Genomic DNA, 72,089 nt, shown 5'->3' on the forward strand with positions numbered 1-72,089 from the left:
CTGTTTCTGTTCCCCTCTATACCTTGTATTTCACTGCTTTCCCCCTGTTTATACCTCTCTCTGAATCTCTCTCCCTGTGTAGATATAGATAGATAGACCTTTTTCTCTCTCTCCTTTTTTCTAACTTTTATTTCTATTTCTAATTCCCCATTCCTTTGCTTGAGTATCATCTCATTCTGCCTTGCCCTCACCCTGTTTCTCTGTTTAGTCTCCACTTTTCTCCCCCTGCACCTTCTCTCTCTGGGATGCCATTCTCTCCTTTTGCTCTCAGCTGCCTACTTTCCCAGTTTGCAATCCCACACTAACACTTTCTCCCTGAGCCTTGGAGGAGTGACCTGTTCCTCACCCATGTGAGCCCATCCAATCATTGCCTGGTCGCCAGAGCCCCCATCATCAGGGGAGGATCACAAGCCAGATGAGGGAAGGTGCTCTGTTGGAGGGTCCAAGGACTGGGGCCAAGAGCTCATATTCCCAGAGGACCAAATTCTTTTGTCCTGTTAAATCCCCTCCTGGGAGCAGGCAGGGGAAGGAAGAGAAAATGCATTCCTCCTGAGACTCCTCCTCAGAACCTCATCATGAGGGAAGAGGGAGAGGGAGAGTTTGTGAAAATGGAGATGAGGAGTACGGCCTGCCTTGTGTCTCAGTACGTGGGTGATTCCCAAAGACTTCTTTCCAGGAAAGTAAAAAACTAAAAACACAAGTACATTCTGGCCCCTCCTAAATATCCTGATTCTCAGAATACACTGGACACCCCGTCAGGACAACCTGAACCATAGGATGAGTCTCCCGGACACCATAGTTCTCAAGTACTTTCTGTTTTCCTCTCCCAAATGTCACCTCCTCATTCACTCAGAACCCCCCAGGACTCCCTGATGCTCCAAGGTCACCCAGACCATCAGAGAACACTTACCCTCAAGAGCATCTGTATTTTAGGTGCATCCTGATCTCCCTGGACCTCAGGACTCTGCAGAAGACTGAGATTCCCATGACATCCCAACATTCTGATTCTTCAAGGAAACCCTGACATACCCAGCATTGCAGAGCAGTCAGGACACCCTGATACCCGCAGTACTCTGCTTATTGAGATTACTTAGAACTAGGAAGTACATTCTGACATCCATAGGACATCCTGACCCTTTAAAGACAACCCAATATCCTAGGACTCTAGGGTTCTCTAGGACACACTGAAACCTAGAGTATTCAACCTCAACTAGGAGATTATCCCTGTCCCCTGCCATGAAGTTCTGAAATGTCAGAATAGACTGAATCAATGAGGGCACCCTAATCCCCTTGGAACAGAGTGTACTCATAGGACCGTCTGATCCCCAAGGTTATGCTAATCCTTCACACACATTCTTTAAAAGAACAACTCAAGACAGAAAAACATGATAATCTTCCAGGATCCTGAGGCTTACAATATGATCCATGGATCAGAAGTATAAGCAGCACATGAGAGCTTGTTAGAAATGTAAAATTTGAGGCCCCACTTCAGTCCTACTGAATCAGAATTTTCACTGTAACAAGATCCCCAAGAGAACTGACTGTACACTTGTCTTCATCAGCTCTGGCTGCCATAATAAAATGTCAAAGGCAAGGTGGCTAAAACAACAGATATCCATTTCTCACAGTTCTGGAGGCCGAGAAGTCCATGATTAAGGTGCCAGCTCATTCAGTTCCTAAGAGACTTTTCCGGGGTTACAGACAGCCACCTTCTGTGTCTTCACAAGACAGAAAGAGAACTCAGTCCTGGTCTCTTTTCTCTTCTTATAAAGACACTACTCTTATCTTGTGGCCTCAACCTCATGATCTCACTTAACCCTAATCACCTCCCAAAGGCCCCACCTCCAAATATCATTGCATCACATTGGGGTTAGGACTCAACATATGAAGTGGTGAGGAGACACAAACATTCAGGTCATAACAACATAAAAGTCAAGAAACACTGATCCAAGATGCCAAACCCTCTCCCCCTACCCCAGGGTATACTGTGACCTCCTAGAGAAACTCGAGCTGCATGACAGCTCTGCCTCCCAAGATTCATGTAGTCAACTTGGATCCACAAGCACACACTGAATTCCAATACTCTTGCTGCCTCAATATAGCCTAACACTATAAGGGAACTCTGACCAGCCATCCAAAGCAGCCTGATGATCCCAGGACACTCTGATATTACAAAGAAACTCTGACCTACTACCCTGCTCCCCAAGACATTGAGACACTACAGGTTTGACTTGACATCCCAGGATACCATTATTTCCTAGGAGGCTGGGGAGGAGTTTTTTTTCCAGGGCATCCAAATTCCCACTCAACCATGACCTTCAAGGAAGTCTGATACCCAGGGTTCTCTCAACCTACCAGAGGCAGGATGGTGTGGTGGGGAAGAATACAGGTTCTGGAGCCAGGCTGCCCTGGGTTCAAATATCAGCTATACCACTTACTAGCTATGTGTTCCCGGGCTCATTACTTTGTATCTCTGCACCTCAGCTTTATCATCTAAGGATAATAATACAGTCAATTCTCTTTATATGGGTAGTTTTGTTCCATAAAGTCATGATAAACATTGATTTGGTGAATACTGAACCACTGTTACTAAGGGAAATAGGTTCCTGTGAGCCTCTGGCCACAATATTTTTGGTCAACCAATCAATACATAACATTGTTGTATGTGTGTCTCAGTTTAAATACACCTTACTTAATATATATTGTAAACTCATTAACATTGAACTCATGGCCAACAGCACTATAACTCATGCCTGAACAAAGATTATTTTCTCCGTTAAACACCTCATGGCCCTCCTGCACTTAGGAACACTAGACAACATTGCAGCACTATGCTTGGGGGCCATTTGGAACAGTACTATTACCTTCAAAAGACAAAAATGTATAAAATGTTGGCTTAGACAAGATAGAAGTTTATTTCTATCACACACAAAATAAGTTCAGATGTAGGTATTCAAAGGCTGGTACAGTGGATCTAAGATGTCATCAGACTCCCAAGCTCAGAAATTTCTACCCCATTATCTTAGTGTAAGTTTTCCATCCTCATCTTATGGTCCAGGGTGGCAGCTGGAGGTACTGTCATCATTTCGACACCACAGGCCAGAGAAAGAAGGAAAAGTAGAAGAGCGAGCATCCATGAGCCACAAGGGTGGTGCACCCCAAACTCTGTGGGACAGAAGTTCCTGCACTCAGGACCCTTCCTGACCTTGCCCTGTCCCTATGTGCCTCTTCCTCTGGCTGGTCATTTGTGTCATTTATAGTATCCTTTAAAATGAACCAGTAATAGTAAATAAACTGTTTCCTTGAGTTCTGTGAGACATTATAGCAAATTATCCAATTTGAGGATGGGGTCATGGAAAACCCCGATGTGTAACCAAGTTTAACAGAGTATGAGTAACCTGGGGGCCCAGTACTTCTGATTGGCATCTGAATTGGGGTAGCTTTGTGGGACTGAGCCCTTAAACTCTGGGGTCTGTCTTAGGTCAGGATAGTTAGTATCTGAATGAAATTAAATTATAGGGCACCCAAGTAGATTGGGAAGGAAAAAGTAAAATTGTCTTTGTATGTGGACACAATAATCTGCCATGCAGAATTTTTGATGGAATTATAAGGAATCTATTATAGCTAATTAGTGAGTTTAGCAAAGTTTCAGGATTCAAAACCAATATTAAAAAATAATCATATAACAACAAATAATAAATAATTTGAATTAAAAACTTAGTACCATTTACAGTAGCATAAAATATGAAACATTTAGTGTTAAAGTTGTCAAAAATATGAGCAATCCGTACACTGAAAACTAAAAATAATATTCATGAGAGGAATAAAAGAAAACCTTTTAAAATGAAGAAATATGCTATGCTTTTGGGTCAGGAGACTAATTATTGTTAATTCTGAAATTGATAACATTTCATGTGGTCTCAAAATTTCATCAGACTTTTTCATAGAAATTGGCAAACTGATTCTAAAATTTATATAACAATGCAAAAAACCTAGCATTGCAAAAACAGCTTTGAAAAAGACCTAAGTTGGAAGACTTACACTGTCCAAATTCAAGAATTATTAACAAAGATTGTACTCAAGACAAATGAGTCTTGGCCATCAGTCTTGGTTATGAGTCCTGCCATCAGTATAGACAAATATATGAATGGAAAGGAAAGAATTCAGAAATAAACCCAAATACAAAGGCAATTTAGCAGAGAACGTCTAGCTTTTTTAAACAAGTGGTGCTGGACCAGTTGGCTATCTAAATCATATGGAGTGAGGGGGGATGGAACTTGGATCCATACCTCATACCATATTTTAAAATTAACCCAAAATGGACCACAGATCTGAATGTAAAATCTAAAATTATAAAACTTCCAAAACAGGTAAAAAATCTTTGGAGGGCTTCTCTGGTAGCGTAGTCATTGAGAGTCCACCAGCCAATGCAGGGGACACAGGTTCATGCCCCAGTCCGGGAAGATCCCACATGCTTCGGAGTGGCTGGGCCCTTGAGCCATGGCCGCTGAGCCTGCGTGTCTGGAGCCTGTGCTCCACAACGGGAGAAGCCACAGCATTGAGAGGCCCGCGTACCGCAAACAAAACAAAACAAAACAAAACAAAACAAAAACTTAGATATGACACCAAAAGACCATATATAAATGAACAAACTGGTTAATTGAACATCAAAGTAAGAACTTCTGCTCCTCAAAATACACTGATAAATGAATTAAAAGACAAGTTACATACTGGAAGAAAACATTTGCAAATCATATATCTGATAAGAACATTTATCTGTTAATTCATATATCTGATAAAGGTTAACTATGCCCAATATACAAATTCAGGAATATAAAGACAAACATTGTAATTTTTAAAAATGCAAAAAATTTGAACAGGCAATTCACCAAGAAATATATGCAATACAACAACCTTGGAAAAGAGTTTGGCATTTTCTTAAAAATGTTAATTTCTTAAAATGATCCAGCCTTTCCTCTTCTAGTTAATTAATCCAAGAGAAGAAAAAGCATAGATCCATACCAAGTCTTGTAGTTGAATGTTGCCTGTGACTTTATTTCTGAGACAACACAAGCCTTCATAGATAGGCGCCTGTATGAACCGTTGTAGTATAGCCATGAAATGGAATATTACCTGCAATAAAAAGGAATAAACTACAGCTACAGCATGGATGAATCTCAAAACAATTATGCTGTTAAAGAAGCCAGACAAAAGTGTACATGTTATATGATTTCATTTCTGCAAAACCCAAGAACAAGAGTTGGCAAAGCACAGCCTATAAGCAAAATTCAGCCCTCTGCCTTTTGTTTTCTTTTTTTAACAAGTTCTTTGGAACATAGCCATCATCATTTTTTTCATACTTTCTATGACTGCTCTCCTTCTACAATGGGAGAGGTGACATTGCAACATCTAGAGTACTCAGTAACTGGCCTTTTACAGTAAAAATTTGCTGACTCTTGCCTTAGTGTACATGTTGAAGTACATAGAAAACACAATGGAATCTATAGAAACATTCCTAGAATTGAAAAGCTAATTTCAGAGTACAAGGTGAATACGCAAAATCAACTGTGTGTCTACATGTTAGCAATAAAAGATTAGAATTTAATCCTCCCCAAATTAATCAACAGATTCAATACAACCCAATCAAAACCCTAACAGACAATTTTCAAGAAATTGACAAGCTGATTTAAAGGTTTATATTGAAAAGCAAAGGACCTAAAATAGCCAAAAACCTTGAAAATTAAGAACAAGTTCAGATCACTTATACTATTGATTTCAATATTTAACATAAAGATTCAATAATCATGACAGTGTGGTATTGGCGTTAGATAAACATAGAAATGAATGCAACACACAAAAACTCCAGAAATAGAATTGAATTTCAACAAAGGTGCAAGTATAATTCAATATGGAAACAGAAATCTTTTTAGCAGGTGATGTTGGAACAACTGGTTATCAGTATAGATAAAAACTAACTCTAATTTTTACCTCACATCATATTCACTCACGGAAATGAATCATAAAGTTAAAGACAAAATTCTATTAAACTACTGGAAGAAAACATGGTACAAAATATTTGTTACACTGACTTAGGCAAAGATTTCATGAATAGGACATAAAAAGCATAACTTTAAGGGGAAAGAGTGATAAGATGAACATTAAAATTAATTTTTTTCTCTTCATAAGGCATAAGAAAATTAAAAGCAAACCACAAACTGGGAGAAAATATTTGCGAAATTTACAATTGAGTCCAGAAAAAAAAACTAAAAAATGAGAAGAAAAACAGCTCAATAAACATAGGCAAACAACCCAATAAAAATGGGGAAAATATTTGAACAGAACTTGACAAAAGGAGATATATGAATAGGCGATAAGTATAAGATGCTCAACATCACTAGTTATCAGGAAAATGCAAATTAAAACCACAATGAGATATTATTATACATCCAGTAGAATAGTTAATGTTAAAAAGACTGACAAGGGCTTCCCTGGTGGCGCAGTGGTTGAGACTCCGCCTGCCGATGCAGGGGACATGGGTTCGTGCCCCGGTCCAGGAAGATCCCACATGCCACGTGAGCCGTGGCCGCTGAGCCTGTGTGTCTGGAGCCTGTGCTCTGCAACGGGAGAGGCCACAGCAGTGAGAGGCCTGCATACCGAGAAAAAAAAAAAATGACTGACAATACCCAGTGTTGATAAGGATGTGTAACAATTAGAACTCTCAAATATTGCTGATAGGAATGCAAGCTGTCCAGCTATTTTTTGCAAAAGCAGTATTGCAGTATCTTATAAAGTTAAAACATTTACCATAAAAACCAGTAATCACATTCCAAGAAAAATGAAAGCATATGGCCACACACAAACTTCTACAGAAATATACATGGTAGTATGATATGCACATTGTATACATATATAGTGATATGCATACATATTTTACATAATAGTTCTAAACTGGAAACAAACCAATTTCCTCAACTGTTGAATGGTTATAAAAATTGTGGATCTCCTTACTATGGAATACTACACAGGAATGAAAAGGAACACAATGTTAATAAATGCAACAAATTTGTGATACATTGACAACATGGATTAATCTCAAAAGCATTATGCTAAGTGAAAGAATTCAAACACAAAAGACCACAGACTATATGATTCCATTTATATTAAATTCTAGGAAACACAAAATTGTAGTGAAAGAAAGCAGATCAGTGATTACCTGACCATGGTAGGGTGCTAACTTCAAAGGGAAACAAGAAAATTTTTAGGGTGATATAACTGTTGTGTTTCTTGATTGTGGTGGTGGTTACATGACAACATGATTTTAAAATTCATTGAAGTGTAACTTAAATGGGTAATGTTTATTATCTATCAATTATAACTCACCCCCCCAAAATTAATTTCAAAATATGGAAAGAAAAGAGGCATAAAAATTAAGCAAATGATGGCCTCCCTGGTGGCGCAGTGGTTGAGAGTCCGCCTGCCGATGCAGGGGATACGGGTTCATGCCCCAGTCCGGGAGGATCCCACATGCTGCGGAGCAGCTGGGCCCGTGAGCCATGGCCGCTGAGCCTGTGCGTCCGGAGCCTGTGCTCCGCAACGGGAGAGGACACAACAGTGAGAGGCCCGCATGTCGCAAAAAAAAAAAAAAAAAAAAAAAAATTAAGCAAATGAAAAAAATAGGCAATTATTTTTTTAAAAAATAGGCAATTATTAACTTCAGGAACACTCAAAACTTGTGCCAGGAAAAACAAAAGGATTAGTACACAAACAGTGTATAACAGAGTCAGAAAGTCAATAATAGATATTGACATACCTCCAAATTGTGATGTGCCCATAATAGGAGCATTTGAGGAAGAGGAAAAGGGATGGTGAAGTGGTATTTACTCATCACCTGTCAAAATGGGAAGACAATATATTGTAAATCAATGATCAAAAATAGCATTATAAACATATTATTTAGAAATATATAAAAGTATTTATATTGGGAAGTTGGATCATGGAGTGGAAAGATAGGTAGTGAACTACTTTTCTCATTTAAAGAATTGTTTAACTTTTAAAGCTATGCTAATATATTTATTTGACTAAAATAATTTTAAAATAACAATTCTTGATTAAATACTTGATTTATTCAGTTTTTATATTCCTTTATTATTAATAAGAGCATTTAAGGCTATTTTCCCATAGCTTTTTATATTTTTTCTCTAATTTATGAATCATTTGGTTTAAACTTTCTTTTTGATATGGGGATTATGAAGAACACTGTTTTAAATTTTATCAACTGAACATTTCTTTTTAGATTTTGATTTCTGGTTTCTAATTTTTGGCTTTGTGGTGAAGGCCATAAGAGAATATATCCTATGAAATCAATGTTTGATTTCATTGATTCAGTTTTCATTTCAAAAACTCTATTATAAAGTTTTTGTTGTAGTCAAGAAAATGGCCAACATTTGTAATTATTCCCTGGGCTTAAAATAAGAATATATATTCTCTATTTTCAAGGTGGAAATATGTGTATTTTATATGTGTATATATATATATATATATATATATATATATATTTTTTTTTTTTTTTTTTTTTTTTTTTTGCGGTACACTGCCGTGGCCTCTCCCGTTGCGGAGCACAGGCTCTGGACGCGCAGGCTCAGTGGCCATGGCTCATGGGCCCAGCCGCTCTGCAGGATGTGGGATCTTCCCGGACCAGGGCACGGACCCGTGTCCCCTGCATCGGCAGGTGGACTCCCAACCACTGTGCCACCAGGAAAGCCCTCCCTTGATTTTTTAAGACTCTAATAATTGTGCATTCCCCTTAACTCCTTTACTAATTACATCTCACAGACATGTACTGAGCACACAACATAGTTCTTCTTGGATGTAGTAAATGAACTCCCAAATGTATGTTGGTGCCAGTGGGAACCTGACTACATGTGATAAAATCAATGTAGTCTTCTGAACTGTTAAGTTTTATTTTAGAAGTAGTTTAGTGCAAATGTTTGAGATATAATAACATGGACTAATGTTGGTGTTTAAGGTTACATGACTCATTTTGGTCTCATCATATTCTTCCTTGCATTACCCATATCTGCATACATATCTCCTCTGGTTATTACATTACATATTCACTTTGATAAAATACCATAGATTATGCATGGGCACATCCCATACAATGCTCAGTAGAGTTTTTGTTCATCCCAAATAATCATGTATTGAAAAATCATTGATGATGTGGTAGGCAAGCCTAATGGTAACCTGGGAAGTGAACATTCCTACACACAAAAAAATCAGAAGGGTAAAAATTTAAATCTAGGGAACTAAAGTACTTAGAAGGCTGCTCCAGAACACAGAAGGATTTCACTGCATTCTGGGACCCAAGGAAGCTGCAGGGTTGAATGAAAAGGACCATGTTTGGGATATAGTTTTATTGCTCATCCCTCTCCCTCAACTGTCAGTCAAAAGTTGGCTGTAGAAGAAGCATAAGGATAGAGAGAAATCAGTGAACTTACAATAGGGTACAAAGTCAAAGGGAAAATCACTCTCTATCTACATGGTCCCCACTCGTTCATCACAAGGGAGAGATCATCATTCACCAGACAGAAGATCCTGTCTGAAGGGGAAAAGAAATCTCAGCAGTGTGGTGTTAGCAGAAAGAGGAAGGGCCTCTGTCTTGCTCAGACTGTCTGTGGTGTGAGGTTATATGCTGTTTAATTCTACCAGAGCCTCAAGTCTTTAATCCTCCTACTTCTGGGGACCACCTTCAACTCCATCTTCACTGGCTCCCTGCATTACTTCAACCACTTAAGGGGAATGAAGGGGAAATAAGAAAAGGGGTTTACTCTAGGGTCCAGGTAGAATCAGCCTCTCTTGTGGTTTCCTGCATGTGAGAGTCACACATGACATGAAGTGGTCATAAATTAAAGCTCAGCCTCATGCAGGGCTTCGAGTGCCCTCTCCCCATACAAGCGAAGCAGTGCCAGGCTGGCAGAGTCCCCCCTGGGAGCAGCCAGGAAATCAGGATTGTGTCTGGGAATTCACCCTCCATGGCCTGATTTAGCAGAGGCCAGGCCTGTGCCAGGAGCCTCTTCTCTGCAGCTGGGACTCCCTAAAGACACCACCCCCACTTCACCACAGGCATCTTCCATCTAGCACTAGTTAGCCAACAGGAACAGCTCTTTGTGAGCGAATTAAAGCCATCTGGACACAAACCACCTAGAAGGGTGGGATAGGGAGGGTGGAGGGAGGGAGATGCAAGAGGGAAGAGATATGGGAACATATGAATATGTATAACTGGTTCACTTTGTTATAATGCAGAAACTAACACACTATTGTAAAGGAATTATACTCCAATAAAGATGTTTTAAAAAACCAACAAAAACAAACAAACAAACAAAAAACCATATGGAGAGAAAAGTTTGGCTTCACCTCACTGATGTTGGAATAAAGGCTCATCCTTCTTCCTGGCACATTTCCCCAGATACTGTTCTCCCTGGAGGGAACAAGGTTTGCTCCATGTCACAGCCATTGCAGGTATTTTCAAGTTTCATGGAATCATTTTCCTCTAACTTGTCCTTCAAGTCTCTGTTCCAAGGCCACGGTTTCCATTAGAGTCCCGCACCATCTCTCATGAGCTGAAGAAGCCCTTCCTTCTATTCCCTGGATATTGTAGCCTAGTAGATATTCTTAGTGTTCTGCCTGTAATATCTTGTCTCCTTGTGCTTGAGGGCAGAAAGCTAGGCTCTATATGAACTTTATCTATCACATTGTCAATTGGCCTTCAAGTAGATGACTTTGTTCTCGGCATTGACCTTTTGTCACTTAAATATTGAAAGCTGGCTATGTCTAACTTATGAACTCTGATTCCAAATGAATCTGGTTTTCTAGATTAACTTTTTATTTGTGAGCCACACAGAGGTACACACTGTATTGCCAAGCCCACCATCAAAACAGGCCACCTTTTATTCATTCTAAACTTCAGGCATATCCTGTTGCTCATCAAAAACTACTGGTTCCGGTTCATCATGATTTCTAAATGTGAGATACAACTGACATAAAGGCACAAACTTGCCCCTGTATTGTGGATGGATATATTTGCCAAGAAGGACGTGAGGTTATCTTTGTTGCATGAAAGTAGCTGCAGATGTCCCTTAAGAATTCAGACTTGATGATGCAGATCAAATCCCACAATACAAAGCCATGACTACAACACAAACTCCCTATAGAACCTAAAAAGACCAAAGAACTGCCTAGTGATCCAGTTATTTCAAGAAATTTCTATCGTAAACAAATTCAGCTTATATCCTTAAAATTTGTCATAATGAAGCCAAAAGTAGTCTCAAGAAATCATATCTAATATAATATTTTGGTAAAGAAATCATTCAAAGACAAATAGGTAAAAAAATTACTCCGACTTTACTACATGAAGTGGGGAGGAGAGGATCAGGAAGGAGGGAACAGGGACATGGTATAATACTGATGACATTTATATGGTCAGGCCACTCAAGATAGGGGTTCTCTTCCACTCTGAACATCCCCTGCTCAACCACTGCCTGCTTCACCTGTACCCTACTCACACGACTGAACTTCCTACATGCTTGCTCCAGGCCCAGGCTACTGATTGTCCTTATCAAAGGGGTAGTATGGGTCCTGGTAACTAATGCGCCAAACTGATGTAATTCCCTCTATAACTGGCAATCTACACGCCCTACCATCCATTAAGCCACTGGTGTCTCTGTTGCTGACTCCAGGCTTCTTCTTTGGTCTTAAACTGGGCAAATGTAGGCCTTAGAGGCCTGCTGGGTGCAGCCCAACAGTTGGCAGAGCCAGCCAGGAGAACAAGGAAACTCTTGTGAGCACTGAGATGTTGGGAAACACAGGATGGGGAATGGAATGTTGCAGGGCTTGTCCACTAGCTTGTGGGGCCTGAAAGTTTTGGGTTTTATCCCAGAGTGGCTGGCCATTCACACGTGGGGTCCAAAAGTTGAGGGGGTAATCCTGAAAGTTGCAGGGGTAGTACTGCAGTGGATGTCTACTAGTATGTGAGACCTTCTAGTGGCTGTGCATGATGAATGGGGGCTGCCAAGAGATCTGGAGAACAATGGCCCCTCATGGCTCTGCTACTGTATCAAAGTGAGCCTTCTGTAATTGGTTAAGCTAGCTCTCTGGAAGGAATTGGTATTTCTCTTCCTGTACCTTTGAGATGTATATGATCTACCTGGGTTCTCAGGAACTTTAATCTAATCATATGTGATCTCTAAGAGTAAATGAACAAAAAGGAGCAAGGATTTTAAAAATCTTTATGGGAATAATTATGTTTTGGGAATGTCTATCTAAAATAGACTCTCAAAATTTTTGTAACTTGAAACTAAACTAAGTTACATGAAGAGAATTCATTGACTAAGTCACTTCAAAAAAGGTAAAATATTGGAACATTAATTGCTGGGCAGGTCTAAGTTTATCTACTTTTGCCTGCTTAGGAGAATAAGACTAAAGCATTAAGCTTTCCAATCAGGAAATGCACAATTGTTTTATGGTTTTGGTGAGAGATTAAGGTTTTTAAGGGTTAAGATTATAATCAGTCATAATTCTAGTTACTATAACCAAGTTTCTTTATCACTTACATTGTGATAATATGTTTAACTGTGACTTTTTAAGTCTTTTGTCTTTTGTAGACAGTTCTTGTTGTACTCTGATGCTTTTGCAAAAGTGCTTCATCTTCCAGATTCATAGGAACGACCTTTTGACAATAACAGGTCTCTGATAAATTTCAGATTACAGTTCAGAACTGGGTAAAAACTTAAATAATCCTAAAGGAAAACCTGATGGCTTCGTAAAAAGTTAATGGAAGGATTGGTTACTGAGTGAACTGGTGAATATGGTTATAATATTTATGGGTTTTGTCTGGAAAGTTTTGATCTGTGTTTTCCAGATAGAGGGATGCCCTTCCCCTCAAGTTAGTTGTGACTTACAGCAATTGGGTAAACTACTCCTCAGGGTAGAATTGAAACATTTTTCTTTTCTCTCTACCCAGTCCCTCCAAAACTGGGACTCTTGGTTTCTGAGCAGCCTTATCAGGTGAATGGGAAAGACTGTCTCCTGGCATGTGCACGAATCTTGATATTTGGGATACCTCTAGAAGACAGAAATCCACTGAGGTGGAGGCTTATGGCAGGCTTTTGTCATGGCATTCCTGGCCTTGAGAGGCCTTTGGGGAATTCAGTCTGTGACTCCTGAGGACTTCTACCTCAGCCAGCTTGAAGGAGCTGATATGGTCATTTGCAAACAAACTAGTTTTGATTTGCTGTGTTTGGTGGAGATGAGGGTTATTTCAGAGAGAAAAAAAGACTATGTTTTAGTGGATGTTAAATTCTAGTTCTTTTAGTTAAGGTCTGTATTTATGACAGGTATTGTGTTAACCACGCTTTTGCCCTGGTGTTCTGAATGGCAAGAAAATTATCTAGCGAAATTTTCACAGATTATAACTACTCATGAAATGTGACACTGCTTGCTTTAAGTCTGCTGCTAATAGCACATGTGCAATGCTTCTGTGACAATTGAGTGTAAGTGATAAAATGTATAGCCTATAAAGTGTTTCCCCATTAACATATATCTGAGCCTGTTCATGAGATCAGCTTAGTTTTCCTCCAACGTGAGTGACTAGGTGAATATAAAGGAGACCTTACAGCGAGGGATATGATCTGAACCTGAGGTAAGAGCCAGCACACCAGCATTGAGGGATGGATATTTTGAGCATCATTGCTTTCTAACAAGATTTGCAAACAAAAGTGGAAATGATGGAAAATATGCACATATTCAGGTATGGGGGAAGTCAGAGGGATTATGCATGTATTAACTTAAATTTTACCACCCATTTATGATAAAAACCCTGCAGAAAGTAGGCATAGAGGGAATTTTCCTCAACATAATAAAGGCCATATATGACAAACCCACAGCCAACATCGTCCTCAATGGTGAAAAACTGAAAGCATTTCCACTAAGATCAGGAAAAAGACAAGGTTGCCCACTCTCACCACTATTATTCAACATAGTTTTGGAAGTTTTAGCCACAGCAATCAGATATGAAAAAGAAATAAAAGGAATCCAAATCGGAAAAGAAGAAGTAAAGCTGTCACTGTTTGCAGATGATATGATACTATACATAGAGAATCCTAAAGATGCTACCAGAAAGCTACTGGAGCTAAACAATGAATTTGGTAAAGTAGCAGGAAACAAAATTAATGCACAGAAATCTCTGGCATTCCTATACAATAATGATAAAAAATCTGAAAGTGAAATTAAGAAAACACTCCCATTTACCATTGCAACAAAAAGAAAAAAAAATATCTAGGAATAAACCTACCTAAGGAGACAAAAGACCTGTATGCAGAAAATTATAAGACACTGATGAAAGAAATTAAAGATGATACAAATAGATGGAGAGATATACCATGTTGTTGGATTGGAAGAATCAACATTGTGAAAATGACTATACTACCCAAAGCAATCTACAGATTCAATGCAATCCCTATCAGACTACCTGGCATTTTTCACAGAACTAGAACAAAAAATTTCACATTTTTTATGGAAACACAAAAGACCCCGAATAGCCAAATCAATCTGGAGAACGAAAAACGGAGTTGGAGGAATCAGGCTCCCTGACTTCAGACTATACTACAAAGCTACAGTAATCAAGACAGTATGGTACTGGCCCAAAAACAGAAATATAGATCAATGGAACAGGGTAGAAAGCCCAGAGATAAACCCACGCACATATGGTCACCTTATCTTTGATAAAGGAGGCAGGAATGTACAGTGGAGAAAGGACAGCCTCTTCAATAATTGGTGCTGGGAAAATTGGACAGGTACATGTAAAAGTATGAGATTAGAACACTCCCTACCACCATACACAAAAATAAGCTCAAAATGGATTAAAGATCTAAATGTAAGGCCAGAAACTATCAAACTCTTAGAGGAAAATATAGGCAGAACACTCTATGACATAAACCACAGCAAGATCCTTTTTGACCCACCTCCTAGAGAAATGGAAATAAAAACAAAAATAAACAAATGGGACCTAATGAAACTTCAAAGCTTTGCACAGCAAAGGAAACCATAAAGAAGACCAAAAGACAACCCTCAGAATGGGAGAAAATATTTCCAAATGAAGCAACTTTGTCAGTTGGATTAATCTCCAACATTTGCAAACAACTCATGCAGCTCAATAACAAAAAAGCCAACAACCCAATCCAAAAATGGGCAGAAGACCTGAATAGACATTTCTCCAGAGAAGACATACAGAATGCCAACAAACACATGAAAGAATGCTTAACATCAGTAATCATTAGAGAAATGCAAATCAAAACTACAAAGAGGTATCATCTCACACCGGTCAGAATGGCAATCAGCAAAAAGCCTAGAAACAATAAATGATGGTGAGGGTGTGGAGAAAAGGGAACACTCTTGCACTACTGGTGGGAATGTAAATTGATACAGCCACTATGGAGAACAGTATGTAGGTTCCTTAAAAAACTAAAAATAAACTACCATATGACCCAGCAATCCCACTCCTGGACATATACCCTGAGAAACCCATAATTCAAAAAGAGTCATATACCAAAATGTTCATTGTAGCTCTATTTACAATAGCCAGGAGATGGAAACAACCTAAGTGTCCATCATCGGATGAATGGATAACGAAGATGTGGCACATATATACAATGGAATATTACTCAGCCATAAAAGGAAACGAAATTGAGTTATTTGTAGTGAGGTGCATGGATCTAGAGTCTGTCATACAGAGTGAAGTAAGTCAGAAGGAGAAAGACAAATACCATATGCTAACACATATATATGGAATATAAGAAAAAAATGTCATGAAGAACGTAGGGGTAAGATGGGAATAAAGACACTGACCTAGTAGAGAATGGACTTGAGGATATGGGGACGGGGAAGGGTAAGCTGTGACAAAGTGAGAGAGTGGCATGGACATATATACACTATCAAATGTAAAATAGATAGTGGGAAGCAGCCGCATAGCACAAGGAGATCAGCTCGGTGCTTTGTGACCACCTGGAGGGGCGGGATAGGGAGGGTGGGAGGGAGGGAGATGCAAGAGGGAAGAGATATGGGAGCATATGTATATGTATAATTGATTCACTTTGTTATAAAGCAGAAACTAACACACCATTGTAAAGCAATTATACTCCAATAAAGATGTAAAAAAAAACAACAACATAGAATTACCATATGACCCCGGAATCCCACTACTGGGCACATACCCTGAGAAAACCGTAGTGAAAAAGACACATGTACCGCACCCCAATGTTCAATGCAGCACTATTTACAATAGCCAGGTCATGGAAGCAACTTAAATGCCCATCAACAGATGAATGGATAAAGAAGCTGTGGTACATATATACAATGGAATATTACTCAGCCATAAAAAGGAACGTAATTGGTTCATTTGTTGAGACGTGGATGAATCTAGAGACTGTCATACAGAGTGAAGTAAGTCAGAAAGAGAAAAACAAATATCACATATTAACGCATGTATGTGGAACCTAGAAAAATGGTACAGATGGACTGGTTTGCAGGGCAGAAATTGAGACACAGATGTAGAGAACAGATGTATGGACACCAGGGGAGGAAAGTGGTGGTGGGCAGGGGTGATGTGATGAATTGGGAGATTGGGATTGACATGTATACACTGATGTGTATGAAATGGATGACTAATAAGAACCTGCAGTATATAAAAAAAAAATAGTGAGGGAAGCTGTGTATGTGGGTAAGGTAGGAGGTCTATGGGAGCTCTCTGTACCTTCCGCTCAGTTTTGCTGTGAAGCTAACACTGATCTAAAAAAGTAAAGTCTACTAAAAATGTTGGTAAAACTGGTTTGGGAGAGAAGATAAAACATCCAATTTAAAACATACTAAGTTTGAGATACCTAAAAGAGACACTTGCTGTGAGGGTGAAAGAGATACTGTTAACTCTGTCAAATAACACTGTTTGGTGTGTTAAATACTGTCATACTATTATTTGGTAGAAAATTTCCTATAAAAATACTATGGATACTAAAAAGTTATTTTGATCAAAAAAATCACCTAATTATTTAATAAATAAATTGGTTGTTAATGGCCCATTTTACAATATAAGTCCTGGTGACCAGGTATATACTAACCTGTCTTCTTTTCTGTATTAAAAAAGCTAACAAGCACATTATTGTACTATAGTTTTGCAAGATGTTGCCACTGGGGAAACGGTAAAGTATACACAGGAGCCCTGTGTGTTATTTCTGACAACTGCATGTCAATCAGTAATGATCTCAAAATACAGTTTAATGAAAAAAAACAATTAACTAAAGAACAAGGGGATGGGTGATAGGTAATAAGATAAGGAAATCCTTTCTCATTCTCTGTGAAAGAATTTGACCTTGGAATAGCATTTTAGCTCTGTTCCCCTGGTAACCACCCAAGAAAGTATGTCAACTGTGTTTCTGAACAATCTTATTTATGTTTCTGACTGCCTTGGTAACATGCTCAAAAGATTCATCAGCTGCATAATGAGGCAACATTGCTTAAGATAAAAATGACTCCTGATTGGTAAAGTGTATTTACACTGGGCAAGTCCCTTGCAGGAACCTTGGAAACTAAGCTATTCTCATAGGCTGTTACAAGATACATTAGATCTGATAGGGCCTAGGGCTTCAAAGCCATCATGAGTCTTGCTTCCTTGTACCTGAGCTATCATCTGAAACATCTGAGGAGACAGCTGCTGAATAGTTGTATGCACCTCTGAAAAGACCACTCCCACTGAAGGGAAATATCTGACAAAGACCAGCTGGCACACTGCACTCCTTGTATCTATTCAAAACATAAATGAAACAATAAAATGGTGTGAAGCCAGCTGAAATTATGGCTGCTGGGCCAGAAGATACTTCTGGACACTTGGAGGATGTGGAGGATAATGGCCCAAAAGTTACACCTATCTAATCTTAGCTATATATTCTTGGATAGAAGGTATAAGATCTAAATTTTTCTGTATGTTAAGATGCATGGGTACGTTTATTAATCATAATTTTTTACCTTTACCTCTTGGGACAGAAAATTCTCACTTCGACTTAAAGACTATTCTCAGATTTGTCCTTCTGTGTGGGCCATTGTTACCTGGTGTCTGGAGGCCTTGAGAACACACAGAATCACATGCCTTATGAGCATAGTGCTTTAGACACAGGAGGAACTCTGTAAGGGGTATCTTGAAATCTTTACAAAATATATTCTATGCTAGCAAGAGATTAATATGCCACAATTTGCTAAGTCACATTTCTAGGGCTGATGTATTGCTGAGCCAAGAAATGAAAGAAAGTATTAATGTAATGTCATAAATGATGTGAATGAGAATAGAATAAGTGTGGATTACTTGTTAGAACTGGATCAATTTTAAATGTTTCAAAATATGTGCTCCTTAAACCTAGCCAATGATTTTAGTCCTATAGGACAAGATTAGATTTGGGTTTCAATGTTATTAATTGGTATAGGTATAATGATATGCAGTACTGATTACACATACATGTTGTTATGTATTAGACAATTCATCAATTAAACCTCTTATAGGAAAAATTTTAAAGATGATGTAAGGATTGGAACCATGGGGATGACGTGCATTGTGACCCCTGAAGTCTACTGGTGGTAGAGCAAGCAGTGTGCTTCCAACTGGGGTCATCTGAAGACACAAAACTGTGCCACAGCTCTGGTACACAGCTGAGCAATGATGAACATAGCATATAGCGAGAATGTAGAGTCTGTGCTCAGGATAAATTTCTTTTTTTTAATTAATTTATTTTATTTTATTTATTTTTGGCTGTGCTGGGTCTTCGTTGCTGTGTGCGGGCTTTCTCTAGTTGGAGCGACTGGGAGCTACTCTTCGTGACAGTGCTCTGGCTTCTCATTGCAGTGGTTTCTCTCATCACGGAGCACGGGCTCTAGTCATGCGCGCTTCAGTAGTTGTGGCTTCTGGGATCTAGAGTGCAGGCTCAGTAGTTGTGGCGCACAGATTTAGTTGCTCCGTGGCTTGTGGGATCTTCCCGGTCCAGGGCTGGAACCCGTGTCCCTTGCATTGGCAGGTGGATTCTTAACCACTGTGCTACCAGGGAAGCCCAGGATAAAAGTTCTTAACAGCATGAAATAACTGAACTGAGTTTTATATCAGTTTTGATATGAATTTTATCAATCTGAGTTTGACAAAATTCAGCCAGTCCTTTCAGAGGCATTCCCTACCCACAGAACCATTGTTTCACACACCTAAATTCACCAAGGAATGTTTAGGAGCAACTAAATTAAGTTACTGTGACCAAAAGGCTAAGGGATAGTTTAAAGCATCTAGAGGTTTAGTGAAGTTTAATCTATGGTTGGGAGAATAAGAAAAATAGCTCTGATGGAGGACATCCCACATCACTGCAATTCCTGACTCCCTTCAGATCTGCTTGTATCCTTTGGTACCAAGTAAATCATATTTCACAGAGACCTTGAAAACTGTGATAGTGACTTGAAAGAGACTTGAGCTGATACTTCACAAAAGAACATATACAAATGGCCCATGAGCACCTGAAAAGGGTCTCAAAATCATTAGTCTTCAGGGAAATACAAATTAAAAGTACAATGAGATGCCATTATACACTCAATAAAAGGCTAAAATGAAAGAGATGACAGTACCAAGTGTTAGTGAACATGCGGGAACACTCCTACATTGCTCCTGGGAGTGTAAAAGGATAAAACCACTTTGGAAAGCTATTTAATAGTTTGTTATAAAGTTAAACGTCACCTACTGTTATGGACTGAATGTTTGTGTTCCTCCCAAAATGCGTATTTTGAAGTCCTAACCCCCAGTGGATGGTATTTGAAAATGAGGCATTTGGGAAGTAATCAGGGCTAGTTGAGGTCATGAGGGTGGGGCCCTCATGATGGTATTAGGACCCTTATAAGAAGAGACACTAGGGAGCTTGCTCTCTCTCTCTTTCCTGCACTCACAAAGAGATCATGTGAGCACACAGCAAGATGGCAGCTGCCTACAAGCCAAGAGAAGAGGCCTCAGAATAAACCCTACCTTGCTGGTGCCTTAATCTTACACTTCTCAGATCAGACTTCCCAGGACTTTTTAGCCTCAAGAACAGTGAGAAATAAATTTCTGTTGTTTAAACCACCCAGTCTGTGTATTTTGTTATGGCAGCCCAAGCAGAGTAATACACCTACCCCACAACCAGTTGTTCTAGTCTTAGGTATTTACTCAAGAGAAATAAATCGATGCCCACCAAAAGACTTGTGCACCAATGTTCATGGCAGCTTTATTCATAATAACTTAGAAACAATCCAAACGTCCATCAACAGGTGAGTGCATAAATACTGTTGTACATTTGTGCAATGAAATACTACACAGTGGGACTTCCCTGGTGGTCTAGTGGTTAAGAATCCACCTTCCAATGCAGGAGATGTGGGTTTGATCCCCGGATGGAGAACTAAGATTCCACATTCAGCAGGGCAACTAAGCCCGTGCAGTGCAACTACTGAGCCTGCACGCCACAACTAAGACCCGATGAAGCAAAAAATAAAATTAATGAAATAAATATTTTTAAAAGAATGTAAGTTCTATTGATATTGGGTATTTATTAAAAAAGAAAAAATACTACACAGTAATGAAAAGAAGTATCGATACACAGACCATAATAAATTAATCTCATAAATAATATGTTGAGGGAGAGAAGTGAGACACAAAAAAGTACATACTATAAGGTTCCATTTATATGAAGTTTTAGAACTGGCAAAACTAATATACAGCAAAAGATATCAGAAGAGTGGTTGCTTCTGTGTGGGTGGTTTTGAGTGGGAAGTAGTTTGAGGGAACTTTCTGGGATAATGAGAATGTTCCATGTTTTATTTGGGGTCAAACAAATTTATCAAATTTGACGAAAATGTACACTTACAAATCTGCATTTAAAAAAGAGAATAAATGAAAAGACAAGAAGCTTCATTAACATGACTGTTTCAAGTTGTTGTTTTCACCAGTTTGTGATATTGTGATTTATAATAAGAAATATATATATGATCTTCAACCAGTTTCTGGCACAGAGCTCCCAAAACCCTTGGGATTTCCTAAGTGGTAAGAGAGATAAATGTGTCTTTTGATATTCATAACAAGCTCTTTTCAACCACACCAGACCTTATGTTAATGAACTAATTTTTGGAAAACACCTAAAGATGGGGGCAGGTTGCCAGGGCACAACCCATGTTATTAGAGTGTTGAAGTAGCCCCATCCCCGCTCCCCAATATCAAGGGAGGGAAGAGGGGCTGGAGAGCTGGAGATTGAGTTCAATCATCAATGACCAATGATTTAATCAATCATGCCTATGTAATGAAGCCTCTATAAAATCTCAAAATGACTGGGGTTCAGAGCGTCCAGGTTGGTGAACTTGTGGAGCTGCTGGGAGAGAGGTGCTCAGAGAGAGCAAGAAAACTCTGCATCCTTTCCCCATACCTTGTCCTATGCCTCTCTTCCATTGGGCTGTTTCTGTATTACATCCTTTTATAGTAAACTGGTGATTTGGTAAGCAAAATGTTTTCCTGAATTCTGTGAGCAGCTCTAGAAAATTAATCAAACTTGAGGAGGGGGGTGCATAAACCCCTGATTTATAGCCAGTAGGTCAGAGTCACAGGTAACAACCTGAACTTGAGATTGGTGTCTGAAGTGGGGGTGGAATTTGGGGTGGTGGGCAATCTTGTAGGACTTCTGAAGCCTTAACTTGTGGCATCTGATATCATCTCCAGGTAGCCTGTGTCACAATTGAGTTAACAGCTTGGTGGTGTTAGAAAAAATACAGGTTGGACATTTAATGCGCCCTCCTGTGGATGAATATGGAGCAGAGCTGAAGACGAAGTTGACATCAGTGAGTAAGCCCATTAAGTTTCTCTGGTTGGCATCCATTTTGAAATACTTTTCACATCATCTCTTGCAGAACGGTGCTTGCTTTAAAAAAAAGTGTGTGTGTGTGTGTGTGTGTGGTGTGTGTGTGTGGCATTTTAATCATTCAATGCTTTCTTTACCAGTGCCTTAATTGCATTGTTCTCACCATACACTCTTTCTTGAAAGCAGTACATTATTTGACAGTTTGTTGACTAGATGAGAAGGGACAGTGAAACTACCATGACTCTCAAATTGTTGAAGTATCTGGTCTCAGAGACTGCTAAGGGCCTATATACCCATTTCTAACAGAAATGTGACTAAAGACAGGGAAGCCCCATGTGTGGGGTCTTTCATTAATCAGAAAAGAAGTCTTCCTAGAAAAGACTCATTTCAGTAGTCCTAGACTGTGGTACTCCAGAGAGTTTGACACCATTGGGCACTGCACCATTTTAAGAGTCCTCTGGTGAGTGGGAAGAGGGTTATTTGAAGGGAATGAAAAGAGGAGAGAACCTTCCTTGCTCAGGAGAACACAAATGGAAATTGTGGCCTAGACATTCATTCCCTTACAACTATCAGTAACTATGCACTCTTGGGAAAGTCTTAATTATCCACAGGTACCTGCAAACTCTAGAAAAACTCATGAAGAGGTACATCAGCATGTACAGAATATTTACAGCAGCATTTTTTTCCAAGACATTTTATTGTGGTAAAATACACATAAAATTTACCATCTTAACCATTTTCAAGTGTACAGTTCAGTAGTATTAAATATATCCACAGTGTTGTGCAACCATCACCACCACCCATCTCCAGAACCCTTCATCTTGTAAATCTAAAACTCTGTACCAATTAAACAATAACTCCCACTGCACCTTCCCCCAGCCCCAGGCAACCACCATTCTGCTTTCTGTTTCCATGATTCTGACTATTCAAATAACCTCATATAAGTAGAATAATAGAGTATTTGTCTTTCTGTGACTGGTTTATTATGGCAGCATGTTTTTTAAAGCTACTATTACTCTTACTTGAAAATGAAAAACAAACAAATAAAGCTTGAGATAGTCTATCGTGAGCCATTTGGTTGACGAGAGAGAAAGGATTTTGTTTAACCTTGTTTTCTGTTTCATGTTTCTTGTTCTGCTTCTCTTCTCTAGCCTTCTCGTAGGTTACTTAAACATTTTTTAGACTTCCACCTTGATTTATATAGTCTTCTTCAGTATATCATTTTGTATAATTTTTAGTGGTTGCTCTAGGTATACACACATAACTTAGCAAAGTACAGAAACCTTAATTCCACTGAAGTCCCTCTGTCTCCCCACTTTTTAAAATATAATTGTCTTAAGTCTTTCCTCTGTATACATTGGGCACCAATCGTGCTATCATTTTACTTCAACCATCACTTCTGTTTTAAGAAACTCATAGTTAGGAGAGTCTGTTTTAGTTATCCCTATTTTTACCCATTCTGATGTTCTTTTTTTTTCTCTCTACAGTTCCAAGCCTTCTTCTGTTATCATTTACTTTGTTTAGAATACTTCCTTTAGTTATTCTTTAAGGGTAGTTCTGCTAGCAATGAATGCTCTTGGTTATCCTTTGTCTGAGGATGTCTTTATTTCCCTTTTACTCCTGAATTGTATTTTCACCAGATATAGAATTCATGGTTGACAGTTCCTTTTCTTTCCATTTGAGAAAAACATGCTGCTTCCTTTGGCTTCCACAGTTCAGATGAGTGGGGGGTGGTTTCCCACTGGTGTTTGGTTACAGTAAGGTGGGTATTACCAAAAAAGTTCTCTGTGTTAGGCCACCATTTTCCCCAGTTTCAACTAAGGGAAATAGGCTTTTCTTAGAGTTTTGTTTTTTTTCTTGTCTGGGTCTGTTGTTGGTTCTGGCTTGTAAGCTTCTGCAGCACCCTAGCTGAGACATACAGGAGGTGATAAGGAAAACAAGGGAATTTACCACATGTCCTTCCCTGGCTCTAAAGTTCTCAGTTTGCCTTCTTCCTTCCACATTTCAGAGTCTTCCCGTGCTTGTTCGTTGTGTTATGCCCATGGATTTTTAATTGTAAAAGGGATGACATGGGAGGAATGGGGCTACTCCATTTTGGGTCAAACCCCAGGTATGGAGTTTTCCTCAACATTTTATTATGAAAATTTTCAAATACAAAGTAAAGTTGAAAGAATTTTACAGTGAACGCCCATATACCATCACCTAGATTCTACCAATAACATATTACTAAATTTGTTTTATCACGGTTCCTAAAAGATAAAACTTGGAAACAACACAGATGTCCATTGACAGTATAATAGGTAAAGCTACCTGCAATAATGGGGATAAATCTGACAAAATGTTTGGAGAACAAAGCACACAAAAAATATGACTATATGACTCTATTTTATAAAGTTAAATACAAGTAAAGCTATTACACAAGGATGTATGAGTAGGTAGTAAAACCATAAAGAAAATCACAAAAAGATCTATCTCAAAAGTCATGATAGTAGCTGATTAGTGATTAGGAAGAAGGTACTGAGTGTTAGTAGGGGGCTACCTCTCAAGTTGGATAGATGTTTACAGGGGTGATCTCTTTATAATCATGTGTTACACTGGATTATATGTTCTAATTGGCTTTCTGTATGTATATTTCACATTTTTAAAAGTATGAGAAATATGATTCTATTTTTGTTTCATACTCACAAATGTGTATATGCACATACAACAGCATATATGAATAGCATATAAACATGTAACCAATGCTTCTGTTGGATTTATTTCTTTATTACATGTTTCTTCATTCCATATACTGTGTGTAAATTTTTTTAACAATGAATGCATTATTTTCATAGACAGGATAAACAACAAAGCACTTTTCCCTTTAAAAAATTGTGCATATACAGTATTTCAAAATGATACCAAAAGTTTTAACGTTTCAATAGGAAATGGCCAAAGTACATATACAGGCAATTAATATAGCTGAATAGTTCAATAAATATGATATTATATTTAATTTCAAATTAAATATAAAAATTTTGCTCTATTAAATTAAAAAAGAGCATTTTTTAAATCGTTAAAAAGAAAAAACCCAGAGTGGGCATGGGTGTCAGAAACTGCTTATGGAAATATAAATTGTAAAATCTTCCTGGAAGGCAACTAGTCAATGTACTTAGAATTCTACCAGTCCTTGATCCAGCAATTCAACTTCAGGGAATTTAAACTAAAAAGTAATTTTCGGGCTTCCCTGGTGGCGCAGTGGTTGAGAGTCCGCCTGCTGATGCAGGGGACACGGGTTCATGCCCCAGTCTGGGAAGATCCCACATGCCGCAGAGTGGCTAGGCCCGTGAGCCATGGCCACTGAGCCTGCGCGTCCGGAGCCTGTGCTCCACAACGGGAGAGGCCACAATAGTGAGAGGCCCGTGTACCGCAAAAAAAAAAAAAAAAAGAAAAGAATTTTCGAGCTTCCCTGGTGGCGCAGTAGTTGAGAATCTGCCTGCCAATGCAGGGGACATGGGTTCGAGCCCTGGTCTGGGAGGATCCCACATGCCACAGAGCAACTGGGACCGTGAGCCACAACTACTGAGCCTGCACGTCTGGAGCCTGTGCTCCGCAACAAGAGAGGCCCAGATAGTGAGAGGCCCGCGCACCGCGATGTAGAGTGGTCCCCGCTCACCGCAACTAGAGAAAGCCCTCGCATAGAAACAAAGACCGAACACAGCCAAAAATAAATAAATAAATAAAAGAAAATAATTTTCAAAGATATAGCTACAAGGATATTAATGGAGCAAAAAACTAGAAAAAATATAACTAACAGTAGGGGTAAAATATTAGGTAAATACAGTTAAATAAATAAGTTTAATTATGTTTACCAAAAGAATTTATTTAAATGCAATGGAATGTACTGAAGTCACTGAAAACACTACTGACGGATAAGATTTATTGGCAAGTTCAAATATTCAAGGCATATTCTTAAGTGGGGAAAAACCCACACATAATTGTAACCAACATAGGTTACAATTGCTATCTGCAATATTCCATTTTGTTAAAAACAGATTGGCGTGACTATCAGAGAGATTAATATGGAGTTCAAAGGGCTGCTAAAAGATGTTCACCAAAATGTTAACCATTTATTTTTGTGTGGTGGCATCAAGTGCATCTTTCTTTATTTTATTTATCAAACCTTCTAAATGGGCCATGTGTTTCTTTACCAAAAAAAAAAAAATTTGTTGGTTTCTCAGTGCCTGAAATGGCCCTCCTCTCCTGCACTGCCTCTGACTCTTCCCTCCATTCTCACTCTCTCAGTGAGGCCTGCGAGGAGCCACCCTACTCACTTTCCCAAATGAGCCCCAAATCCCCACCACACTGCTCTTCTTTCACTTTTTCCCATAACACTTATCTCCTAAAATGTTATATAATGATATTCATGGCTTATTGTCTTCTCTCTACCTCCTTCCCCCACCCCCACCTCCCAAAACTGTTCTCCAGAGCAACGATCTCTCTTTTGCCCACTGAGGTATTTCAAATCCTTTACAAAGGGGCTTGGCACATAGCAGGTGATCCATACATTTTTTTTTCGAATATAAATTTCTTTCTTTATTTTTGGCTGCGTTGGGACTTCGTTGCTGCTCACAGGCTTTCTCTAGTTGTGGTGTGAGGGGGGCTACTCTTCGTTGAGGTGCGTGGGCTTCTCATTGAGGTGGCTTCTCTTTCTTGCCGAGCATGGGCTCTAGGTGCGCAGGCTTCAGTAGTTGTGGCACATGGGCTCAGTAGCTGTGGCTCACCAGCTCTACAGCACAGGCTCTGTAGTTCTGGCACACAGGTTTAGTTGCTCCAAGGCATGTGGGATCTTCTGGGACCAGGACTCGAACCCGTGTTCCTTGCATTGGCAGGCGGATTCTCAACCACTTAGTCACCAGGGAAGTCCTCCATACACTCTTGTTGAAAGACTTACGGGGAAATAGGTTTGTTCTTGGCGGTTGTCTACTTGCCTTGCTCTCATTTACGCAGATGCAGAGCTACAAGTCACTGCCCTGTAGGAACCTCGGTTTCCTCCTGGAAGAACCGGGAACCCAGGAGCCAGCAGCCCAAGGAGCTCGACCACGAACCCAGAATGGGGTCTGGACAAGTGATAGGCTCAGCCAGGGCTCTCCTCGCAGACAAGCTCGAAGAACTACATTTCCCAGAATCTTTTGCTCTCGCATGGACTACATTTCCCAGAGGGGCTCGCGACTGTCCCTGCCCCACCCCTCCCGGACCTACGTGGGGCGTCGGGCGTCGGGCGTTTGCCGTTGGCGTGAGCTGATTATCCGCCAGAGGTCCGCCGAGGCGGCACCGCGTGGAGTCCCCAGCGGAAGCTTCTGTCCGGCCGTGGCAGTTCCGGAGCCTCCAGCCTGCGGCCCGCGGAACCCCCGATGCCTGGGCGAGGTGAGCGGCGGTGGGTAGGCAGGATGCGGGAGGGAGGACCGGGCTTCGGGAGGATGCGTCGCCGGGGCATGGGGCACAGGCCCAAGAGACGCGAGCCGGGTCTTTGTGGGCGCCGGCGGGCCGAGAGCCGGGCACCCCTGGCTCTGTTCGCCTGCCGCCCCCAGCCGTCCCACTGACGTGCCCCTGAACGAGACAGGTCGGACACTTCGTCCCCATTGGCTGGACCCAGCCACCCTCCTGCTTCTTCCCGACCAGTTCCCAGCGCGCTACCTGCTCAGCGCCTGCTGGCATTTGAATTTGTTTTGGGCTGGCAGTGAACGTGAGAAAATTATTTCCTCCCCTTACCATCACCCCTGCACTCCCGAGTGACAGGCTTGTTTTACGCGAGAAGTGAGTCACCGGCTTCCCCCAGTGGCAGAGCCAGGACTGGACCCAGGTCTTTGGTTTAATGTGCCCTTTCCTCAAGACAGCAGCCCCTCCCCGCCATAGGAGAGCTGATGTTTTCCCTTTCCGAAGCAGCTTTCTCTAGAAATCTGGAAATTGTTTCCTTGACAGGAGGGGTAGGAATTGGGTGGGAATGCTTGAGGTGGAGAAAAGTTGTCACATGCACGCAGGGAGGTTAGAGCAGGTGCTCTGGAGCCCACGGTGCTTGGAAACCTGGTGCTACCCTCCCTGGCTGTGTGGACTGGGACAAGTTGCTCCCACTCTGCCCTCAGTTTCCTGATGTATAAAATGGGGTGCTGACAGTGCCAGCTGTGCTGTGGGACTCGATGATGTATTGATAGGTAGTGCCTGGCACGCGGCGAGGCTCAGGGAGTTGCTGCTACTGCTGATAGAGTCCTAGGACCTTTTCCTCTGAGCCAGGGAAAGAGCTGGGCCTGGACCAGGATGACCCAGCCCTTCTCTCTGGTCCTGTCTAGCCCTCGTTCCTTCTGACTTCCTCCTCTGGGGGCACTTGGCATCATTTTCAAGTGGTATAAAGGTTTCAGAGCTGCTGATTCTGAGGGGTGGACAGCAGAAGGGGCTTCCTCCTGGTTCCCTTTTTCTTCTCTCAGATCTGGCTTCTGGAGACTTCTCCCATCCTAAGGTGAAACTGCCCAGAAAGAGGACATGGCTACTGAACAGAGGGAAGCAAGGTCTCAGGTGAGTTCATTGCCATCTCAGGTCTTAGAGATTGATGGGTTTTTTTTTTGTTATTTTACCCTTAAACTGAAATTTTCTCCCCAATACAGTCTTCACCAGGATTTGGAGCCCATGTCCTTCTGCCTTGGAAGAGTTGGTCCACCCTGGTGGATGGTGGATTGCATAGGGAATGCTTGCCTCCAACCCCCCAATCCATGGCCTGTGTTTCTCTTTTTTTTTCTAATAGACACTCTTTTATTCATTAATCTCAATTCACTGTATGATTAGTGAATTGATAGGTAAGATGCCACATGTCTTATACCACTTGGGGTCAGAACAAACAAACATGCGCACTTGGCAGAGTTCCTTTCTGGCCTGTCTCCTTTGCTCAGTCGTGTCCCCCTCCCTACCCTTGGCCAGAATGCTTTTCTTTTTCTTTCCGCCCCTGAGAAATCCTCATGATACCTTCGCCAGGCTTTTCCCAGTCCATAGTTTTTAGTTTTTCTCCATCTTAACTTTCTGGATCATGTGCCTTGCTTCTGTCACTCTCTTGAAAACTGATGTTGACCTGCCATTTTCATCTTTATGTTGTGAGAATGAGGGTGGGACCCCATCCAGGTGAGCCACTGTGTGAACAAAGGATAGCCATGCTGGTGGGGACATAGATGGAGAGGTCTCTTGACTCCAAGAGCAGAGAGAAGACTCCTCAGGAAGCAGCAGTGTATGGGGTATCATGGGATATTGGTAGTGGAGAGGCAGTGTATACGGTGATTCCTCAGTGGGGCTTTTGAGCCAGATGGCCAGGTTTGTGCCCATCTCCTCTGTTGCTGTTAATGGGTCTTGGGCAAAAAACTCCACCACTCTGTGCCTCAGTTTCTTACCTCTCTGTGCCTCAGTTTCTTCACCTGTAACATGAATACAACAACTGGGCCTACCTCAAAGGGTAGATGAGAGGATCCTGGGAGTTAGTGCATGGAAAGCATTCTTATCAGGGCCGGGCACATAGTAGATGTTCAATATGTGGTGATTGTGGTAGCTAAACGATATTATTCTAGTTCATGATGTCTATCTATCTACTGTTGGTAGATAGAAATGACTATGCAGTGTCCTTCCTTTACTCATCCTCATCTAACAATAGTAGTTAACGTTGCTGGGGAATATCCTGAGGGCTTCACCTTTGTTCTCACTCTCATAGCGAAGCAGAAGTTATTACCCCCATTTTACACTTGAAACTAAGGCTCAACGAAGTCAGGTAACCTGAAATCAAACCCAGGTATGTCTGGCCTCTAAGTTCATGTTAGTTATCATCCAGTCTTTCCTCTGGTACATCTTTCAGAAAGCAGGGCAGGCCTGGCTCCCAAATGACCAGAGTTCTCTGCAATGTGATGTTGTGTATCTTTTGGACCCATGAAATGTGGTAGTGGTTGATCTTCTGAGACTGTGGCTAGGGCCTGCCTCTGCATATTTGGGCTACTTTTTTCTAAGCCCTTCCCATTCCATTCCAACAGAGCCAGGCTGCTCTCTTACCCAGAATCTTCTCCATCCCTGCTTGTGTGTCCTATGTGACATTTCTCCCTAACCTCACCTGCTGCCGATATGTCAGTACTATGTGGACTTGTGTGTAAAACTCAGTGACAGGACGTTTAAGACCAGAGAGAGAATATACCCACCAAGTGCTGGGTTAAAAGAAAACTTCAGTTATCGTCTTGTCTCTGCCATTGATAAAGTATGTGACCTGGTGTCTTAACTGCCCTGGACCTTGTGTTTCTCATCTCTAAAATGAGGATTGAACTAGGAAATAGTATATGGTCCTGTCCAGCGACACTTTTCTTGTTCAAATTGTTTCATGCGTTTTTCTTGTCTGCCAGTTGGATTGTAAATTGTTTTGAGGGCAAAGATCATTTCTTGTATTCCCTGCCATGTGCCAATAAATTATCTTATTATACATGCACTGCATGTTAATGATAAAAATCTCAGAGAATAAAAAAGTAAAATCACTCTTACCCCAACATCTTGAGATAATCATGGTCATACCTTTGGTATGCAGCCCTCAGAATAATTTTCTGTGTACCTTTATTTATTTATTATTTATTTATGTACATGTGTACATATGTATGTATGTATATTTTTATCATTTTAGCTTTTACTTTGATAAAATATACATAAGATTAAATTTACCACTTTAATCATTTTTGAGTATATTGGCATTAAGTACGTTCCCAGTGTTGTGCTACCATCACTACTCTTTACCTCCATCGTATGGATTATCATTTATTACTTAACCCTATGAGATAGGCGTTGAGAGGCAGTTCCTTGGATTGGAATTCTACCTCTACGACTGACCAGCTGTGATATTGTGATTTATAATACAAAATATATATTTGGTCTTTGTCCCTGTTCCTGGCACATAATTTCCAAAACCCTTGTGATTTCCTAAGTGGTTAGTAATATATGCTTTTTATCCCTGAAATTACTTCAGAGCAATGAAGGTACAATGGGTGTGTTTTGTATCCACACCAGAGTTTATGTTAATGAGGTTACTTTTGTACCCCACCTAAGGATGCGGGCTAATTGCCAGGGGAACCAACCTTGATTAAAGTGTTGGAATTTTCAGTCCTGCCCCCCAATAACCCCTCTTATCCATCTGTCACCACCCTAGGAGATGAAAATTGAATCAGTCGCCAATGGTCAACGATTTAATCAATCATGCCTATGTAATGAACCTCCATAAAAACCCAGAAGGGTTCAGAGTTCTTCCAGGTTGGTGAACATGTAGAGAGTCAGAGAGAATGGTGAATCCCGAGAGAGCATGGAAGCTGTGCACCCCTTCCCTATGCCGCTCTTTCACCTGCCAGTTCCTATATCTTCTTTTATAATAAACCAGTAATCTAGTAAGTAAATGTTTTCCTGAGTTCTGTGAGCCACTCTGGCAAATTAATCAAACCTGAGGAGAGCGTTGTAGAAACCTCCAACTTATAGCCAGTCAGTCAGCAGCACAGGTAACAACCTGGACTTGTGATTGACATTGAAAGGGGGCCAGTCTTGTGGGAATCTGACACTATCTTCAGGTGTCAGAATTGAGTTTAATTGTAGGACACCCAGCTGGTGTCCCACAATTGCTTGGTGTGTGGAAACCCCCCCACATCTGGTGTCAGAAGTGAAATAGTGTTGTATTAAGAGTAGAGGAGACATGCAGGAGGAGTGAGTTTTTCCTTCATACCAGCTGTGTGACTTGGATATTTCTCTTTGTTTTCTCTTGTGTAAAATGGACACAATAAGAGTACCTTCTTCATAGGGTTGTTGTGAAGATAAAATAAAGATATACACTAAAGGTTAATATAAAGCTCGAAGAATAGTACTTAGCCTGAAAAAAGCATTCAATAAATTATAGCTATTTTAATTTCCATTATTACTGTCCTCAAGCTTTAGGGAGCACAGAGTGCCTTCAGTTATTTAAACTAGCTCCCTCGGTGATTATTGAGGTTGTTTCCATTTCTTTGCTGTTACTAACACCATGATAAATGTCCTTGCATGTGCATTTTTGTTCAGTGTTCATTATCAAACAAATATAGTAATTGGAGAGTTAAAGAGTATGCACATTTTAAAGCTTCTAATGTATGTTACCAAATTGCCAACAGGAAGATTATTCTAATTAACACTCCCACTAATGGCCTTAATACCTCCACACATCTCTTGTAGCAGTTAACTCGGGGCCTGGTTCATACTTCATGCTACTCAGTATATATTTGTCATTGGTCAGTTGTTCATTAAACAAATGACCTGGAACCTTCAGAACCTAGAATAATATAGAAGCATTTCATGGTAGCCCGTCTACTCCCCACTGCCGCCTTTTTCACCCTGTGTGATGGGTGGTCCTGGGTGAGCTGGGATGCTTGTCTCTACAGGTGTCAGTGACGTTTGAAGATGTGGCTGTGTTCTTTACGCGGGATGAGTGGAGAAAGCTGGCTCCTTCTCAGAGAAACTTGTACCAAGATGTGATGCTGGAGAACTATAGTAACCTTGTCTCATTGGGTAAGGAAATCTCCCCTGTAGATACAGAATTCAGAAATTGGGATACCTCAGCATCTGATTTCCTGGATAAAAGCCCTGGGTCATTAAAAACTTTAGCTGAGTTTTGCCTTAGCACTGTGCAAACTGGATCTCCATAAATAAACCTGAAAACCTTTTTCTCCCTCGTAGGTATGGAATTGCCCCATGGATGGGACAATCTACAGAGCTGCACATTAGAAATTCCCTTACTGCAGGCAACATTTTCCCACTATGATTGAACTATGATGTGTTTGCTCATCTCTTAACAGAGAGCATCCCTCAACCTTTTTCTTTGACCCAACACTGGCTTTTTTCAATTCTCTTTTACAGGGGTCAGCAAACTTTTTCTGTAAAGGGCCAGGGAGTAAATATTTTCAGCTTTGTGGGCCACATATAGTCTCTGTAACATATTCCTTTTCTTTTTTTTTTTGAACCATTCTTTGCTCAAGGACCATGCATAAACAGACAGTGGCCTAGATTTGGCCTATGACCCATAGTTTGCTGACTGCTGCCATCTTTCAAAGGGAGTCAGATAGTGTTTTCTCATTTTAAACAAGCTACTTGGTACATAATCCTTTCCACAGATCCCTGTTACAAATATTAATTTAATCTGTACATTTAACATACATTTAACAGTATATACATATTCCCTCTTGCATAGAAAGCTATTAGCACCCTGTTAATCAAGTCTGCATGTTTATCATACTTCACTAACATACAACTAAATGTTACATTGCCCCTTGCTTTTACCCTAACACACCCCTCACATTGTGGGGGCACAACTGGAGCATCCCACAGAAGTTCTCTGTATCATCCTTTGAGTTTTCTGCTCAGATCTCAGATACCTCTTTGTGTCAAGGCAAAATCAAGTATTTCTTTTTCTTTTTCTTTTTTTTTTTTCTTCTTTTTGGTCTATGAGCAGGACTCCCATTTTCCAAACCCGAGGTGATCTCCCTGTTGCAGCAAGGAGAAGATCCCTGGAAGGTAGAGAAAGAAAGCCCTGGAGGCTCCTCTCTAGGTGAGTGGGTGGGGAATCTCTGCAGGCAGCAGTCTGGTAAATGAGTGCATGTGCAACTCAGAGATGTTGGTCAGGGAATTTTCTGCAGGTTCTCAGTCCTCAAGAAGTTTTGGAGAAGGGATGCTAAGGCCCCTAGTCACAAGCTTCCTCTTCTTCTCTGATAATTACTGCACAAGTGAATCTCTCAGGATCTTTTCTCTTGTGATTTCCTGTTGTTTCAGAGGTGGGCTACATTGTCATGCATTCATTCAGCAAACTTAGTGCATTTAAGGAACTGCAGATAATTCATTCAGACTGAAGCTCAGGGTATATGGGAAAAGAAAGAGATGAGGAAGGAAATGAGATTAGAGAGCCAGGTGGGGGCCACACTATGAAGTGCTTTGGTACAGTTCTTAGGGATGGGAACTGTCCATGGATGACTGGAAATAATTCAAGAGTTTCAAGCAGAATAGTTGTATGGTTGTTGATATTTTAGAAAAAATAGTCTGAGTCTGAGATGCTTTAAACGTCCTTCAGTAAAGGCTAAAGAAGCTGAGGTGGGTCCCTACACTGGCACACAGCACCACAGTCAGAAAGCAGCAGCACTGGTGTGGGCAGAGCTCCAAGCTACGTGAAGGACTAAAGCAAGTTACGGTGCATTATTATGACATATCGCCATTTACGTGTAAAGAAAATTACGTGGGTGTTTGTCTATATGCATTATGTGCGTGTAAGTGCCGAGAGAAAGGTCGGGGGACACCTAAGCTGGTAACTAGTTACATTTGGATTGGGACTGAGAATGGGCATTGATGAAAGGGGACTTTAGTTACATACAATGTTATTAAAATTTTCACAGAGAATATATTCATGAGTCCTTATTACACAGTTTCAATTAAATAAGAATGGTTACTTTGGAAACACTGTTGGTCCTAGATTTGAAGTGAGGAAAAACTAGAGGTGGGAACCTTCTGGAGATTATTGCCTAATGGAGGCAAGACATTACCTGGAGGAAGGCATGTGCAGTGAGTTCAGGAAAGAGGAGAGGTCCCTTCATTAAGGGTATAGGACAGGTTCGGTGTGGGATGGGTTTCATTTGAAATGTTAGTGAAATATGGGTAGAGGTCACCAGTGGACAGCTGTAGAAGGTAAACAGGGTCAGAACTCAACAGGGAGGTCAGGGAGCCATCAGCGCAAAGGTGGCATTTGAAGCCTTGAGCTGAGCAGATGAGGGAACGGAGGAGAGGACAGAGTCCCAGGAAACCTCAGTGTTTATGAGGTGGGTTAAGAAGGAAGAATCTGTGGCTGAGCCTGAGAAGAAGTCACCAGAGGAGAAAACTGGCAGATTCGGCTGTCATGGAAGTTGAGGACTGAGAGCTGTTGACTTGGGGAGGCCAGGGCTCTGGGGGAGCCAGGTTCTAAGCCTCGCTCACTGCTTTCCTGTCCCATGATAAACAGCAGTGCAACCTCGGACAGAAGGATGCAGGTCCTGCCCTGGCGGAGCTCAGTGGAGGGGGAGGCTAATCGCACAGAGGGCTGTGGAATGACAGCCTCCGGTGAGGACCTCGGGGGAAGAGCCGCAGGTGCTGTGAGAACGTGGAACAGGAGGGGTGCTGTGGGCAAGGCTTCCCGAGGAAGGGCCGGATCCCACATTGTGAGAAGCATTCAGGCACAGGAAGAGCATGTCCGAGAGTCCAGACAAAGGAAGCCGGTGTGTGGAGACGGGAGCAGGGAGAGGGGGCCGGGACCTGAGAGCCAGGCACAGCCTCTGAGGAGTTGAAGTACCCTGGCCACAAGCCCAGGTTTATATTCTGCAAGGATCAGCCCGCAACCAATGTGGAGCCACCTGGCATGGAGGTAGTAGGACTTGTCTGAGGTTGCCGTCGGGTCCAGATGAGTCAGTGATGACCCCTCACAATGCGGGCCCAGCAGAAGGGCTGTGGGACAGGCTGTCTCGATCCCTAAAGCGCCCACACCTTTAGTAGAGCTCATTCTTCCCCATATAATGTGAGATCTTTTGAGGTGGGAACCACACTTATCTCTCCTTATATCTTTTAACTGTCACTTGGGAGAAATATTCTAATTTTGTGGGAACTGCTAGAGACCACCACAAAGTAAACAGAGAACGCAGGCAGCAGGAAACCAGTGGAGAGTTTAGGAGGGGCGTCAGGTGTGGACTGAGCATGGCGTGGAAGATCAAAGGAAGAGACGGAAGAATTGTTCCCTTTCCATTCGCCTCGGGAGCCTCTGATCCATGAGGAGTCCCCCTTCCTGAGTGAAGTGTTAGTTGGATTAAACTGAATAGAAAGTATGACTGGAGTCGAAAGCTGTCCAGAGAGACCCTGAAGACACCTAGTGGTGATGTCAAGTCCTTCTCAGGTTTGGGAAACTGCCCCCAAAGGAAAACTCTGAGTGGGTGTCTGGAGGAAGTAAGGCCATCAGAGCCAAGCAGTGTGTGCATTTCTCTTGATGGGATGAACCTCCTCTCTTTGGTCAAAGGAGACAGTCTGATGGGGCGTCCTGGGAGTGCTGGCGTGTGGTTGTGTCTCTCCTGCACCCCTGGCGAGTCTCCCATTTGCCTGGACTAAAGTGCCCTTGGAACAGTTTCCCTTCCAAGGGGAGCTCACTCCCCTGTGAGCTTAGGTGAGGGACCTGGATGTTCTTGGAAGTACCTTGATCATTAACTCTAGACCAAAACTAAAAACCAACCCTTTGAACAGCTGGTGACAGAAAAGCTTATGCTTCCAGGGTAGGACTCCTAGAACCTCTAATTGCCTCCAAGTGTGTTTTTAAAATATAATTTTCACTTCAAAACTCCTCACAAATAGGAAAAACAAGACAAAAAGGGAAAACAAACTGTCATCCCTGGATCAGTATGTTTCATGTTGAGAGATGGGAGGAAATGGCTCAAAGGGTACACGTCTCATCTGAGTCTCTTACTTAAGAAATGAGTCCAAAGTCTAATCACTATTCTGGCATATTATGTATATAAGTTATATATATATATATATAATAAGAATAATGTGATTAAATCAACTTGAACGTCTCATGAGTTTGATTTACACCTAACATGAAAATATTCTTTTATTCAAAGAATTTAAAATCCAGGGATGATCTAGGTAAACAGTTACCTCCAATGAAAAGGTGTTTTTCTTTCTTTGTCTTTTTCTCTTCCTTTGTTATATTTATGCAAGAATTCAAGGCAGACTGAACCTGGAAGGGTGGTCAGCTAAGGGGTTGCTTGTGGACTGCCTTCCACTCACCAAGACTTGCTGGGGCTTCATCTGCACAGAGAGTAGGGGTCTTTTTCTAATTTGCAGAAAGGTGCTGTAGGGGTTATAGTGGCAGCCTAATGAAATAACATGCAGTGATTTTAAGGAGTGAATTTCTTACAAGGTGAAAGTTGAGCCCAAATGCTCTGTAGCCCTGTTTACTATGTTTGATTTAGTCTTGCTCTCATCCCCTGCGCTCCTCTCCTGCCACCAACATCTACTCTCCTTGTAGCTGCCAGAATGGTCTATTTAAAAGATAGATCAGGTCACCTCACTCGCATGCTCAAAGCCTCTAGTGGCTTCTATCACATAAAACACAATCCAAAGCCCCCAGCGTGGCCCTTAGAGGCCTTTGTTGTCTGGCCCCAGCTACCTCTTCGCCTTCACCTCCTTCCTCTCTGCCCTTCATTGGAGAACTCTAATCACCCTGGCCTCCTTGTAGTTCATCAGGAAGGCCAAGCAAGCTCCCACCTCAGGGCCTCTGCACTTGCTTTTTCCTCTCCTGGACCATTCTTCTTCCTGATGGCCAGGAGCCCACTTGACTCACTTCCTCACACTATACAGGTTTCTGCTCAGATGGCACTTTGTCAGTTAGACACAGCTCATCCTTTGTTCTTTGTCCTCCACAGGACACAGGTCCTTTGTCCTCCACATTCTTTATCCCCTCACCATGCTTCATTTTCTCTCAGAGTACTTATTACTGCAAAATAGTACATATTTATTTATTATCAGCTCTTCCTCTGGATTGTAAATTCCCTCATGCTGGGTTGTCTGTTTCATTTGTTCCCATGTCCCCAGTACCTAAAATAGTGTCTGGTCAGAGTCAGCTTCCAGTTAGTGAATGTATGAATGACTTGTTTAGGTAGTCGTGATGGCGACAGAAAAAAGGGAACCAGTTGCAGAGATATTTGGCAGATAAAAGCAACAGGACTTGGAGATGGTTTAGATATGGAAGATAGAGGAGATGGAGTTGTCAAGGATGCGTGCTTGGTTTGTGGTTTGTTCTGGGATGGACAGTGATATCATTCACTGAGATAGTGGTGCTAGGAGATCAGATTTGGGGGATGGTATAAATATGGTTTTGGATGAATTCAGTTGTCTTTGGTTGACCCAGTTATTCAAGTGGAGATGTCAAATAGCCTGTTTGATTTGGAGTTCCACCCCTTATAGTATACCCTGGGCATTAAATGTAAATTTGGGAGACCCTGTCACTAAAGATAATTGAAACAGTGGTTGAGTTTGAGTTAGCCTTTGGAGTGGATTCAGAGTACAGCAAGAGCAAGAAAGAGCCTAGGACTCAATCTTGAGGAACTGTGGCATTTCATGGCTAGGCAGAGAGAAATGAACCCATAGGGAAGACAAGGGTAAGGTGTACTATAGAAGGAAACTCGGGAGTCTCGTGTCATTGAAGTCAAGTCTCATAAAGGATGGTATCAGTAGAGGTAGGGAAAAGTAGATGAACTTGAGACATATTTAGATGGCAGAATAAACAAGTCTTGGTAATTGATTAGCGGAGGGAGAGGTGTGAAGGATACCTTTTAAAGTTTTGATTCAGAACTGGTGCCAATTACAGAGACAAACAGGTTATACAGTTTGGGGGGAGGAAATAATCATAAATTCAGTTGAGCTGTCTTTGAGACACTCAAGTTGCTGTTTTGAGCTGGGTTTTGTATAATTAGGTATGGAGAGTAGAGAAGTCTTGCCTAGAGTATGTTTATAGATGAAGCTGGCCTGAGGAAAGGGTACAGAGTGAAAAGAATCAGGGGCCTAGCACTCAAACCTACGGAACTCCAAGGATTAAAGATCAGGTAGAGGAAAATCAGCACACAAAGGAGATTGAAGCTGGTGGAACATGAGAAGAATTTGGAGGCAAGTTCAGGGTCACTGTAGCTTAGGTAGTGAGCATCTGAAGGAAAATGAGGGGTCACTATCAGATGCTGCTGAGAGGTAAGTTAGGTGGGGACTGAAGAGAGCATCTTGCCTTTGTCACATGAAGGTCATGGTTGCCTTAGAGTAGTGGTAAGGACAGAAGCCAGAATGGAGCCCATGAGGGGTGAGTGAGCAGGAGGAGATAAATATGTGTGGGATATGACAAGGTGAGATGTAACAAGGAGGCAGTAGCTGGAGAGCTCTTCTATGCAAATATAAACAAATATTTCTTGTTTTTCTCTGTCCACTCAAATTATATTATACAGCACACATTATTCTGCCCCTTTCTCTTGATATATATTGAAACTCTTTCCATGTCAGTACATAAAGAGCTTCCTCATTCTAAGGAGTAGTTCTACGGCCTTCAGCTAGCTCTCTTCTTGGCTGGCAGAAGAGGTGATTTTGGTTGTATGTGGCTTTGGATAATGTTACCCCATTGGGTCCAGTTTGGGCTAGAATGTTATAAATGCTGTGGTTTCTAATTAGCAATATGGATATTGGTTTAAAGCTGTACCTTTATCGTGTACCCATATGATGTCCTGGTGTATTACAGTTAGAGTTAATCCAACTGTCCATCAAAGGAATCTGGTTGAATAAGCTGAGGGACATTCTCATGGTGGAATTCTCACTGTAAATAAGAATGAGGAAGAATTCTGTAAATTCCACTGTGGGGTGATAATATTACTAAGTAGGGGAAAGTGCAGAACAGAACAGTGAGAGTAGGAGTTTTATCAAAGGAAGGAGGAGATACCAAAAAAGAAAAAGTGTATATTTGCTTATATTAAAAAAAAATAGAGAAGCCAAAGAAAAAGGATAAAAGCAGATCTATAAAAATGGTTACCTATAAGGTGAAGGAAGAAAAAGAAAAAGGATTGAGAGAACAAGGATAGAATGTAGAATTTTTTTAAGGTACCTTGTTTTTATAATGTTGACTTTGGAACCATAAAAATGTTTTATAGGGCTTCCCTGGTGGTGCAGTGGTTGAGAGTCCGCCTGCCGATGCAGGGGTTCGTGCCCCGGTCCGGGAAGATACCACATGCCACAGAGCGGCTGGGCCGTGAGCCATGGCCACTGAGCCTGCGTGTCCAGAGCCTGTGCTCCACAGCGGGAGAGGCCAAAACAGTGAGAGGCCCAACTACCGCAAAAAAAAAAAAATTATAAATTATAAAACAAGATTAAACAAAAATGAAAAAGTGTTCCATAAATATTGAAAGCAAAATGAAACAAATGACCCTAATTGTGTTTCAGGTTGTTGGCTTAGTCACAGAGAAAAATTATCTCAAATGCTTTTAAATCACAGCAGCTTGAATAAAGATCCTTAGTGATTTATATAAATATTATGGTTTATAATAAGAAATATATATTTGGTACAGAGCTACTAAAACCCTGGGAATTCCTAGGTGATGAGAGCCACAAAGGTGTCTTTGTTATGTTAATGAGGTTTCTTTTGGACCCTATCTTAGGATGGGGCCTGGTTGCCAGGACCAATCATGTGATGAGAGGTTTGAAACTTGACCTCCAGGGAGGGGAGGGGGACTGGAGGTTGAATTAGTTGCCAGTGGCCAATGATTTAATCAATCGTGCCTGTATAATGGCGCCTCCATAAAAACCCAAAAGGACAGATTCAGAAAGCTTCTGGGTTGGTGAATATGTGGAGATCTGGGGAGAGTGGTGTACTTAGAGAGGGCTTAGAAATTCCATGCCCTTTCCCCATACATTGACCTGTGCATCTCTTCCATCTGGCTGTTCCCAAGTTATATCCTCTTATAATTAACTGGTGATCTAGTAAGCAGAATGTTTCTCTGAGTTCCATGAGCCACTGTAGCAAATTAACCAAACCTAAGAAGGGGGTCGTGGGAACCTCTGATTTATAGCCAGTTGGTCAGAAGTACAGATGATAACCTGGGTTTGTAACTGGTGTCTGAGGGAGGCAGGGTGCAGTCTTGTAGGACTGAACCCTTAACCTGTGGGATATGATGCTATCTCCAGGTAGATAATGTCAGAGTTGAGCTGAATTGAGGACACCCAGTTGGTATCCAAGAATTGCTTATTATTGATGTGGAAACCGCCCCCCCACCACCACATTGGAATTGGGTGAAGAACATGCAATTAATACCTTACAGGCAAAAATAACTTCAAACAATAATGTTGATTTTGGTGGTTATAATAAAAATATGTGGTTATGTTTACAAATAGAGTTCTTATCTTTGGGAAATGTGTTCTGACGTATTATTGATGAAATGATATAATACAGAATTAGCGTACTTTAGCATATGCTAATGAAAGAGACGTAAGGAAGTTGTATTAATTTTCTCAGCCTGCTCCAACAAAGTGCCACAAACTGTGTGGCTTTAAACAACATAAATGTATTGTCTCACAGTTTTGTGGGACCATGCTCCCTCTGAAACTCCAGGTAGCATACTTGCTTGCCTCTCCCTACCTTCTGGATGTGGCCAGTGGTCCTTGTTCCTTGGCTTGCAGCTGCATCACTCCAGTCTCTGCTTCTCTTGTCACTTGGTGTTCCCCTGGGGTATCTTGACATGGTTTTTCTGTGCTTGCCTGTGTCCAAATTTCCCTTTTATAAAGACACCAGTCATATTAGAACCTACCCTAATCACCTCATCTCAACTTGATTGAATCTGCAAAGTTACTTAACCTTACCAAATAAGGTTATATTCTGAGTTATTGGAAATTAGGACTTCAACATATCTTTTTTGGGTGATGCAATTCAACCCATAATAAGGTAATAGATGAAACAGCATTAGTGATTGTTGATGCTGGCTTGGCAATTCATTGTACAATTCACTCTACTTTTGTACATGCTGAACATCTTCCATAATAAAAAGCTTTAAAAATCAGAATTACCAACAACAGAATTTCTAAAACAGCATTTCTCTTTTTCACCAACACAGGCATTCTGGAATACATTTACAGATGTGTAGTTCTGCCCCCATCGTGGTGTTGTGTGTAATTCTCGGCATATAGCTCCCTCAATTCTCTGACTCTAGAAAACCTTATGAGACTGCAAATGCATGTGACATTTTTATAGGAATAATTTTGAATCTGACCACCTGTAGGATAAGGTGGGAAGGATATAGGTCTGGAAAGTTGGCTTGGGTTCAAAGATTTTGATGCTGCCTTTAGCCCTCACACTATCCCTCCATCTAATCTATGGCTAATCCTTTAAAATCCCATTTTAGATATTTCTTCCCCCAAATTCTGGCCACCACTAGTACGCCTTCCCAGCTTGTACCTGCTACTATCTGAGGGTAGTTTGGATGTTGTTGTGAGCTCACATTTTCATCCATTTCTGTCTTGTGTTTTTGTTGTATAAATTACCACACTTCTCCTTTTTTGTCTCTAATGCCAAACTGGGAGCTCCTTAAAGAAGTTAACTGTTTCTTTTCATTACCAGATCTGGAATGTCTTGTGGATCACATGCCTAAGATAGAGCCTGACATGTTGTAGGTGCTTTTTAAGTATTTGATGAATGAATTAAATAAGGAGCAGTCAATGCTTTTTGAAATAATAAGAGGAGTTCTATATAGTAAGAAGGTTAAGTTCAGTGGGAAGTAATACTAGAAAGGTGAGAAACAGGTCAGAGGATCAAATTGAAGGTCAGTAGCAATAGTCACTATTGAGTAAGGAGATCCTGAACTTGGATGTATTAATGATGGTTGTTAGAGACATCTTAGTGAAGAGATTCAAGGGAATTTGATGACTGACTAGACTTGGAATGCAGGGGAGAGAAGCTTCTGAGATGAAACTAAGAATTCATGGCAAAGGAGCTGAAGAAGTTATGATATAATTCAGAACTTGGAAACACAAAAAGAGTTTGAAGGGAATGCACTGGATTCGGATTTGGACAAGCTGAATTTGAAGAAAAATACTCAAGAGTCTAGCAGGCAGCTGGAAATACCTCTGTAAAGTGTTTTGAGGCTCAGGATAGTCATTCAGATAGGAGGTGTGGGAGTGGATGAAATCATCTAGGGAGAGAAGGTTGAAGAGAGACTCACAGAGTTTCATAAGCACCAAGGGAGGAGAAACTAGACCTAATGACAGGAACTAGTCAGGGTGGTGGTCATTGGCAAAATCACCTGTTCTCTAAACTTCTGACCTAAGTCATAACCTTGTTCATGAGTTAGCTCAGGCCCAGGCTTGATTCTGGGAGAGAGCAAAAGCTGAACTGCACTTCAGGAGACATATCTTAGACCTACAGAAAACTTTAAGCAGACCATAAAGAACAGTTAGGATGTCCATAATCCAGGACTCATGTCCCCTTCATTGGGAAACATGACTGTTTTAAGTTATTAGTCCCATTCTGGACTAAGGCATTGGCACTTGAAGTAGAGTTGAGGTGAGTTTCCCAGTATTGGTATGGACCCTTGTAGCTATAATTACTTCCATTAAAAAATAAAAACTCCCCATGTCCTGTTTCTCTATTCTCCTTTAAACAGAACTTTTCAAAAGCATTTCTATACTTGATGTCTCCATGTTCTCACCTCCCATTGTTTCTTCTGTGCACTCCAGTAGGGCTTTCTTCCTTACTATTCCATGAAAAGCAGTTATTAAATCCCAGACAGTCTCCATCTTGGCACAATCAGGGTTAAGTTTTTAATTCTTAAATTGTTTAACAAAGTTGATCATTGCCTCCTCACTGGAGTATTTTCTTCCATTGGTTTCTGGACCACCATACTCTTCTGCTTTTCTTCCTTTTCTTGCCCTCTAGTATTACAATGCCTAAGTGATTTTTTCAGTTCTTCACCTTTTTTTTCTTTTTTGGCTGCGTTGGGTCTTCATTGCTGCGCACGGGCTTTCTCTAGTTGCAGCAAGCGTGGGTTCTTTGTTGCAGTGCGCGGACTTCTCATTGTGATGGCTTCCCTTGTTGTGGAGCACGGGCTCCAGGTGCACAGGCTCAGCAGTTGTGGATCATTACCTGGTCCATAGTACGCAGTTAATAAATATTTGTGAATGGAAAGGATGTCTCCAGCATATGCAAAGATAACAAAATAAGAAAAAAACATGTAGTGCTCCAGAAACTGCATGTCGTTCCGTATACATGGCAAGAAACCAGGGGAAGGAGATGAGTACCGAGGTGAATGAAGGTCAGATCATGAAACACCTTGTTGACCATGTTAAGTACTCTGGACCTTACTTATATACAAATCATTGAAGATAAGTTGGAGGATCTTACAGAAGTTTGCAACATGGTAAGATGTGGATTTTAGAAAGATTACTGCGGCTACAGTGTGGAGACTGAATTGACAGCAAGATTTGAGGTGGGGAGACTAGTTAGGAGTCTATGGTGGAACAGTAAAGCATGAGAAACAGAGTACCATTTAGGTACCCGAGCCCAGTGCTCAGGCTCTAGTAAAGTTGTTGGTTGTAAAACTGCAGTCTTTACATACAGACCTAAGGCAGGGTCTCTAACTTTGCCTCATAAACTACAATCCAAAATTTTGGAATCTTGCTATCTTCTTCCCAGCTCGTGTAGTAACCTAGAACCAATGACTGATGTTCACAGGGAAAGTACTCCATTTTTACCACTGCCTCCCACACTTGTGCCCAAATAATGTTATTGAAATTTGGATCACTTAAGCAAGACTTAGATGGACAAGGAAATTGAAAGATTGAACAGAAAATTAAAAACTCCTCTTTCTGTTACAACAAATAGTAAAGGTTAGAGAGCAGATAGGTTTTGTGATTGGCTAAGTGAAAAAGAGCTATTACACAAAATGCACATTATGGTCTCTTCCAGAAGATGTGGTTCCTAATGTAATGAGTGATTTATTGATACTTATCTATATATGTATTTTAAAATGAGTGTTATTCTCACTTGCTCGGCTTGGCAAATATCAGTGCCTTAAAAAAAATAGTAAAGATGGTGCATATAAAATTAGTCAGAGAGGGTGTGTAGAGTGGGGGAAAAATTCCCAAACCCTAGGGAAAGCAGTTTTAAAGTGGAAATAGAAAGTTACCTATGAAGGAAACTGAGAAGTTAACACTGGTAGAAGAAAAGAGAAAAGCAGAATATATTATGTTCACCAAGCAGAGAGAATCTGTAAACAGGTGAGAAAGTGAATGTCAGATAGGAATCTCAAAATACAGTGAGTTGCAAAGGAGCCCTTTAAATGGTTACTCTAGCCCAGGAGAAAATGCCAAAATATATGTATACCTATTCCCCACCATAATTTAATATTCAATGAATTGTGTCCTTACCCAACTTTAAAATTTATTGAATTTAATTCTGTTTTTTACCACCTTATCATGTTAGCCCTTTTTACCTTTTTATGTTTATTCCTGTCTTATTGATCTTTGACTCTTTTCTGGGCTGCTTGCATAGCATCTCCTGCTTGATAAATGAGCAAGGCTGCTTTCTTATCTTGCAACTTTTGGCTTCATGCCTACCTGTTGGCACCTCTGTAGATTAATTCAGTAATTACTTCCTGTTTGAACTGGCTCTGAAACCCTCCCACTGCTTGTATGATGTACTGTCCTGGAAGGCAAATTCTCATGCAAGTCTTGAATCCTCTGTGTGTGTGTGTGTGTATGAAATTAATATATAAATAATTGAGATTATTTGACATTGTTCAAATTAGGTATATATAAGTTATTAAGGAAGGTTAACAAAACAAACATTTTGTGTATAATTCAGATGCCATTAGGAGGATCTGTAGGTTAATAGGGCATGCTAATCTGCTTGCAGAGAACATTAGGGTAGAAAAGGAAAGTGAAAAATATTTAGATATAGATAAATATAATTACATATATAGAATATATAGATATATATTTTTAACACTGTGGTGAGTGCCTATAATTACAGGAATGATCTCTGGAAACTCACAGTCAAGAAGGGACTCAGAGTTAACTTTTGAACTGAATCTGAAGGATACAAAGGAATTTGGCATGAGGGAAAAGGGATGAAGACTTTCCAGATTAGGAATGATTACACAAAGAAGAAAAATGTCATGAAGATAATTTAGGATTCTATCATAGGCTTTGGACTCTGATCCCAGGCTGCCTTTTCCAATTCATGCCTCCCCTTTGAATCCCTCTTCTCCATTTTCCATTAGCCAATTCTTCTGATCACTCTTACACTCACCCTCTTTAAATGGGTTTGTTTAATCTTTTCTCCACCCTGTTGTTCTCAACTCCTGTTGATTGTTTCTCTGTACTGCTTAAATCTCCTAAGTTTTTCTTCTTACTGTTTTTGGCCATATACCAAGACCTTATTTAAATACCATCAATATTCAGTCTATACATTTAGTCTCAGTAGCCAAATGCTGTATCACATGGAACATCTTCAGTTTTTTCTTTCCCTTCCAGGATGGAAGAACAGTTATAAAACCACAAAGTCAACTCAAACACAAGGTTCTTCATTTCAGGAGCTGATAATGAAAAGATCTAAAAGGAATGGACCCTGGGACTTCAAATTAGAAAACCCCTTCAAATATGAAGACAGATTAGAGAAAAAGCAGAAGAAAAAAGAAAGTGTTCAGATAGTTCCAGTCGCTCACAAAAAAATCCTCACTGTAGAAAGAAAACATAAAAATACTGAATTTGGCCAAAACTTCAGCCCAAAGTCAGTCCTTGTTAGGCAACAGATGGTTCCCAGAGAAAAAACCCCACCAAAATGTGAAATACAAGGAAACAGCTTCAAACAGAATTCCAATTTATTTAATCAACAAAAAATCAACACAGCCGGGAAACGTTATAAATGTAGTATGTGTGAGAAAACCTTCATTAATACTTCATCCCTTCGTAAACATGAGAAAAACCATAGTGGAGAGAAATTGTTTAAATGTAAAGACTGTTCGAAAGCCTTTAACGAAAGTTCAGCTCTTATTCAACATCAAATAACTCATACTGGAGAGAAACCCTATGTATGTAAAGAATGTGGGAAAGCCTTCACTCTCAGTACATCCCTTTATAAACACCTAAGAACACACACTGTGGAGAAATCCTATAGATGTAAAGAATGTGGTAAATCCTTCAGCAGAAGGTCAGGCCTTTTTATACATCAAAAAATCCATGCTGGAGAAAACCTCTATAAATATAATCCAGGTAGGAAGGCATCTAGTTGCAACACATCCCTTCCTGGATGTCAGAGAATGAATTCCAGAAAGAAGTCCTATTTATGTAATGAATGTGGCAATACCTTTAAGTCTAGTTCATCCCTTCGTTATCATCAGAGGATACACACAGGAGAGAAACCTTTTAAATGTAGTGAATGTGGGAGAGCCTTCAGTCAGAGTGCATCTCTTATTCAACATGAAAGAATTCACACTGGAGAAAAGCCTTATAGATGTAATGAATGTGGAAAAGGTTTCACTTCTATTTCACGACTTAACAGACACCGAATAATTCATACTGGTGAGAAGTTTTATAATTGTGATGAATGTGGTAAAGCCTTAAGTTCCCACTCAACACTTATTATTCATGAAAGAATTCATACTGGAGAGAAACCATGTAAATGTAAAGTGTGTGGGAAAGCCTTCAGACAAAGTTCAGCTCTCATTCAACATCAGAGAATGCATACTGGAGAAAGACCCTATAAATGTAATGAGTGTGGGAAAACATTCAGGTGTAACTCATCCCTTAGTAATCATCAGAGAATTCACACAGGAGAGAAACCATATCGATGTGAAGAATGTGGGATATCTTTTGGCCAAAGATCAGCTCTTATTCAACATCGAAGGATTCATACAGGAGAGAAGCCCTTCAAATGTAATACATGTGGGAAAACCTTTAGACAAAGCTCATCACGTATTGCCCATCAGAGAATTCATACTGGAGAGAAACCCTATGAATGTAATACATGTGGGAAACTTTTCAATCACAGGTCATCTCTTACTAATCATCATAAAATTCATATTGAAGAGAACCCCTAGAAAGTAGGTTTGCATGTGTGACATTCTGAAACCAAAGCTCATCAGAATACATGAAAGTGATGTAATAAATGTAATGGGTATGAAAAGCCATTCTATGATTAAGTCATCAAATAATAAATTCCAAGGATAAACCTATGTAATAGATAATGAGAAAAGTGGAAATTGTTCAGTCCTATCAGACACTTTATAATAACCTAAAATGAAGAATTCCTGACTGGAGACATTGACTTTGGGCATTTGTAGAATAGTTGTTTTCTCTACAGCATCGCATGCTGCATATCATATGTAATTGTTGTAAACATCTGGGTGATGAGGGGAAGTGTGCACTGGATTTCCTGTTAAACTGTAAACTTAATACTTTTTTTAAAATAACTGACATTGTAATAGTATATAAAAGATGTGGTCAAAGAAATTATACATTTTTAGAGAAAAGGACCAAATGAAAGGTAAAAATGAATTGTAAACTACCTCTCACTTTCTGGGGTTTGTCCTTTTCCTGACTTGATGTCAAACTTTGTGCATGGATTTCATTTAAAAGTAGAAATAAAAGTCTGTTCTCTTCCTTTGCTCTTCTAGTAATTTCTGTGAATTGGAAATTTTCTACACAATTTTTAATTCTGTTCTCAGAATTATTTTTTTTGCTCTGAAGTCATTTATTGTGAAATTATACATGCTATATACTGTGAGCTGTCATCTTAAGTATATTAAATGGAAAAATAAGCGATTTTCAAGTTTAAAGCTATTAAATTATATTTAATATATATTATACATATATATTTAATAACATATATTCTAAATTCACAGCAGAAGGGGCTGTCAAAAGTAGTTTAATGAATCTAGCATATGTGCCAAAATATTGAAAGGTACATCAATCACTTCATGAAATAAAGAGTATGTTTTTCCTACTTGGTGTTCTCTAGTGTCAAACAATTTTAAGAAAACAAAAGGAGTAATTTATAAGCAACTCAGTAGTTTGGTTGGTTGGTTGTTTGAGTCCCAGCTTTGGGACAGGTACTATGCTGCACACTGGGAATTTTAACAAAAAAGTCACAGGCCTTCAAGAAGCCATGAATGGAGGAAAGGGGATGGAGGACTATCAGATGAGTAAAGCAAATTATTATGTCACTGTATGTAAGTGTGGTTGTTTAAACAGGCAAATAGATAGGTTGTGACAATATGTTGCAGTGCAAGAAAGTTGTAGAGATGTGGACATGATGCAGGAGAGATTGAATGTAACCAAGGAAACCTGGTGACATCAGAGAAAGCTTTCCAGAGGCAATGATGCCTGAGCCAGGTTTTGAAAGAATAATAAGAACTCTCCAGAGGATGAGATAAGCATTCCAAATAGGAGAGGTAGAGGTGAGTAATACCATGACACCTTTATGGAAACTCAAGTATAGAACTAATGAGCAGGAGAATGGCAGATGTTAAAGTCTGAGTAGAAGGCAGAGGCCAGATAACAAAGGGCCTATTTGCCATGAAAAGAAGTTTGCATTTTATCCTGAAATTGATGGAGTCAGTTAAAAATGTTAAGCAAGGAACATTGTTCTGGCAACGATGTATAGAGGGTGTATTTAGTATGTATTAAAGCTGTATAGACTGATGCCTAGAAATCTGGGCTATGGTAATTCAAGTGATAGGTGGATGAGAGTCCAAACTCAAGCAGGGATAGCATATATGGAGAACAGGAGACAAGATAATGGATTAGAAACAAGACATGGTGTTCGCAAGCAAACAGATGAGGTTGGTGAATGAGAAGGCTAAGCTGACTCGAAGGTAGGGTTGCCAGGTATCCTGTGTATACTGGATAAGTCTCGTATTGAATGATTTTGAACTGCATCCTGTATTGATTTTGTCAGGTCACCCTTATTGTAATAAGTTGTGCTTTTTCCCAATAATGAAAATCGAGCAGTTGAAACTATTTTTCTGCTTCAGTAATTGGCACTTAAATTACTTAGGTGGCAATGCTAGCTGAAACTTGTATCTCCACAAAGACCGAAACAATCCCTTATAGTCTCTCTCGTGTTTTTGGCTGAGGAAAGACCAAAGTTGGGGGGCCGGGGTGGGTGTAGGAGAAGGTAAATAAGAATTGAGAGTCTTCTTTTCCATATTAAAGAAAGGAAAAGACTTCTTTTTGTCAAAGTCTCAAGTTGTAAGCAAGTAATCACCATTAATTAGAGATTACTTTGGATCAGTACACATGCTCTGAAAATCAACAGTGGCCATGCTTCTGACAGTTAGCAAGTTAAAGAGACTTCAGCTTCTGAAAGTCAGCCAATTTGTTACTATCCCATGCCTGTAGACAAGTCAGTCAGCAGATACCTCAGTCTAGTGACCATACTTCTGAAAGTTTGCCAGTCAATAACAGCCTTATTTCAGTGATCACACTAACATAATTGAAAGTCTGTCAATCAATAAACACCCCTGCTTCTGAAAATCCACCAATCCTTGAACCAAGCTTCCCAAAACCTTGTATGGGATCAGCTGTGGCTTTCTTTGGGAAGGTTCTTCCTTGCGAATACAGCTCTCGCTTGCAGCCATACATGATGTCCACCTTTTCCTCATCACATATCAAAGTTCAATTTATTGTTAGTTGGTAACAACTTCTACAGTTCAACCCCAATTTACTGTTATAACTTTAGCCTCGTCAGTGACAGACGTAATCATGATGCCATGAGACTATCAAATTCAATATTTTCAATTTCTGTGGTGTTTGCTATCATCTAGTATTTGAAACCCAAATGCAAATGTAAATTCATGATTAATTTTCAGAACATTGGTTATCTATTAAATGAGAGAAAAAATCCTTTTGAAACCTTTTCCACAGCATGAAACTGTTCATTCAATATGAAAAAGTGATAGAAAGTCATTTATAAACCAGTATCTATTAACAGCTAAACCTAAGAGATATATGATTATCTCAGCTATAAACAGATAAAATACATTTTCTAATTAAAACAAATTCGGATGAAAATAAAATAATCACAGCAGAAGTTGTAATGACCGTCCACCTTGTGTATCACCATTATCAATCTTTTCAGCACAAATGACTGATCAAACAAACCAGGAGTATTTTCTGATTCTAAAATTGCAAAAAAATTTTAAGTGCGAGGATAAAATGCTGCAACAATAAAAAATGTAATAGCTCTATTTACTATTACAGAGATTATTAAAGATCTAAAATGCCTTGTCTTTTTACAACACAGCCCAAGTTGCAAGTAATCACAATACTGAAAAATAAATCCCTTGTATGTTTTTCTCGTGAAAAAGGCTTGCTTAGAAGGCTGCTGCTCACTTATTGAGTTAATGAGAAGTGTACTGCTTTTCATAGATAATACAAATGCAAATTATGATGGATGTACAAAAGTGCAAACAATTTATTCAAAGTTGAATCAAAGTGTAATGGATTCTATGCAGGGTGTTGGCTATCTTGCCCATATTCTGCATTTCTGCATAATTCTGCACAGACAACAACTGATATTCTTTCTGTTGACACTGGAGTACTTATTGTGAAGCTGTTGCATTACTTCAGCATTTAAACATGTGAACAGTTAAAGAATTTTTGTGATTTTGTTTGCATTTCATAATCTTCAACTTTCTAGCATTCAGAAACTTGTTTGGAATTCCTGTTTCAGCTATGACATGTAAACAGCTTGCAAGTGATCGCTTGTATCCTTACAACAAGAAACATTTGGGCAGGCTGAAAATCAGTGACTTTTCTTTTATCTTCCTGAGAACTGAGGTTGGTGGGCAAATTGCAACACTGAAATCTGGAGAGACAGGCATATCCAGAAAGATACAGCCGAGATCTGCTTAACTGGAACAGAAATTACTGAAGCCATAAACTGGTAGAAAGATTTAAATGCTCATTTTGATAAATTGCTGAAGGTTGTGTGGACTGCCTTGAGAGTGAGAAACTCCTGGGGGGGGCCACAGTCTTAAGAGTCCCCCACATTTCCATTGTCATTAGATCCAGAAACCCGGTTGGATTTGCATGGTGGCAACCTGAGAAATATTCCCTCAGGGCTCTAGTGGAAGAAGAGTTACCATTGTGAAATACACCCAGAGTCTTCTCCACCAAAAATGCCTACTCTCCTGGGGAAAAGAGTTTCTAGAGTCTTATGCTAGCTGAGATAAGGACACTCCTTCCACTTTAGCCCCCTCTAACCTTCCTGTCTCACTAAGGAGGAGAAAACAGTCAAATAGATGGGGTTGCGGGGGATTCAAGGAAAATGATTGGGAATGCTGCAACTAGAGGAGGGAGTATAGGGCAAGGAACTTGGGAAAAAGCTATGTCACCCGATAAATATTTGCCCTAGACATAGGCCTACTAAGACTGAGATTTAATTGGAAGATTATAGAATCCTCCTCCCCCATCCCTACCCCCACCCTTACCCCACAGCTTGCCAACATACCAACAACACTGGATTACAGCAGAAAGAGAGATACAGACTCTCCTTGAGGAGGAGTGTTTAGGGAGTGTTTAGTGTTTTGTCAATAGTGGAGACAAAAACAAGGATACTAGAGGGATTTGAAGTCTCTGGCACCTATGGCTGCCTAACTCCTAGCCAAATTAACATAAATCTAGCGGGATAAAGCACCATGACCATGTGGGCTTTATCCCAGAAATTGAAGATGTGTACAGCATAAAAAAAGCATTCAATATAATACATTGCATTAGTAGAATGAGAGCAAAACACACACACACACACACACAACCATCTTGATGCAGGAAAAACATTTCACAAAATGCAAAATCCAGTCATGTAAAATTACTGAACAATTCAGGAATAGAAGGGAATTTCCTTAACATGATAAAGTACAGTGATGAAAAATCCACAGCTAACATCATATTGAATAGTGAAACACTGACAGCTTTCCCCCTAAGATGAGGAGCAAGAGAAGGGTGCCTGATTTTGCCACTTCTATTCAACACTGTACTGGAAGTTGTAGTCAGAGCAGTTAGGCATGGAAAAGAAATAAAAGGCATCCCAATTAGAAAGGAAGAATTTCTCAATTTGCAAATGACATGACTTTATATATAGAAAAGCTGAACAACTACCAAAATTCAATTAGAATTCATAAATGAGTTTAGCAGTGTTTCAGGATATAAGATCAACATGTAAAAATCAGTTTTATTTCTATATGCTAGTAATAGAAAATTTAAAAGGAAATTAAAGCAATTTCATGTATAATAGCATCAAAAATGATAACATACTTAAGGAGAAATTTAACCAAGTAGGTCCAAGACTTGCACACTGAAAACTACAAAACACTGTTGAAATATATTAAAGAAGACCTAGACCTAGACCTAAATAAATGGAAAGATATTTGATATTCATGGATTGGAAGACATAGTATAGTTAAAATGACAAGACTACCAAAATGATTTACAAATTCAATGCAAATCACTATCAAAATTCAAATAGCGTTTTTGCAGAAGTGGAAAAGCAGATCCTAAAATTCATATGCAATTGCAAGGGATCCCACATAGTGGAAATAATTTAGAAGACGAACACATTTGGAAGAAGAACACTTCCCAGGTTCAAAACTTACTACAAAGCTACAGTAATCAAAACAATGTGGTATTGGCATATAGAAAAACATATAGCTCAGTGGAATCAAATTGAGAGCCTACATATCTATGGTCAATTGATTTTTGACAAGACTAAAAAGACCATTCAATGGGGGGAAATATAGTCTCTTCAGTGACTCGTGCTGAGACTACTGTATATCCACATGCAAAAGAATGAATCTGACCCATACCTCAAAACACATACAAAAATTAACTCCAAATGAATCAAAACCTAAATGTAAGTGCTAAAACTATTTTAAAAACTATAAAATTCTTAGAAGGAAACATAGGTGAAACTCTGCATGACCTTGAATAGGGCAACATTTTCCTAGATATGACACAAAACACAAGCAAACAAATTTAATAAATTGAACATCATCAAAATTAAAAAAAAAATTAAAATTTTGTGTATCAAAAGACACTATCAAGAGAATTAAAAGACAACTCACAGAATGGAAAAAGATATTTGCAAATAGTTTCTAAAATCCTCATGTCTGAAATATTTTTTTAACTCATAATTTGACACAATCCAAGTAAAAAACACAATCCAATTAAAAAGGGGCAAAGTAATTGAATAGACATTTTCCTAAGGAAGATATACAAATAGCTAATAACCAAATGAAAAGATGTCTGACATCATTAGTCATAATGCAAGAAATGCAAATCAAAACCACAATGAGATATATCACACCCATTAGGATGGCTATTTTTTTAAATAACAAATGTTGGTAAGGATGTGGAGAAATTGAACCCTTCGGCATTAATGGTGGGAATGTTAAATGGTGCAGCTGCTGTGGGAAACAGTTTGGTGGTGTTAAATACAGAATTACCATAGACCAAGAAATTCAACTCCTAGGTATATACCCAAGTGAATTGAAAACATTTGTTCACACAAAAACCTGTTCACTACTGTTCATAGAAGCACTATTCACAATAGCCAAAGGATGGAAATAACGCAGTATCCATCACTCAATGAATGAATAAACAAAAGGTAGTATATCCATACAATGAAATATTATTCAGCAAGAAAAAGGAATAAGATGCTGATACATGCCACAACATGGATGAATCTTGTAAACATTATGCTAAGTGAAGGAAGCCAGACACAAGACCACGTATGATTCCATTTATGTGAAATATCCAGAATAGGCAAATACAAGAGACAGTAGATTAATGGTTTCCAGTGCTGGGGAACAGATGAATGAGGAGTGATTGCTTCATTGGTACAGGGTTTTCTTTGGGGGATGATGAAAATGTTCTGGGGCTACATAGTGGTGAGGGTTGCGCAAAAGTGATTGTACTAAATGTCACCAAATTGTGTTGACTGAAAACAAATAGAATGCCAGATATTTCTCCAGAAAAAAATAGGTTTATTCAACAGAGAATTACAGTTCAGGGTCTGCAACCATGGCAAGTCACATGCAAGTCCCCCAAATAGAGAAGTAGAACTCAGACATCATCTGCTTCAATTCTGGGAAATCTTTACTTTCAGGTCACCAGATGATGTACAGGTCCAGTCAGGGTGGGAATTTTAGAGTCTTCAGTAAGACTGGGTTGTTATTTGGTCGAAACCAGAGCATTCTCTTGTTATCAAAAAAAAAATATTGAGTTTCCAGTCTTGATTTTCCTTTTTTTCAGGCCAATTGTTGAAATTCTCTGGTCCAGTTTTCCTCAGTTATCATTTGGGGAAATATCCCTTTGGACCATGACAGAGGTTTGGCTGGTTTTGGTCCCTTTAATAGCAGCATTCCTTGTGGAAATGTCAGTAAGATAAATTTCCCTTAGCTTCTAGAGAGTCAAGTTTAGAATGTCCTAAAATCTTAATGGCTAAAGTGGCAGGTAAAAGTGTTGCATCCAATAACACCTAAACATAGGGGCCATTTTAAATTTTATTTCAGCTGGAAGTAAGGAAACCATGTTGCTTCTAGCACATGCCAAAAGCATGAGCTACACCAAAAGCATATCTACTATCAGTATAAGTATTGGCAGTTTTGCCCTTGGCTAAAGTACAGGCCTGGGTAAGAGCTCAAGCCTGTGTAGGCCTATTAGGCTGAATTACCCATAAGTAAAGATGCTGCCTCAACAACCTCAAAGGAAGTTGCAGTAGAATACCCAGCACGATATTTGCCACTGTCACCTTTTAAATAAGAACCATGGGTGAACCATGAGAAACCACTGTTACCCAAAGGAATTTCCTGCAAATCATCAAGTGGAGTCAAGAGGAGGTTCTTCAGGGCTTCCCTGGTGGTGCAGTAGTTAAGAGTCTGCCTGCCAATGCAGGCAACATGGGTTCAAGCCCTGGTCCAGGAAGATCCCACATGCCACAGAGCAGCTAAGCCTGTGTGCCACAACTACTGAGCCTGTGCTTTAGAGCCAGCGAGCCACAACTACTGAGCCTGTGTGCCACAACTACTGAAGCCCACGCTCCTAGAGCCCATGCTTCACAAGAGAAGCCACCACAATGATAAGCCCGTGCACCACATCAAAGAATAGTCACCGCTCGCCGCAACTAGAGAAAGCCCTTTCACAACAACGAAGACCCAATGCAGCCAAAAATAAATAAATAAAATAAATAAATTTCTAAAAAAAGAGAAAGAGGAGATCCTTCAGCGTTAAGCAGTTGTGAGGGACTTCATTGGTGATGGACGGGAAAAGAGTAGTAGTGCTAAGGTTATTACAACATAAAAGAGTTATATGAGGAGCAGTTAACAAAAGGACTTCATAGGAGGTGTGGTGGCTAACTGAGAAATGTTGAGTGTGATGAGAGTTCAGGAGGGTTTCTACTGCATGAGGTACAAAGATGATTAAAGGGGATCCCACAATGATTTTCTTGGTGGCCTCAACCAAAAGGGAAGTGGCTGTAATGGCTCTAAGGTGTGCCACAGGGTCCACCTGCTGACCATAATACCCTATGGGTCAATGGTATCCCAAGGGCATTCCCTTCCTTTTCATATACAAAAAAGAAAAAGAGGATCTGATAACTGGGATTCCCAAGGGCAGGTGGGTTTCTCAAGCTCTCATTTAAGGCCTGAAAGTTTGTTTATGCTGTTTGGCTCTTCCCATAAAACTGGGTCAGAGTTGTCGTTGTTGAGTAAGACACACAGAGGTTTGGCTTTAAGAGAGAAATTTGACTACTAAGAACCTGCTGTATAAAATAAATAATTTAATTTAATTTAAAAAATAGAGAAATTTGGAATACACTTTCAGCAATAACTGACTAGCCTGAGAAAACCTTGCAGTCAATGCTTAGATTGGGGTTTTGGGAAACTCAGGACACCATGAAAGCTATCTGGAAGTAGGTATAGCTTTTGTTCTGATATCAGATGCCCTAAATATCAAACCTGGGTTTGGGCAAATGACAATATTTCCTTGGCAACCTTGTGTCCCTTTAAGGCTAAAAGCTTTAGGAAGTGGGTGCTGTCTTCCTGTGAAGCGGTCTGAGGAGAGCAAAGAAGCAAATCGTCCACATGTTGCAACAAAATAGAACTTCTGGGAACTTTACATTATCCAGATCAGCCTTGAGCATTTTTGAGAAATAAGAGCTCAGTAAAACCCTGAGTCATTTCTGTCGCGGTGAATTGTTTTTCTTCCAAGTGAAGGCACAAACGATAGACAATAGTCCATCTTCATCAACTGGAATACTAAAGAATGTACTTCATAAATCAAATTACAGTAAAAAATTTACATCCAGTGGGAATGGATATTAGTGAAATATGAGGATTAGGAACAACAGGGTGTGGAGGGATGACAATGTTGTTTATTGCTCTGAAGTCCTGAACAAACCTCCACCCTCAGCCCTTGGGTTTCTTCATTAGTAAAATAAGGGTATTGCAGGAACTATTACAAGAAATAATGAGTCTTTGAGACTTGTAATGTCCTATTATGGGTTTTATGCCATGAAAGGCTTCTTTACTTATAGCATGTTGATTAATTCTGGGAGAGGTTTTGAGGGATCTATTTGAATTGATGCACTGTGAATTTTGCCAATATCAGTTGGAGATTTTGCCTATAAGGGAGGTGGTTGTTGATTCAATAGGGACAAATGATCAGTGGTTCCAGAATCAGCTCAGAGACAGAGCTGATAAAAGATGTCAGAGTCATTTAATTCATCTGGTTGGCTGCTTTGATAACTACTGTCAAATTCCAAAATTATTTTCCCCTTTCAGGGGAGAGAAATTTTAGCATGATGCTTCTGTAAGAAGTCTCAGCCTAATATAAATGGATAGTGGCAGAGGAACTAAGGAGAAAAGAGTGTGTGTTTCTCAAAGGGCCTAAACGAAAGGGAATCAGTTCACAGGCAGGAACCTCTTGAGGTTCATTAAAGATGCCCACTGTTTGAACTGTATTAGTACTCCGAGGCAGGGGCTGCTTTATAGTAGTGGGGTTGAGCACCGAGAGTGTGGCTGCAGTGTCAGTTAGGATGAGAAGAGACCCATCCCAAATCTGAAGGAATGTTTCTCCAAGCTGATTAAGAGGGAGGATTGGGAAGAGCCCCTGTAGTTCCTTGGAGCCCCACAACTGGGAATTGGGAGGAAGTTGGAAAGCCTGGTTAGAGGGCTGATGGTGACTGAAGGGCTTGTATCTGTAACAATCTCTTTTCCAGTGCCCTGGCTCTTTGCTCTAATAGCAGAAACTAGGAGGGGTTTTGTTTCATTTAGGGAACTTTATTTGCTGAAGTTTACGATTAAGAATTTTGGCAGTTTTCCTTTTAGGTGACTCATCTAGAGTGTGAGAGAGCTGGTTTGTAAGATTAACTAAATCTGGAGTGGACATCATTTCCTATTCCATCCTGTTCTTTTTTACTAGAAAGGAAAGACCCTGGTTCAGACCATTAATAAACAGGGTTAAATCTACCTGGGTGGGATCAACATCTGAAGGAAGACCAGTATCTTCTTTAAAATAATCTGAAGTTGATTGTAATAGCTATGAACAGATTCATCAGATTTTTGTGTGTAAGCCTGAATTTTATTCCAATCAATAGGCTTTGGAAAAGCCCTAGGACTTGCCCGATGAAGTCACCTGGAAATTGCCTTGGCCTGACCATATAAGTTAGCAGGTTGCACTCCTGCTTTTAATTCTAGAGACCTTTCAGGACTTTCCCAGTCAGCAATTTTCATCCAATGCTGGGCCTGGCCTTCACCAACAAGCATATGACCTAGCTGATGTAAGTCAGAGCACAAGATTGGTAAGATTGTTATATTAAATTCCTCAGCAAATCTGTGAGGATCTTTGGTTACTTTGGGACACTCTTTAATTATGGCTCGCAGTTCAGTTTTAGCCCAAGGAATATTTAAAGTTAAGGGTTTAACCTCTGGATCCTCAGAAAGCTAAATTCTAAAGGGACAGGTTCTGATAGATTCAGAGGAAAATGGGGTGAGGAGATTTTCAGGGGGAAAGGGAAGTTCAGTGAGGGAGTTAGTGTGGAGGAACTGAGGGTACAGAGGAGGAATAGGCAGTATAAAGGGGAAGGAAAAAGATGGCCCTGAAGGCAGGGCCTGAGCACAAGGTCCCAGAGGAGGGGAACAAGATGGCGCTAAAGGCAGAGCCTGAGACAAAGAGGCTGCAGAAGAAGAACGTGAGGCTTCAGAAGCTATTTTTTCCTTCTTTAATCATTTGTTTGCCTCAATTAACCTTAAAATCTTATTTTGCAGAGAGGCAATTTTAGGCTCCTGATAACATTTGGAAGCCTCAAAATACCAATAAAAATAAGTGTTTTGTTCAGTTTTAGAAGTTTTATAGATAAGGTTGTTCAGTTGGGTTTTAAGAAAGGTAAGTTTGGGGATTTCAAAGGTTTCCCGTAATTGCCTTTGGTTAGGTTAGTCTAATTTCAGAGTGCAGTGAGCAGCAGCTGGAAGCAAGACCATGATTGAACCCTGATTGCAGCAGTGAGAGTGCCAGACCTTAAGCACTAGATCAGGAGGGCCAGCGGATAAATTCTGAGCCCCATTTCTTGTCTGCCTTGAAAAAAATTTTGACAAGGAGACAGAAGGTAGAGAGGAAAGTAGGCATATATTAGAAAAGCAGAGTACATGCCAACACAGGCAAGGTTGAGTTCAGAGAAAAGTCACGCCTCTGGGAAGTTTAAATCATTTGTAAGGGGGCAGTCTTCCAGGTCTTTGTTTTTCTCTGGCCAATCATCTTGCTTTGTCCTTTGACTCAGGGCCCACCCCTATGTGCACCCCTATGTGCACATGCATACTTTAGCCAAGATGGATTTTAGCACAAGGACCTTTGGGAAGTTAGTAAAACTTAGTATAGTCTGGTGTCCCCTCCCTTTTTGACCCCCGAGGATCCTATCTGTGCATGTGCAGTCAAGATCTCCCTGACCCCAAGGATGAGAAATATGTGACCTCTTGATCTTTTGCCCAGGCAGTGCTTAGCCTATTCCTGTTGTTATTTCTATCTTGAAGTATAAACAGGAGGCTGGCTGTAAATGTCTAATCTGGAGCCCATCTATACCCTGCCTCAAGAAATATGTACAGGAGGCTAGTTGTAAATGTCTGGCCTGGGGCCCATCTATCTCCTGCCTCAGGTCCACATAGAAATGCACATGAGGAAGGACCACAGATTTTAAACATAAAATCAGCCAGGGCCCCTGTGGTTGAGGGGTGGGGGGAATGCTCCCTCAAAATGTTTAGATAACTGGGATCCTATTTCCCAGAGGTCTTTCTCTAGAATAGAAGGATAAATTACCAAAAAAACCCTAACAGCTCAAACAGCCTGTAGGCCTAACACCAGCCAGTTCCAAGGGCACGGCCTAGCTCTGAAAGACTCACGCCAACTGCTTAACAGCACAGATCCAACAGAAGAGCCCCTGTTCCAATGGGAATCAGGCTGAAGGCAAGGGAATTCCAGTTGGAGCAGCCTGATTTCAAAAGAGCCGGGTCAATGTGCCAAATAAACAAGGCTTTAATCAGAGAGGACAAAGCCTTAATATAGATCCTGAATAAAACCTGGAGATCCTCAAAGTAAAGAGGGCAGAAGCTCAGATCCAGGAGAAAGACTTACCCTCAAACCCCAGGGTCCCAGCAAGCATCAATGAGGTTAGTGTTGGTATCACACTTGTTTGCTTGCCCACCTTCCAGTTGTCGGGGGTCTTCTCTGGGTCCCTGTGTGGGCCAAAATTGTTGACCTAAAGTAGACTGCAAGTTATTTCTCCAGCAAAAATGGGTTTACTCATGATCATCAAAGAACTGCAATTTGGCGTCTGCAACCATGGCAAGTCACATGCAAGTCTTTCACATAAGGAGAGAGGGGGAAAGGAAGTTGGGAGGGTTTTAGTAAACAAAGAGTTCCTTAGAGGAATTGAGAATTAAGAGTCTAGTGGCTTCTCATTTACTGAATTGTGACAATCGTTCGTTGGCTGAGCTCTTGCCAGACAAGAGGAGGAAGTCTTCTTCCTTTGGGGTTCCACTATGGTTGTAGAGTGTGAGAGCTTCCCCTTCTGGCCTCCTGGCTCTATTTTAGTTGAGGTTTCTGTTTATTAATTTTTTTTAAGATTTGTTTATTTGTGGCTACGTCGGGCCTTAGTTGCGGCACGTGGGATCTTTGCTTGGGGCACGCGGGATCTTTCGACGTGGTGTACGGGCTCTTCGTTGTGGTGCGCGGGTTTCTCTCTAGTTGTGGCGTGCGGGTTTTCTCTCTCTAGTTGGGCTCCAGGGAATGTGGGCTCTGTAGTTTGTGGCATGCTGGCTCTAGTTGAGGTGCATGAGCTCAGTAGTTGTGGCATGCAGGCTTAGTTGCCACGCAGCGTCTGGGATCCCAGTTCCTCAAGCAGGGATCAAACCTGCGTCCCCTGCATTGCAAGGGGGATTCTTTACCACTGGACCATTAGGGAATTCCCCTGTTTATTAATTTTTACAGGCATCATCATCCTTTGATTGAGCATTACTGGGCCTCCTGTCCCTCCTGGCAAAGTTGCAGCAGGTGCTTCTTCCTTCACAGTTTCTTTGACCATCATAACATAGATACATGTTATTATCTCTGTGTCTCTTTCGTTGCTTTCTGCACATGTCCTAGGAGATATTTGTCAAAAACAAAACACTTCTCCTCTGTGTCGATCCCACTTTCACAAGTCTTCGTCTTAAACAACTTTTACTGTCATTCACACACACACACATGCACACACACAAACATGTCACTTTATTTTCACTTTCCTAACAATAAAGAATATAAGGCAAAAAATATATGAGAATTGTATCACTTGTCCAATATTGCTTTTCAGGGGGAGATTATGAGCTTTGTGAGAACTTCACTTGAATGTGTGGCCAACTATAGGGCTCCATTCACTAGTCCTGAAGGTGAAAAATCCTTCGAGGAGATCGAGACTTTGGGCTTGTTTGGGAAATCCCAGGTGATTGCTGGGGCTCTGCCGGGTCCCTTGGGTGTGTACCAAGGACACGTTGATAGGCCACTTAGGAAGCTGTAGTCACTGGCATACCAGGATGTGGTTGTAGCACTCCAACCTGGGCTCAGTGGCCCTTCCCCATGGGACTAACTCTTGGTGCTGAAGGGAGCCATTGTGCCCTGAGGAAGATTCCCAAGAGCTCCAGATCCCCCAAGGATGCCAAGACCTTCAGTGGCTCTCCTCCAGAGAGCAGACAGAAGAAGCAGACCCAGGCTCACCAAGGGCTCTGGGGGCTGCCACTGGGGTTTTCATCTATGGGCAGGGAGCTTCCTGGGATGGAATGACCCTAACCCTCATCCCCCACTCCCTGTTCCCCATCTGCCACAGGATGCTAGCAACAACTTCACACTGTTTGAGGGCATGGAAGTCTCCAGGAGTCTCAGTGGAATACCATGATGCCCTGTTGGCATGATGACCCAGAAGCCAAGGGCACCTCTTACCCCACATTCCCCCAGAAACCAGTCAGGGGAGTCAAGATGCCCTAGATTTTAGGATGTGTCTCAGGAGCACCTGACTTATGCTCATAATTTCCTCTATCTTGTACAAAGGAAATAGTATATTTATAACTGATATACAAGGCCCTTGTCTAATTTGGTCATCAGTGTCTTCTCTGGATATGCTTCTATTGATTAATTTATTCTTGTTATTGTTGGAACTGAAGTATTTTATTTTTGAACTGGGACAAATGCTGTCAATTTTAATTATTTTTTTAAAATTCATGTATAATAGCTCAGAGGAAGAAGGTTGTCATCATGAACCTTTATATATGGTGAGCCCCCCAAACAACCATTGAACTTGGGGAAATAATTTATTTGTCCATTTTTTAACAGAATTCAGGGAAAAAAATAAGACATAACTCTAAGTTTTTTTAATCCTCATTGCCCTTTGCCTCTAGGTTTCTTTCTATACATTGAACAGATCATCTTCATAGCACTTCAGGACCTAGGCATCACCTGTCCTTGGAATGTTCTCCAAGAAGAAACTTTTTTTGTCAATTTGTTTGTTTTTTTAAATTTTTTATTGGAGTATAGTTGATGTAAAATGTTGTGTTACTTTCTGCTGTACAGCAAAGTGAATCAGTTACACATATATCTGCTCTTGTTTAGATTCTTTTCCCATATAGGTCATAACAGAGTACTGAGTAGAGTTCTCTGTGCTCTATAGTAGGCCCTTATTAGTTATCTATTTTATATATAGTACTATGTATGTGTCAATCCCAGTTTCCCAATTTGTCCCCTCCCCCATTTGCCCCTGGTAACCATAAGTTTGTTTTCTACATCTGTGACTCTATTTCTGTTTTGTAAATGAGTTCCTTTGTACCATTTTTTAGATCCACATATAAGCACTATCATATGATATTTGTCTTTCTCTCTCTGACTTACTTCACTCAGTATGACAATCTCTAAGTCCATCCATGTTGCTGCCAAAGACATTATTTCATTCTTTTTTATGGCTGAGTAATATTGCATTGTATATATATATATATATATATATATATATATCCTATCTTCTTATGCACTCCTCTGTCGATGGACATTTAGATTGCTTCCATGTCTTGGCTATTGTAAATAGTGCTACAATGAATATTGGGGTGCATGTAACATTTCAAATTATGGTTTTCTCCAGATATATGCCCAGGGGTGGGATTTCTGGATCATATGGTAGTTCTATATTTAGTTTTTTAAAGAACCTCCATACTGTTCTCCATAATGGTTGTACCACTTTACATTCCCACCAACAGTGTAGGAGGGTGCCCTTTTCTCCACACCCTCTCCAGCATTTGTTGTTTGTAGACTTTTTGATGATGGCCATTCTGACTGGTGTGAGAGGACACCTCATTGTAGCTTTCTTTTTCAATTGGGGTATAGTTGTTTTACAATGTTGTGTTAGTTTCTACTGTACACAGTAGAAGTGTAGAGTTCCCTGTGCTTTACTGCAGGTTCTCATTAGTTCCTCATTGTAGTTTTGACTTGCGTTTCTCTTAGAATTAGTGACGTTGAACATCTTTTCATGTGGTTTTTGGCCACCTGTATGTCTTCTTTGGAGAAATGTCTATTTACGTCTTCTGCCTATTTTGTGATTGGGTTGTTTGTTTTTTTGACATAGATCTGCATGAGCTGTTTGTATATTTTGGAGATTAATCCCTTGACAGTCACTTCATTAGCAAATATTTTCTCCCATTCTGTGGGTTATCTTTTCATTTTGTTTATGGTTTCCTTTGCTGTGCTAAAGCTTTTAAGTTTAATTAGGTCCCATTTGTTTATTTTTGTTTTTATTTTCACTACTCTAGGAGGTGGATCAAGAAAGATATTGCTGCAATTTATGTCAGAGAGTGTTCTGCCTATGTTTTCCTCTAAGAGTTTTATAGCCTTATATTTAGGTCTCTAATCCATTTTGAGTTTATTTTTGTGTATGGTGTGAGAAAATGTTCTAATTCCATTCTTTTACATGTAGCTGTCCAGTTTCCCCAGCACCACTTATTGAAGAGGAGTCTTTTCTCCATTGTATATTCTTGACTCCTTTATCAAAGATAAGGTGACCATATGTGTGTGAGTTTATCTCTGGGCTTTCTATCCTGTTCCATTGATCTATATTTCTGTTTTTGTGCCAGTACCATACTGTCTGGATGACTGTAGCTTTGTAGTATAGTCTGAAGTCAGGGAGCCTGATTCCTCCAGCTCCGTTTTTCTTTCTCAAGATTGCTTTGGCTATTCAGGGTCTTTTGTGTTTCCATTAAAAATTGTAAATGTTTTTGTTCTAATTCTATAAAAAATGCCATTGATAATTTGATAGGTATTGCATTGAATCTGTAGATTGCATTGGGTAGTGTAGTCATTTTCACAATGTTGATTCTTCCAATCCAAAAACATGGTATATCTCTCCATCTGTTTGTGTCATCTTTGATTCCTTTCAGCTTATAGTTTTCTGAGTGCAGGTCTTTTGCCTCCTGAGGTAGGTTTATTCCTAGGTATTTTATTCTTTTTGATGCAATGGTAAATAGGATTGTTTCTTTAATTTCTCTTTGTGATCTTTCATTGTTAGTGCATAAGAATGCAAGAGATTTCTGTATGTTAATTTTGTATCCTGCAACTTTACCGAATTCATTGATGAGCTCTAGTAGTTTTCTGCTGCCTTCTTTAGGATTTTCTATGTTTAGTATCATGTCACCTGCAAACAGTGACAGTTTTACTTCTTCCTTTCCAGTTTGTCTTCCTTTTATTTCTTTTTCTTCTCTGATTGCTGTGGCTAGGACTTCCAAAACTATGTTGAATAAAGTGGTGAGAGTGGACATCCTTGTCTTGTTCCTGACCTTAGAGGAAATGCTTTCAGTTTTTCACCCTTGAGTATTATGTTATATAATACATAATTTTTAAGTATGGCCTTTATTATGTTGAATTATATTCCCTCTATACCCACTTTGTGGGGAGTTTTTATAATACACAGATTTTGAATTTTGTCAAAAGCTATACCTGCATCTATTGAGATGATCATGAGTTCTTTATTCTTCAGCTTGTTAATGTGGTACATCACATTGATTTGTGGATGCTAAAAATCCTTGTATCCCTGGGATAAATCCCACTTGATTATGGTGTATGATCCATCTGATGTATTGTTGGATATAGTTTGCTAATATTTTTTGAGTATTTTTGCATCTATGTTTATCAGTGATACTGGCCTCTAATTTTCTTTTTTTGTGTGCGATACCTTTTTCTGTTTTGGTATCAGGGTGATGCTGGCCTCATAGAATAGGTTTGGAAGAATTCCTTTCTCTGCAGTTTTTTGGAATAGTTTGAGAAGGATGGGTGCTAACTCTTCTCTAAATATTTCGTAGAATTCACCTGTGAAGCCGTCTGATCCTAGAATTTTGTTTGTTGGAAGTTTTTTTTTTTAATAAATTTATTTATTTATTTATTTATTTATTTTTAGTTGTGTTGGGTCTTCGTTCGTTCACGCGGGCTTTCTCTAGTTGTGACGAGCAGGAGCTACTCTTCATTGCAGTGCATGGGCTTCTCATTGCAGTGGCTTCTCTTGTTACAGAGCATGGGCTCTAGGCACATGGGCTTCAGTAGGTGTGGTACGTGGGCTCAGTAGTTGTGGTTCCCAGGCTCTAGAGCATAAGCTCAGTAGTTGTGCCACACAGGTTTAGTTGCCCTGCGGCATGTGGGATCTTCCTGGACAAGGGCTCAAACCTGTGTCCCCTGCAATGGCAGGTGGATTCTTAACCACTGCACCACCAGGGAAGTCCCTGTTGGGAGTTTTTTTAATTTTTCTTTATTTTTTCAATTTCATTAATAGTAATTTGTCTGTTCACATTTTCTATTTCTTTCTGTTTCAGATTGTACATTTTGGTAATTTGTCCATTTCTTCTAGGTTTTCCGTTTTATTGGCATATAGTTTTTCATAGCAGTTAATTATGATCCTTCGTATTTCTGTGGTTTCAGTTTTAACTTCTTTTCTATTTCTGATTTTATTAATTTGAATCCTCTCTCTTTTTTTCTTGATGAGTCTGGCTAAAGGTTTATCAGTTTTGCTTATCTTTTTGAAGAACCAGCTCTCATTTCATTGATTTTTTGTTTTGTTTTGTTCTGGATTTTTAGTCTCTATTTCATTTATTTCTGCTCTGATCTTTATAATATCTTTGTCTCTGATTACAGTCTTTGTTCTAAACTCTATTTTTATTATATAAGTATTGCTACAACAGCTTTCTTTTCATTTCCATTTGCAAGGAATACTCTTTGCCATCCTCTCACTTTTAGTCTATGTGTGACTTTAGATCTGAAGTGAATGTCTTGTAGGAAGCATATTTATGGGTCTTGATTTTTATCCATTCAAGCCACTCTATGTCTTTTGATTGGAGCAAAAATTCATTTACATTTAAAGTAATTATTGATAGGTATATACTTATTGCCATTTTAATTGTTTTGGGGTTGTTTTGTAGTCCTTTTTCATTTATTTCTTCTTTTCCTCACTTCCCTTGTGATTTGATGACTATCTTTGGTGTTATGTTTGGATTCCTTTCTCTTTTGTGTGTGTGTATCTATTATAGATTCTTGGTTTGTGGTTACCATGAGGTTTCTATGTAACAACATATATATATATATGTATATATATATATATATATATATATATATATGATTATTTTAAGCTTAAAATCTCTTAAATTCGAACACATTTAACAATGCTGAATTTTTACTCCGCTCGTCCATATGTACTGTTTTCTGCATCATATTTTACATCATTTTGTTTTGTGTATCCCTTAACTACTTATTATGGGTATAGATGATTTTACTACTTTTGTCTTTTAACCTTTATACTAGCTTTATAAGTGGTTGATCTACACCTTTACTGTATATTGCCTTTACCAATGAGGTTTTTCCCTTTATAATTTTAATATTTCTAGTTGTGATCTTTACTTTTCCACTTAGGGAAATCCCTTTAATAATTCTTATCAGTCAGTTTAGTGGTGCTGAATTCTTTGAGCTTTTGCTTATCTGTAATATGCTTTATCTTTCCTTCAAATCTAAATGATAGCCTTGCCAAGTAGAGTATTCTTGGTTACAGGTTTTTTCCTTTCATCACCTTAAATATATCATGCCACTCCTTTCTGCCCTGCAAAGTTTCTGCTGAAAAGTCAGCTTGTGGTCTTACAGGAGTTCCCTTGTAGATATCTAGTTGCTTTTCTTGATTCTCTCTTCATCTTTAATTTTTGCCACGTTAATTACAGTGTCTTGGTGTGGCTCTCTTTGGGTTCATCTTGTTTGCAACTCTGTGCTTCCTGGACCTGGATGTCTGTTGTCTTTCCAAGGTTAGGGAAGTTTTCAGCTATTTTGTCTTCAAATATGTTATCAGTCCCTTTCTCTCTCTCTTCTCCTTCTACGACCCCTATGATGTGAATGTTAGTATATGTGACATTGTTTCAGAGGTCTCTTAAACTATCCTTATTTCTTTTAATTCTTTTTTTCTGTTCAGCTTAGGTGATTTCCACTATTCTGACTTCCAGTTCACTGCTTCATTCTTCTGTATCATCTAATCTATTGTTGCTTCCTTCTAGTGTATTTTTTATTGATTGTTGTATTATTCAGCTCCATTTGGTTCTTTATATTTTCTAACTCTTTGTTAAATTCTCACTGTGTTCTTCCATTCTTCTCCCAAGTTCGTTGAGCATCTTTATGATTATTTCCTTGAACTCTTTATTGGGTAGACGGCTTATCTCCACCTCACTTAGTTCTTCTTCTGCAGTTTAGCCTTGTTCCTTTGTTTACAACACATTCCTCTATCTCCTCATTTTGCCGAATTCTCTGTGTTTATTTCTGTGTATTAGGCAGTTCAGTTATGTTTCCCAATCTTGAAGAAGTGGCCTTATGTAGGAGATGTCCTATGGGGTCCAGCAGCACCCTCCCCTCTGGACATCAGATCTATATGCTCTAGGGGTGCCCCCTATGTGGGCTGCATGGGCCCTTCTATTGTAATGGGGCTGACAACTGTGGGCATGCTGGTAGGCAGGGCTAGCCCCTGGGCTTACTTAGCTGTTAGGCCCTGCTTTGCATGGAGGCTGCCAGCTTGCTGATGGGTGGCATCAGTTCACAGTGTGGCTGGCTGCATGGCCTGGGGGACCTGGAGTTGTGGTGACCCACTGGTGGAAGCGGCTGTGTCCCAGCAGCTGGCTGTGAGCCTTGGGGGACAAGGCCCAGGACTGGTGCTGGCCCACTGGTGAGCAGGGCTGTGTCCCTCATGGCTGAATTCTGAGCCTGGGGAGTCCTGGGACTGGTGCCAACCAGTTGGTGGACAGGTAAGCTCCCAGCACTATTAGGCCTGAGGGAGGACTCCAAATGGGGTTTGCCTGCACCAGTGTCCTCATGGTAGAACGAACTTCCATAAATGGCTCTCACCTGTGTCTGTGTCCCCCGAGGGAGTCCCAGTTGGCTCTTGCCTCTCCAGGAGGCTCTCAAAGATCAACAAGTGGATTTAACCCAATCTCCTTTCAAATTACTGCCCCCACACTTAGTCTTGAAGCATGTGAGATTTTTCATGCGCTGTATAAGAACAGAGTCTCTGTTTCCTACAGCTCTCCAACTCTTCCATACACAAGCCCCACTGGCCTTCCATGTCAGGCATTCTAGGGGCTCATCATCCTGGTGTAGGACCCCTAGGCTAAAGAGCCTAATGTAGGGCTTGGACCCCTCACTCCTTTGAGAGGCCCTCTGCATTATGATTATCCTCCAGTTTGTTGGTTGTGGATCTTGACCATACCTTGTCTCCACCCCTCCTACCCATCTCATCGTGGTTCCTTCTTTATATATTTTGTTATGGAATATCTTTTTTGGCTAGTCTTTAGGTCATTCTCATCAATAGATTCTCTGTAAATAGTTGTAATTTTGCCTTTCTGGCAGAATATCTGTCTGGCAGAACATCTTCTGTCCATCTGTCCAAACATCCAGTCATCTGAGGTTTGTCCTTCTGTCTGATCATCCATGTGTCAGAATAGCCATCTGTTAGTATGTCTGTCCACCGTTTGGAACATTCATCTGCCTCAACATAGGTCTCTGTGTCTGAATACAAGCATACTGTGGAGATGTTGTAGGTTCCGTTCCAGGCCACCACAATAAAGCAGACAATGCAGTAGAGTCACATGAAGTTTTTGGTTTTCCTGTGCATATAAAATTACATTCACATTGTTCTGTAGTATATTAAATGTGTAATAGAATTATGTCCAAAAAATAATGTATATACCTTAATTTAAATGTACTTTCTTGCTAAAAATTGCTAACCATCATCTGAGCCTTCAGCAAGTTAGTTGTAATCTTTGTGCTGGTGGAGTGTCTTGCCTCACTGTTGATGGCTGCTGACTGATCAGCATGGTGGTTGCTGAAGGTGACTGGGGTGGCTGTGGCAATTTCTTAAAATAAGATAATAATGAAGTTTGTGGCATCGATTGACTTACTTTCACGAGTGACTTCTCTGTAACATACAATGGTCTTCGGTAGCATTTTACCAAGAGTAGAACTTCTTTCAAAATTGTAGTCAATCCTCTAAACACTGCCACTGATTTATCAACTAAGTTTATGAAATATTTTTAATCCTTTGTTTTCATGTCAACAATCTTCATAGCATCTTTACTAGGAGTAGATTCTATCTCAAGAAACCACTTTTCTTGCTCATCTGTATGAAACAACTCCTCCATTAAAGTTTTATCATGAGATTGCAGCGATTCAATCACATCTTCAGGCTCCACTTCTAGTGCTAGTTTTCTTGCTATTTCCACCACATCCGCAGTTACTTCTTCCACTGAGGTCTTGAACCTCTCAAAAAGTCATCCACGAGGGTTAGAATCAGCTTCTTCCAAATTCCTGTTAATGTTTATATTTTGACCTCTTCCCATGAATCACGAATGTCCTTAAATTTACTTTGCCAAGATCCATCAGAGGAATCACTACCAATGGCATCTATAGCCTTACAAAATGTGTTTCTTTCTTTCCTTTTTTTTTTTTTGCTGTGCTGCATGGCTTGTGGGATTTTAGTTCCCCAAAAAGGGACTGAACCCAGGCCCTTGGCAATGAGAGCATGGAGTCCTAACCACTGACCACCAGGGAATTCTCAAAATGTATTTCTTAAATAAGAAGACTTGAAAGTCAAAATTACTCCTTGACCCAGAATGGATGCAGCCATGAAAACATTAATCTTGTTGTACATCTCCATCAGAGCTCTTGGGTAATCAGGTGCATTGTCAGTGAGCAGTAATATTTTGAAAGGAGTCTTTTTTTCTGAGTGAAAGATCTGAACAGTGGGCTTAGAATATTCAGTAAACCATTTGAAAACAGATGCACAATCATCCAGGCTTTGCTGTTTCATTTATAGAACACAGGCAGAGTAGATATAGCATAATTCCTAAGATCCCTAGGATTTTCAGAATGGTAAATGAGCACTGGCTTCAACTTCAAATCACCAGCTTCATTAACCCCTAATAAGAGAGTCAGCCTGTCATTTGAAGACTTAAAGCCAAGCATTGACTTCTTTCTAGCTATGCAAGTCCTAGATGACATCATCTTCCAGTATGAGGCTATATTAAAAATCTGTTGTTTGATATAGCCACCTTCATTAATTATCTTAGCTAGATGTCCTAGATTACTTGCTGTATCTTCTACATCAGCCCCTGCACTTTGATGTTGTAGAGACAGCTACTTTCCGTAAACTCATGAATCAACCTATGCTAGCTTCAAACTTTTCTTCTGTAGCTTCCCCACTACTCAAAGCCCTCATAGAATTGCAGAGAGTTAGGACCTTGCTCTGGACTAGGCTTTGGCTTAAGGCAAAGTTGTGGCTGGCTTGATCTTCTATCCAGACCACTAACACTCTTTTCATATCAGCAATAAGTTTGTTTCACTTTCTTATCATTCATGTGTTCAAAGGAGTAGCACTTTTACTTTCCTTCAAGAACTTTTCCTTTGCATTCACTACTTGGCTAATTGTTTGGCATAAGAGGCCTAGATTTTGGCCTATTTGGGCTTTTGATATGCCTTCCTCCCTAAGTTTAATCATTTCTAGCTTTTGATTTAAAGTGAGACACATGTGATTCTTCCTTTCACTCGAATATTTAGAGGTCATTGTAGGCCTCTAGATTGACCTAATTTAAATATTGTTGTGTCTTAAGGTAGAGAAAGGCCCAAGGAGAGGGAAAGAGATGGGGGAGCAGCCTGTCAGTGAATCAGTCAGAACACACACATTTATTAAGTTCACCATCTTGTATGGGTGCCATTCTTGGCACCCCAAAACAATTACAATAGTAATATCAAAGATCACTGATCACAGATCACCATAACAAATTAAATGATAATGAAAAAGTTTGAAATATTGCAAGAATTACCAAAATGTGATACAGAGACACTGAGTGAGCAAATGGTATTGGAAAAAATGGCACAGATAGACTCACTTCATGCAGGGTTGCCACAAAACATCTGTCAGCACACCTGTCTGCTGAAATGTCTGTCAGAAGAATTGTTTGTCTGAACTTCCCTCTCTGTGAATAACTGTTCATCTGCCTAACTGCCCGTTAGTGGGGACATCCATCCATCTGAACACTGGTCTGTCTGAACACCCATCTGTCCACATGCCCATCTGTCAGAAAGTCTGTCTGCCAGAAAGGTTCTGTCAGAATGTGTGTCCATGTGTTTGAATGTCCATCTGTAAAAATGTCTTTCTGAATATTAATTTGTCTAAATATGAATCTATCAGAATATCCATTTTTCAGAAAGTCCATCTCAGAACATCTGTGTGTCAGAACACCCATCTGTAAGAATGCCTATCTGAATGTGTATCAATCTGTTCCAACGTCCATCTGTTGGTATGTCCATCTTTCTTAATTTATGTCCATCTGTCTGAACACCCACTGTCCGAACATCAGTCTGTCTGTGCGAACATCCATCTGTCTGCATGCTTATCTGCAAAAATGGCTCTCTGTCTGAACATCTATCCATCTGTCCAACCAACCATCTGTCTGAACATCT

At 40.1% G+C, this 72,089-nt stretch overlaps 1 long non-coding RNA gene across 1 annotated transcript; it reads left to right on the forward strand.

Annotated features, from left to right (window-relative positions):
• Positions 1 to 28,463: 28,463 nt before the first annotated feature.
• Positions 28,464 to 46,079, forward strand: LOC307052959. Its single transcript, XR_013810888.1, has 4 exons — positions 28,464 to 28,490; positions 32,375 to 32,501; positions 33,442 to 33,537; positions 46,041 to 46,079. It is a non-coding gene; the product is annotated as an uncharacterized lncRNA (long non-coding RNA).
• Positions 46,080 to 72,089: the final 26,010 nt, after the last annotated feature.

This window comes from Hyperoodon ampullatus, assembly GCF_949752795.1.
Source record: "Hyperoodon ampullatus genome assembly, chromosome: 4".
Taxonomy (NCBI): Eukaryota; Metazoa; Chordata; class Mammalia; order Artiodactyla; family Ziphiidae; genus Hyperoodon; species Hyperoodon ampullatus.